The sequence below is a fragment of the Budorcas taxicolor genome, chromosome 18 (assembly GCF_023091745.1).
Source record: "Budorcas taxicolor isolate Tak-1 chromosome 18, Takin1.1, whole genome shotgun sequence".
Classification (NCBI taxonomy): domain Eukaryota; kingdom Metazoa; phylum Chordata; class Mammalia; order Artiodactyla; family Bovidae; genus Budorcas; species Budorcas taxicolor.
The window spans coordinates 67,547,748-67,619,247 of NC_068927.1; the positions used below are offsets into that span (position 1 = coordinate 67,547,748).

The following is a 71,500-nucleotide window of genomic DNA, read 5'->3' on the forward strand; positions in this document are numbered from 1 at the left end:
AGTTCCACTCTCCATTATCATCAGAGAGTTCACACTGGAGAAAGGCCTTACGTGTGCAGTGAATGCGGGAAATCTTTTATTACCACATCCAAACTGCGTTGTCATCAGAAAGGTCACATTGGAGAAAGGCCTTAAGAGTGCACTGAATGTGGAAAATCTTTTGTAGGAAAAATCTAACCCCTTTCACATCAGAGTTCACACAAAGGCATGGCACAGAGATGCAGCAAATGTGGTTTCAGCATTCAGTTTAAGGGCACTGGAGGAAACTTTCTGAGGAGCCATCTGTCTTAATTGACTTTCATCCATCTACGCATAAACAGTGGGAGAATCGCTGGTTATGTCTGAAGCATGTGTGATTATGTTGCACTCTCCAACCTATCCAGGGTTCATCCCACATTTGCATCACTGCCATCTTTGTTCAGTTCAGTCGCTCAGTCATGTCCGACTCTTTGCAGCCCCATGAATTGCAGCACGCCAGGCCTCCCTGTCCATCACGAACTCCCAGAGTTCACTCAAACTCATGTTTATCGAGTCGGTGATGCCATCCAGCCATCTCATCCTCTGTCGTCCCCTTCTCCTCCTGCCCCCAATCCCTCCCAGCATCAGAGTCTTTTCCAATGAGTCAACTCTTCACATAAGGTGGCCAAAGTACTGGAGTTCAGCTTTAGCATCATTCTTTCCAAAGAACACCCAGGACTGATCTCCTTTAGAATGGACTGTTGGATCTCCTTGCAGTCCAAGGGACTCCCAAGAGTCTTCTCCAACACCACAGTTCAAACGCATCAATTCTTCAGCGCTCAGCCTTCTTCACAGTCCAACTCTCACATCCATACATGACTACTGGAAAAACCATAGCCTTTACTAAACAGACCTTAGTTGGCAAAGTAATGTCTCTGCTTTTGAATATGCTCTCTAGGTTGGTCATAACTTTCCTTCCAAGGAGTAAAATTCTTTTAATTTCATGGCTGCAATCACTATGTGCAGTGATTTTGGAGCCCCCAAAAATAAAGTCTGACACTGTTTCCACTGTTTCCCCATCTATTTCCCATGAAGTGATGGGACCAGATGCCATGATCTTCGTTTTCTGAATGTTGAGCTTTAAGCCAACTTTTTCACTCTCCTCTTTCACTGTCATCAAGAGGCTTTTTAGTTCCTCTTCACTTTCTGCCATAAGGGTGGTGTCATCTGCATATCTGAAGTTATTGATATTTCTCCCGGCAATCTTGATTCCAGCTTGTGTTTCTTCCAGCCCAGCGTTTCTCATGATGTACCCTGCATATAAGTTAAATAAGCAGGGTGACAATATACAGCCTTGATGTACTCCTTTTCCTATTTGGAACCAGTCTGTTGTTCCATGCCCAGTTCTAACTGTTGCTTCCTGGCTTGCATACAGATTTCTTAAGAGGCAAGTTAGCTGGTCTGGTATTCCCATCTTTCTCAGAATTTTCCACAGTTTATTGTGATCCACACAGTCAAAGGCTTTGGCATAGTCAATAAAGCAGAAATAGATGTTTTTCTGGAATTCTCTTCCTTTTTTCATGATCTGGCAATGTTGGCAATTTGATCTCTGGTTGCTCTGCCTTTTCTAAAACCAGCTTGAACATCTGGAAGTTCACAGTTCATGTATTGCTGAAGCCTGGCTTGGAGAATTTTGAGCATTACTTTACTAGCATGTGAGATGAGTGCAATTGTGCGGTAGTTTGAGCATTCTTTGGCATTGCCTTTCTTTGGGATTAGAATGAAAACTGACCTTTTCCAGTCCTGTGGCTGCTGCTGAGTTTTCCAAATACGCTGGCATATTGAGTGCAGCACTTTCACAGCATCATCTTTCAGGATTTGAAATAGCTCAACTGGAATCCCATCACCTCCACTAGCTTTGTTCGTAGTGATGCTTTCTAAGGCCCACTTGACTTCACATTCCAGGATGTCTGGCTCTAGATGAGTGATCACACCATCGTGATTATCTGGGTCGTGAAGATCTTTTTCGTACAGTTCTTCCGTGTATTCTTGCACCTGTTCTTAATATCTTCTGCTTCTGTTAGGTCCAGACTATTTTTGTCCTTTTTCGAGCCCATCTTTGCATGAAATGTTCTCTTGGTATCTCTAATTTTCTTGAAGAGATGGCTAGTCTTTCCCATTCTGTTGTTTTCCTCTGTTGTTTTGCATTGATCACTGAGGAAGGCTTTCTTATCTCTCCTTGCTATTCTTTGGAACTCTGCATTCAGATGCTTATATCTTTCCTTTTCTCCTTTGCTTTTCGCTTCTCTTCTTTTCACAGCTATTTGTAATGCCTCACCAGACAGCCATTTTGCTTTTTTGCATTTCTTTTCCATGGGGATGGTCTTGATCCCTGTCTCCTGTACAATGTCATGAACCTCCATCCATAGTTGATCAGGCACTCTATCTATCAGATCTAGTCCCTTAAATCTATTTCTCACTTCCATTGTATAATCATAAGGGATTTGATTTAGGTCATACCTGAATGGTCATAGTGGTTTTCCCTATTTTCTTCAGTTTAAGCCATCTCTGTGGTCAAGGCCATTTCACACCTACCACCTAGCAGGTCCACATAGTGTGCTCAGGGAAATTTAACTCTGTCCCCCCATGTATTGGCCAAATCAGGAGTTACCTGAGCCCTAGGGGATTATTTCCTCCTCTTTGACGGTGTTGGGCATAGACCTAACCCAATGTTGATCCATAGAACATAATTTGTGCTGGTAGTGCTCCAACAAAGACGACAGTTTTAAGGGACATGTTGGTGTCATGTGATACTTGTGATGACTGTGTCCAGCTTGCACGTCATGAACTCCAGAGCTCAGCTACACATTGCTTTGAACAGTAACAAAGGCCTTACCCTTGAAGTCTTCATTAATCTTGACAGTTCTGTTCCTGTGTAGGGTAGTTTATAAACTAGTACAGATTTCTAATCTACAGGCAGGAAGGAGGGGAAATTTTTTTATAGATCTTAAACATGCTGTACCTGAGGAGGAGCAGCATCATGGCAGAAAATAACTTGGTGATTTTGACCAAATTGGCATTACTGCCCAGAGCCTCCTAGGAAAGACTGAAGGACTTTCTCTTCATTTGAGGCCTGTATGCTATATATTTTATGAGTCTCAGATGACTCTTAAGGAAGGGGAGTGGTTCTGAGAACCACATCATTTTTTTCTTTTGGAGTTAAGATCACAGAGATTTCCACCACTGTTGTCAGAATGTCTTCCCCAGGTCTACAAAGATCCGCATTCCTTGATGGCCACAATCCACTGGTTGTCATTGGTTGTAAGAGGACCCTGAGAGATACAGAACAGTTGTATGGGGAACCATAATAAGTATGGAAACTCTAGTATATAGTGTAGAAGACTGCAGCCAATTAGATGAAATGTACCTCTTCTAAAAATGTAGCTAGAGGGAATTCCCTGGTGGTCCAGTGGTTAGGACTTAGGATTTCACTGCCAAGGGGGCCCTGGTTCAATCCCTGGTTGGGGGACTAAAATCCCATAAATCTCAAAGTGTGACCAAAATAAAGTGTAGCCAGCAATGTTTCTGTGACTGCTGCAAATCTCAGGACGTGTGGGCATGCCCATCTTGTGTAGCTGAGGATGTTGTCAGGAAAATTAGGCTTTGAGGATCGCTGTAGCCTGTCAGTGATGTTCACCTCAAGGCCCTTACCATGCAGGGAGGAAAAAAAGGGAAGAAGTTTCATATTCCGAGGATGTGGTTCTCGGCCTGTGCGGCACTCCTCATGATGGATAGAAATGTTTGTTGCTTCCTGTATTTGCTGCTACTGAGACAAGACTGACCTTCCAGAGGGCATAAGGGGAGAGGTGCTGGAGTCAATACAGTGTTTCTTAGCCTATTTTCCATAAATAGTGGGACATGGGTTTTTTTTTTCCCCCCCTTGAGCCAGTTTGTAAAGCTTTATAAAGATAAAATTTACCTGTAATCAACAGCTTATAAGTAAAATATACAGTTTTACAAATTTTGACATGTACAGACCTCTGAAAACATCATCCTACTCTTGATAATGACCAAATATGTCATAGTGTGTTTACCTCATGTCTTTTTATCATGTCTTCTTGCTTTCCCACCTCTCCAGGTAACCATTTATATAATAGATAACCTTTGCATTTTCTTTTATGATGGGACTAAGCTGTTTTTTTTCCCCTGGTTTTCTTTGTTTTGTAATTACTTTGAGATATGGGTATCTCTCTCTTTTTTTTTTTTTTTCTGAGTGATAGTCTTATCTTTGGATATGCCACTGTTGATTTACTTATCCATCTCTTTATGGTTCTTTAGGTTATTTCTAGGTTGTGACTATTGGAAGTAAACCTGTTACAAACATTTGTGTTAGTTTACATGGATGTGTGTTTCTTTGGTCTTGTGTCAGTAACTTAAGCTGGGATGTCTGAGTTACAGGATAGATCTAAAATGATTGTACCCTTTTTTTTTTTTTTTTTTGCATATTAACTAGCAGTATGTTAGAGAGTTCCGCTTCTTCTACATCCCTGCTAATGCTTGATATGATTTATAGCAGCCCTCTTTAAAAACTGAATAGTGCTATCTCAAGGCTTCCCCAGTGGCCTAGTGGTAAAGAATCCACCTGCAATTCAGGAGACACGAGTTTGATCCCTGGGTTGGGAGGATCCCCTGGAGGAGGAAATGGCAACCCATGCCAGTATTCTTGCATAGAGAATCCCATGGACAATGAAGATTGGTGGGCTGCAGTCCAGTGGTCACAAAGAGTTGGACGTGACTGAGTAACTGAGCATGCACGCATACAGAGTGCTATCTTAGCGTGGTTTTCATTGCATTTTTTAATGATTTGTGGTTTTGAGCACTTGGCCACCTGTATATCTGTTTCTGTGCTGTTTCACTTCTTATTTGCTATTTTTTAATATGCATTAGGACAGTTTCCCAATTCATTGACAAAAAAGACACTGAAACAGCAAAGACGTGGAATTTTACTCTTTCTTAAATGAGTAATATTTGCCATATGGAATCATTGTTTTTAATACAGGTAGGATATTTCCTCATTTTTCTTCAAATTGTCTGAGTTACGCACAATGTCATGACCACATCCCACACATATTTAATATCAGTCTGCATTATAAACATGACCTCCATTACTTAAACCCAGGTATTCAATAATACAACAAATGTAGTCTTACTTTATAGTGTTTCCCAATCACCACTAATTTGGAATGTGGTCAGAGAAGGAGCTGAAAATTTCTTTGTGTGTATGTGTGTTTGTGTTTGGCTGTGCCGTGTGGCCTGTGGGATCTGTTTCCTGACCAGGGATGGAACCTGCACCCCCTGCATGGAAGCACAGAGTCTTTTATTTTTTTGAACTTTCTATTTTTAGTAGAGTATAGCTGATTAACCCTGTCGTGATAGTTTCATGTGAACAGTGAAGGGACTCAGCCATACAGTATGCATGTACCCACGCTCCCCCAAACTCGCCTCCCATCCAGCCTGCCACAGGACATTGAGCAGAGTTCCTTGTGCCATAGAGTAGGGCCTAACTGTCCTGGAAGTGTGAAGCCACTGGACTGCCAGGGAAGTCCTCGTGGAGCTGAAACATTCTATCCAAGTTCCCCCAGGCTTTTGGTGGAAAACAACACATGTGCAGGAGGGGACTGTACAAGCCCAGGCAGGCAACAGCTCGGGGCACCGTGACCTGACTGGAGGCTCGCAGGCCTCAAAGACATAACTTGTTGACCAGACGGGAGGCATGTCCCTGAACACACTGGGGCGTCCCTGGAAACCCTCACTGGCCTCACCTTTTTAGCGTCAGGGTATCTGAGTGGTCATGCTCTTCTGAGTTGCCCCGTCTGAATCACTGGTTACTTTGCAAGGGCTTCTTACGCCAAACTCTCCAAAACTCTTTCTCTCTCCCTTTCTGTAGCTGTTGACTATTTGCAACTGCTTTTACCCTCTGTGGCTCTCACCACGTTTGGCTGCTTTTCCAGATACTTGGACTTCAGGGCCACTACTCACTCCTAGTTGGGGCAGCGTCTCATAAGAACTGGGGTGGGAGTGTAGGCAGGGGCCTGGGGCATGCACTCTTCGCTCTTCACCTTAAGAGGGATATGTATCAAGTCTGCGGGGACACCTGTGATCTAAGGTTGTATCTCAGACAGGAGAAGCAGTACATCAGAGAGTGCCAGACCCCAAATGTCAGTTGGGGAGGCTGGGATGGTACAGGGGTCGCAGGAGACACCTAGCGTGTGTCTGCCCATTGTGGAGAGGCACAAAGGACCCTCTGCGCTGAACCCTTGTTTCTCCCTCTAAAATCACCAAAAGGTTAGGCCCTGCCCAGAGTTCCTGGCAGATCTGCCCCTGGAGGCTTCTGCGGGAGGCAGCGCAGTTCATGGGGATCCACAGGCTCTCCAACTTACCCAGTAGCACCCCACCATCCGCCACTCATGCATCCAGTGGTGGTTGGTTCAGTCGCTCAGTTGTGTCCAACTCTTTGCAACTCTATGGGCTGCGGCATGCCAGGCTTCCCTGTCCTTCTGTGTCAGAGAAACCCGTGTCCATAACTTTGGTGCACTCTGGTAACAGAATGCACAAGTTGGGATTCTGTCTCTGAAGTGAAAAAGCAGGACTCAGCCTCTGAGTCAAAAATCTCATATTTGGCCTCTGGAGCCAACTAGGGACTCACTAAGTGATTCGATTATCTAGGATAAATCATATTGTATATTGGTGCTTCCCAGGTGGTGGCGCTAGTGGTAAAGAATCCACCTGCCAATGCAGGTAGTTTGAACCCTGAGACAAGAGTTAAATCCCTGGATCAGGAAGATCCCCTGGAGAAGGGCATGGCTACCCAGTCCAGTATTCTTGCCTGGAGAATGCCATGGACAGAGGAGCCTGGCGGGTTACGGTCCGCGGGGTCGCAGAGTCGGACACGACTGAAGCAAATGAGCACACACACATGAGCTGGCTGTTTCATGGAGTCTGAAATAATATCTTTTCGCCAACAAGCAAAGCCTCTCCCTCCTTTGAGGTATAAGAACCACCGTCCAGCGTTCCTCCTTAGTCCTTTTAGCTTACGTGCGTGCTCAGTCGCGTCCGACTCTTCGCGACTCCTTGGACTGTAGTCCGCGCCAGGCCCCTCTGTACATGGGATTTCCCAGGCAAGAGTAACTCGAGTGGGTTGCCATTTCCGTCTCCAGGGGATCTTCCTGACCCAGGGATCGAAGCCTGCACTGGTTGGCCGATTGTTTACCACTGTGCCACCTGGGAGTGGATGCCACGGTCCCTCAGTTCAGTTCAGTTCAATTCAGTTCAGTCGCTCAGTGGTGTCCGACGCTGCGACCCCATGAATCGCAGCACGCCAGGCCTCCCTGTCCCTTAGGGGGTTGCAAAAACCAATGCTTCAGATGAACAATAACTCCGTTCCCTGCGCCGCTAGAGCGCAGACACCCAGAAGAGGGCAGGCCGAGAAGCTTCAATTAAGAGGCAACGACCAATCAGAGCGAGGGATTCCTGCGCCGGCGTATCGCTTTGGGGAGGGACTTCCGGCGTCCTCGTTGTGGCGGTGATTTTTTCGCGCCCGTTGGGTCCTTTCCGGCTGCAGACCGTTGTGTCGGGATCTAGGTGACCGCACCAGGAGGGTCCGAGAGGAGAGCCCGTACCCGCTGCACAGAGGCAGATCTGAGACTCTGCGACGCCGCCCGGGGTGACCCGCGCGAGGCCCAGGAGAGGCCCTGCTGGGCCCGAGTTCTCAAGCCGCTTCCGGAGCCGCTCCGGCCAGAGTCCGATGGCGGCGGCGGCGGCGCTGAGGGACCCGCCTCAGGTAAACGCTCGATCTCCGGGCCTGCACCGCCCTCACCCCACCAGACACTAAAGCTCCGAGCGCGAGGCTCCTGCTCAAGCGCCCGCAGCCGCGGGATCTAGGACGGTGGGGCGGTCGTGGGTGGGGCCCTGTGTCTGACAGTGACGGCTCGTGGGAGAGTGTGTCAGGCGGAGGGACCCCCCCGGCGCAGAGGCTTGGAGGTCGGACTGAGGCAGGAGGATGGGGAAACCTGGGTCCATCTTATATGTGCAGTAAACAAGAGTGTGCGGTGAAATCAGGCCTGGCCTGGCAGAGAGAGGTTGTTCCTTTATTCTGAGGGACTTGGGAACCATGGAGAGTTTTGGATGGACAAGGAACACTGTCAGGGCTTTAAAAGTTTTCCAAAACCCGCTCCGAGAAGGGACGTACTGGAATGGGGTGACAGAGAAAGGCACAGGAAGTTGAGTCTTCGTCTAAGGTCTCAGGATCTGATAAGAGGCAGCACTGAGGACTGAAGCGCAGAGGTTAGCGGGTTGACGTCACTAGGTTCCAGTGCCAGGTGGGGATACAGGCGACGTGATACACATTGAGCCCAGCCATGGTTGCCTTCCTTTCCTCCCAGGTCCTGAAGGTTGAAAAGGCTCATATGGAACCTACCTAAAGCAGGAGAGGATGTCTCAGCCCCTCTCTGGTTCTGGGTGGCTAATACTGAAACAAAGTTCAGAGGGAAGTAGGCAGTGCTTCAAAACAGCATTCAGTACTTCCCTGGGTATGGGATCCCTCAGAGATCTGGGGTACTACTAGATCATGTTTGATTTTGGTAAGCACTCTCTGGATGTCATGCTCCAGGTACATAGGTGAGTCCACAGAGATGCCTGTGATGTGGGGCAGGGTGGTGGGAGAGCTGCGGGAGTGCAACTGTGGGGTCTGAAGATGTGAAGGAGTTTTGGTCAGCTGATGTGCACATCAAGAGGAAGTATGAGTTGAGGGCCCACAGGCCCTGGTGCTGGGGACTTAAGGGTAACAACGAGACCATGTTTGGCTGTGTCTTAGATGCACAATGTGGAAGTCCTCAGGGGAATTACCTGGTGGGAGGGATGGGGCCCTGTAAGCCAGGCCCAGAGTTTAGGTGGAGTTTATCCCTCCTGGGCACCGCCTTTTGTGGCTGAGGGCTCAACAGTGATTAACGGAACAGTGAAGAGAGATCAGGCATCATTGGCACCAGACCCTGAGTTGACAAACTCTGGGGGAGGATGACTGGAATAGATGTGTGAGATGAATTGTGAGTTTTCAGAGAGAGAATGTTTATGGTTTCAGCTATCTCATTCATGACAGGGTGGTGTGACCTTTGAGGACGTTGCCCTGTCCTTTAGCTGGAAGGAATGGAAGCTCCTTGATGCAGCTCAGAGACGCCTGTACCATGATGTGATGCTGGAGAACTATGCACTTATATCCTCACTGGGTAAGACTGCCACCCTCCCCAGACTGACCTGGGCTAGGCTCTGTATCTCGCCTCACCCTCCTTTCCTCAAGGGCTGCTCTGTTCAAACACATGCACCTTGGGCACTGTTTGTTTCCTCAGCTTTCTGGTTAGTTGTTTTGATAGGTAGGGCTGGGTCGTTTGCACAGCCCTTGTCTCGCCTTGTAGCCCCAATTATTGTTATTATTTCCAAAAAGAGGGAAATAATAGTACTGTTTTCCTTTACAGGGTCATTGTAAGAATGAAATGAGATACTGATATAGTTTCAGTACTAATAATTGAATAAGCATAGGGATTTCTGTACTCACCCCTCATACGGATATATTTGAAGTCAGCAGCCTTGCAGTGAGGCTAGTGGATCGCATCTTCCTTCCCTGTTCCCTGACCAGGTGGTGTATCCAGGCCCATGGCACTCCTGTGTCCCTGGTTTTGTTCCCTTTCATTATCTCACATTTCCTCATGCCTCTGTCTCCGAGAGTTGAAGGCGCCGTCACGGTCATAACCGGGATCGTGGGCTGTTTTTCAAGGATATCCTTTATGGTTCTGTCTGTAGCGTTTAGAGCTCTTCTGTTCCTTTTCTCTTATTGAGTTATAATTAACAGTACTGTATACATTTAAAGGGTACAGGGATTTCCCTGATGGTCCTGTTATTAGGATTAGTTCTTTCATTGCTGTGGCCTGGGTTCAATTCCTGGTTGGGGAACTGAGATCCCACAAACCTTGAGGTGGTGAACTCTGGGGGAGGATGACTGGAATAGATGTGAAGATGTGAAATGAATTGTGGGTTCTCAGAGAATGCTTATGGTTTCATCTATCTCATTCATGACAGGTGGTGTGACCTTTGAGACAGCCAAAAAACAAAAAAAAGAATGTATACAATGTGATGATTTTATATATATACACACATATTATGAAATGAGGACGATAATAAAGTTAATTAACATATCCATGTCCTGATACATTTATCTTTTTCATATGTGTGAGAACACTCGGATCTACTCTCAGCACATTTGAAGTGTACAATACAGCATTATTAACTATAGTCTCCATGCTATATTAGATCCCCAGAGCTTATTCACCTTATAACCAACCACCATTTTCTGTAGACCTGAGCCCCCATTCTTTGTTTCTGTGGTTTGAACTCTCTTTTTCAAGATTCCATGTATAAGTGATACCGTACAGTATTTGGGCTTCCCTGGTGGCTCAGATGGTAAAGAATCTCTCTGCAATGCAGGAGCCCTGGGTTGGAAAGATCCCCTGGAGAAGGAAATGGCTACCCACTCCAATATTCTTGCCTGGAGAATTCCATGGACAGAAGAGTCTGGTGGGCTGTGGTCCACGGGCTCACAAAGAGTCAGACGTGACTGAGCGACTTTCATTCATTCAGTCATACAGTGTTTGTTTTTCTCTGGCTTATTTTACTTTGTGTTAAGCCCTCCAGGGTCATCAATGCATGCTTTCCTTTCTTATGGCTGAGTGATAACTCCATTGTGTATAAATACCAGACTATCCATTTATTGGTATACAGATGCAGGCAAGGCCTACCTCACAGATAGTGCAGGTTTGGTTCCAGACCACCACAATAAGAAGTGAGAATGACCCTAAAGCAAGTGACAAAGTTTTGTTTCCCAGTGAATGTGTTACGTTCACGTTGTGCAGTAGCTTGAGTGTGCAATAGCATTATATATAAAATGACAACAACTAGACTTTCGTTAAAAAGAAGTCCTCATTGCTAGAAAAATGTTAACGGGCATCTGAGCTGTATCTTTTTGCTCATGGAGGGTCTTCCCTTAATTGTGACTGATCAAGGTGCTGATTAATCAGGTTGCTGAAGGCTTGGGTGGCTATGGCAATTTTTTCAAATAAGACGATGAAATGTCTCGCATGGATGGACTCTTCATGAATGATTTCTCTGTAGTATGGAATGCTGTTTGATAGCATTTTACACACAGTAGAAATTGTTTCAAGGTTGGGATCAATCTTTTCAAACCCTATTGCTGCTTTATCAACTAAGTGTATGTAATATTCTAAATCCTTTATTATCATTCCAACATTCTTCACGGCATTTTCACCAGGGTACTTCATCTCAAGAAGCCATTTTCTTTTCTCTGTTAAAGCTTGTTCTGAGATTGCTGCAGTTCAGTTCTCTTCCAGCTCCGTTCTAATTCTAGTTCTCTTGCCTTTTCCACCACATCTACAGTTCCTTCCTTCACTGAAGTCTTGCACCCCTCAAAGTCACCCATGAGAGTGGTCTTCAAGCAGCTTTTCTCCAGATCCTGTTAGTGTTGATAGTTTGATTTTTCCCATGATTCATAAATATTCTTAATGGCATCTAGAGTGAGGAATCCTTTGCAGAAGGTTTTCAATTTACTTGACCTGGATATATTCGAGGAATCAGGCCTTCCCAAGTGCTCGTGGTAAAGAATCCAAGTGCCAACGTAGGAGACACGGGTTTGATCCCTGGATTGGGAAGATCCCCGGAAAGGGAAATGGCAACCCACTCTAGTATTCTTGCCTGGGAAATCCCATGGAAAGAGGAGCCTGGTAGGCTACCGTCCACGAGCGTCACGAAAGAGTCAGATGTGACTTCGCGACTAAACAACAACAATTAGAGGAGTTATTATCTATGGTGTCTATAGTCTTATGAAATGTATTTCTCAGGGTTGGCAGTCCAGTCTACTTGATCCATGGGCTACAGAACGGATGTTGTCGTACTAGGCATAAAAACAACATTACTGTACATCTCCATCAGAGCTCTTGGGCGACTGGGTCCATTTTCAGTCAACAGTAACATTTTGAAAACAATCTTTTGTTCAAAGCAGTAGGTCTCAACAGTAGTCTTAAATTATGCAGTAAACCATGTTATAAATATATGCGCTGTCATCAGGCTTTGTTGTCCCGTTTATAGAAAATATGAAGAGTAAATCCAGCATAATGCTTAAGGGCCCAAGATATTCAGCATGATAAAGGAGCATTGGCTTCAACATCTAGTCACCAGCTGCATTAGCCCCTAACGAGAGAGTTTAGCATGTCCTTTGAAGCCAGGCATTGACTTCTCTCTCGCTGTGAAAGTCCTACATGACATCTTCTTCCAGCATAAGACTATTTCATCTACTTTAAAAATCTGTTGTTTAGTGTAGCTATGTTCGTTAATTAGCTTAGCTAGATCTTTTGGATAACTTTGGTACAGCTTCTACATCAGCATTTGCTGCTTCACTTTGTGCTTCTGTTATGGAGACAGTTTCTTTCCTTGAAGCTCATGAACTAACCTGTGCTAGTCAGACTTTTCTTTTTTTTTTTTTGCAGCTTCTCACTTCTCTCAGTCATCACAGAATTGGAAAGGGTTAGGGCTTGACTCCCTTAGGCTTTGGCTTAGGGAACGTTATGCCTGGCTTCATCTTGTATTGTAGTTCAGTCACTAAGTTGTGTCTGACTCTTTGCGACCCAGTGGACTGTAGCACACCAGGCTCCTCTGTCCTCCACTGTCTCCGGGAGTTTGCTCAAACTCCTGTCCATTGAGATTGTGATACCACCCATCTGTCTCCTCCTCTGTTGCCTCCTCTTCCTCCTGCCTTCAGCCTTTCCGAACATCAGCATCTTTTCCAATGAGTCAGCTCTTTGAATCAGGTGACCAGAGTATTGGAGCTTCGACATTTGTCCCCCCAATGAATATTTAGGGTTGATTTCCTCTAGGATTGACCAGCTTCCTCTCCTTGCAGTCCATCTGACTCTCAAGAGTCTTCTGCAGCATCAATTCCAAAGCATGAATTCTTTGGCACGCAGCCTTTTGTGGTCCAACTCTCATATCCGTCCATGACTGCTGCAAAAAATGTAGCTTTGAAGATACAGGCCTTTGTTGGCAAAGTGATGTTTCTGCTTTTTAATTAATATGCTATCTAGGTTTGTTATAACTTTCCATTCAGGGAATAAGTTCACTCAAACTCACGTCCGTGGAGTCAGTGATGCCACCCAGTCATCTCATCTTCTGTCGTCCCCTTCTCTTCCTGCCCTCAATCCCTCCCAGCATCAGAGTCTTTTCCAATGAGTCAATCTTCACATCAGGTGGCCAGTGTACTGGAGTTCCAGCTTCAGCATCATTCCCTCCAAAGAAATCCCAGGGCTGATCTCCTTCAGAATGGACTGGTTGGATCTCCTTGCAGCCCAAGGGACTCTCAAGAGTCTTCTCCAACACCACAGTTCAAAAGCATCAATTCTTTGGCATTCAGCTCTCACATCCATACATGACCACTGGAAAAACCATAGCCTTGACTAGACAGACCTTAGTCGGCAAAGTAATGTCTCTGCTTTTGAATATACTATCTAGGTTGGTCATAACTTGTCTTCCAAGGAGTAAGCGTCTTTTAATTTCGTGGCTGCAGTCACAATCTGCAGTGATTTTGGAGCCCACAAAAATAAAATCTGTCACCACTTCCACTTTTTCCCCTTTGATTTGCCATGAAGTGATGGGAACAAATGCCATGATCTTAGTTTTTTGAATGTTGAGTTTTAAGCTAACTTTTCACTTTCCACCATTCGAGTTGGGGCTCCCTGTTCTGTTCCATTGATCTATGTGTCTTTTTTTTATGCCAGTACCATAATGTGTCAATTACTGTAGCCTTGTACTACTTTGAAATCAGGAAATATGATGCCTTTCTTTTTGTCCTTTGTCAAGATTGCTTTTGCTATTTGGAATTTTTTGTGGTTCCCTATGAATTTTAGGATTGTTTGTTTCTGCGGAAATGTCTTTGGAATTTTGATACGGCTTGTTTTCTATCTGTAAATTGCTCTTGGTAAAATTAACAATATTAATTCTTGGAATCCTAGAACACTGGATATCTTTTCATTTATTTATGTCTTCTCCACTTTCTTTCATCATCGTCATATAATTTTCAGAATATAAATTTCTCAACTCCTAGGTTAAATTTATTCCTAAGGTTGTTTTCTTAATTTTCTTTTCAGGCATTTTTTACGTTAGTGTATATAAATGCAACTGTAACCGATTTGTATATTGGGGTTTTTTTTGTCCTGCAACTTTACTGAATTCGTTTAGTAGGGTAGAATTTTGGGGTTTCTACATATAAGACTGTGCTACCTACAAACACTTTTGCTTCTTCTATTCATGTTGGTAAAGTGCTGGACTCAATATGCCAGCAAATTTGGAAAGCTCAGCAATGGCCCCAGGGCTGGCAAAAGTCACTTTTTATTCCTATCCTAAAGAAGGACAATGCCAGAGAATGTTCAGAGTACTGTACAACTGTGCTTATTTCACACGCTGGCAAGGTAATGGTCAAAATGCTTCAAGCTAGGCTTCAACAGTATGTGAACCGAGAACTTACAGATGTACAAGTTGGATTTAGAAAAGGCAGAGGAACCGGAGCTCAACTTGCCAACATTCATCGGATCATAGAGAAAGCAAGGGAATTCCAGAAAAACATCTACTTCTGATTCATTGACTATGCTCAAGCCTTTGACTATGTGAATCACAACAAAGCCTGGGAAATTCTTAAAGAGATGGGAGTACCAGACCACCTTACCTGTCTCCTGAGAAACCTGTATTCAAGTCAAAAAGCAACAATTAGAACCAGACATGCAACAATAGACTGGTTCAAAATTGGGAAAGGAGTATGATGAGGCTGTATACTGTCACTCTCTTTATTTAACATATGTGCAGAGCATCTAATGCAAGATTGCAGGCTGGATGAATCACTGGCTGGAATCAGGATTGCCAGCAGAAATACCAGCAACATCAGATATGCAGATAATATCACCCTAAGGGCAGAAAGTGAAGAGGAATGTCTTGATGAAGGTGAAAGAGGACAATGAAAAAGCTGGCTTAAAACTCAGCAATCAGAAAGCTAAGATCATGGCATCTGGTCCTATCTATCACTTCATGGCAAATAGACGGGAAAACAATGGAAACAGTGACAGACTTTGTTTTCTTGGGCTCCAAAATCACTGCAAATGGTGACTGCAGCCATGAAATGAAAAGACACTTGCTTCTTGGAAGAAGAGCTTTATGACAAACCTAGACAGCATATTAAAAAGTAGAGACCTCACTTTGCCGACAAAGGTCCGTACAGTCTAAGCTATGGTTTTTCCAGTAGTCATGTATAGATGTGAGAGTTGGACCATAGAAAAGGCTGAGCACCGAAGAACTGATGCTTTCAAATTGTGGTGCTGGAGAAGACTCTTGAGAGTCAGTTGGACTCCAGGGAAATCAAACTAGTTAGTCCTAAAGGAAATGAACCCTGATTGTTCATTGGAGGACTGATGCTGAAGCTGAAGCTCCAGTACTTAGGCTAGCTGGTGCAAAGAACCAACCCACTGGAAAAGACCCTGATGCTGGGGAAGAGTGAGGGCAAGAGGATAACGGGGCAACAGAAGATGAGCTGGGTGGATGTCATCACCAACTTTTTGGACATGAGTTTGGGCCAATTTGGGGAGATAGTGAAGGATGGGGAAGCCTGGTGTGTTGAAGTCCCAGGGGTGGCCCAGAGTCGGACGTGACTTAGCACCTGAACAATGACATCAATTCTGGTTTGAATGCCTTTTCTTTCTTTTTCTTCCCTACTTTGGCTGGGGCTTCCTGTACTGTGTTGAATAAAAACAGAAGTGATGGGCATCCTCGTCTTGTTCCTGATGTTAGAGGAAAACTTTTTAGCTTTTGAGTGTTGAATGTAATGTCGTTGTTGTTGTTGTTTAGTCATTGATTTGTGTCTGACTCTTTTGTGACCCCATGGACTGTAGCCCACCAGACTCCTCTGTCCATGAGATTTCCCAGGCAAGAATACTGGAGTAGGTTGCCATTTCCTTCTCCAGGGAATCTTCCTGACTCAGGGATCAAAACTGTATCCTGCTTGGCAGGCAGATTCTTTACCCCGGGGCCACCTGGGAAGCCCTGAGTGTGATGTTAGCTGTAGGCATATCAGACGTGTTGAGGTACATTCCTTCTATATCTAGCTTGTTGAGAGTTTTTATCTTGAAAAGATATTGAACTTTCTCAAATGCTTTTTCAGCATGTACTGATATGATTGTGGTTTTTATCTTCCATTCTGACAATGTGTTTGTCACATTTTTTGATGTTGCACATGATGTTTAACCATCTTAGCATTCCTGGGATAAATCCTCCTTGATTGTGATGTATGATCCTTTTAATGTTCTGTTGGATTTGATTTGCAAATATTTTGTTGAAGAGTTTTATATCTATGTTTATCAGGGCTATTGTCCTATAATTTTCTTCTCTTGTGTTATGCTTAAATAGCTTTGATAGCAGAGTAATGCTGTTCTCATAAAATGAACTTGTAAATGTTCCTGTTTCAAGTTTTTGGAAGACTTTGAGAAGGATTAATGTTAAGTCTTTAAATATTAAGTGGACTTCCCAGTGATTCTGTCTAGTCCTGAACTTTTCTTTGTTGGGAGATTTTTTTTATTAGTGATTACATCTCCTTACCAGTTACAGATCTGTTCAGATTTTCTATTTCTTCATGATTTAGTTTTGGTTGGTTTTATGTTTATAGGAATGTTATTCATTTCTTTAGGTTATCTAATTTGTTGGTGAAAAATTGTTCATTGTAATTTCTTCTGATTGATTGTGTTCCTGCAGTATGAGTTGTGATGTCTCCTCTTTTATTTTTGACTTTAAGTCTTCACTCTTCATAATCTAACTAAAGACCTTATGTCTTTTAAGAAACTGACTCTTGGGAATTCCCTAGTGGTCCAGTGGTTAGGACTCTGTACTTTCATTCCAGGAGGCCCCAGTATTTCATTTTTGACCCAACATGTGATGTCTCCTAGAGGATGATACATACACTCAAGAAGAATGTGTATTCTGGTATAATTGGATAGTGTCTTTTGTACATGTCTATTAGGTCTGTTTGGTCTTAGGTGCAGTCAAGTCCCAATGTTTTCTTATCCAGAGTGGGATCTTGAACCCTTAATATTATTGCAGCTATGTATTTCTACCTTCAGATTTGTTAATATTGGCTTTATATATTTAGGTGCTCCAATATTGGGTACATACGTATTTGTAATTTTTATCCTCTTGATGAATTGAGTGCTTTATCATTACGTAATGACCTCCTTTGTCTCTTGTGACAATTATTTACTTAAAGAGTATCTCCTCTGACACAGTAGGATTACCCTGCTTGTTTTTTTTTTTTAATCCCTGCTTTTGAAAAAGATTTTTCTATTTATTTTTGATGTGGTGGATCTTTCTTGCTGCGTGGTCTTTTTCTCTAGTTGTGGTGAGTGGGGGCTGTTCTCATTGCAGCGCAAAGGCTTCTCCTTGTAGAGTATGAGCTCTAGGTGCATGGGCTTCAGCGGTTGTGGCACACATGGGCTTAGTTCCTTTGCAGCATGTGGGGTCTTCCCAGACCAGGGATCAAACCTGTGTCTCCTGTATTGGCAGGTGTATTCTTTACTAGTGAGCCACCAGGGAAGCCCCATACTGGGTCTTAATTGTGGCGCATGGGGTCTTCATTGCTACATGCAAGATCTTTTTTTGTTTCATTTGCACGTTTGTGCAGAGAGTTGCCCCTTCCGATAACGTGAATGTGTACCTCATCAGCATTTCTTTCCATTCAGGCTTCTGGAGTGGAGAGGAGAAAGTTGAGTCTTCCTTTGCACAGAGTGTTTCTGTGGCAGTGTCACAGGCCAGGACTTCCAAGGAACCTTCATCTTCTCAGAAGACTCACCCCTGTGAAGTGTGTGGTCCAGTCTTGAGAGGCATTTTCCATTTGGCTGAGCAGCAGGGAACACAACACAGCAAGAAATTACTGAAGTGCAAGGCATGTGCAAAAGGATTTTCTTTCAGTACAGACCTTCAGCAGCACCAGGAGCAGCACAAGCAAGAAAAAACACCCATAATCAGCGTCGACAGGCCTTCATTTGTGGAGAGCTCCAATTTCCATGTGTCAAGAGAACCTTTAACCAGCAAGGAGGTTGGGGATGACTTCCGAAGCACCTCAGAACATCTGAAGCAACAGGCCAGTCACACTGGGGAGAAGCCAAATACAGTCACCCACTGCATGGAAACTTTACAAAGCAAGAAAAGTCATTGTACCAGGGGAGAATGCAAGAAAGCCTTCGGCCCCAAACACACACTTGTTCAGGACCACAATGCCTGCCCTGAAAGACAATGTTTTGTGTGCAGTAAATGTGGGAAAAAGTTCAAGTATAAATCCTCATTTATTGTGCACCAGAAAGCCCACACTGGTGACAGGCTTTATGAGTGTGGTGACTGTGGAAAATCTTTCAGAGGAAGCTCAGCCCTCATTCAACATCGAAGAATTCATACTGGGGCAAGGCAGTACAAGTGCAGCAAATGTGGGAAATCCTTTAGCCAAGAATTTGTCCTCATTTATCCTCAGAGGAGCAACACTGGAGAAAATTGCCATGTATGCTATCATTGTGCACAGTCTTCTGGTCATAGCTCCATCTTTATTCAACAACGGACAGTTCACACTGGAGAAATCAGTTATAAATGCACTGAGTGCAGGAAGTCCTTTAAACGGAAATCTGATGTAATTGAACACTGGAGGGTTCATACAGGAGAAAGGCCTTACGAGTGCAATGAATGTGGGAAATCTTTTACTTCTAGCTCTGCCCTCCATTATCATCAGAGAGTTCACACTGGAGAGAAGACTCATAAATGTGGGGAATGTGGGAAGTCTTTTACCTCTAGCTCTGGCCTGCGTTATCATCAGAGAATTCACACAGGAGAAAGGCCATATGAGTGTATTGATTGTGGGAAGTCTTTTACCCAAATAAATCACCTGATTATACATCGAAGAATTCACACAGGTGAAAGGCCTTATGAGTGCAGTGAATGTGGGAAATCCTTTAGCCATAAATCTTATCTATCTCAGCACCAGAGAGTTCACACTGGAGAAAGGCCTTTTGAATGTAATGAATGTGGGAAATCTTTTACATCTGGTTCTGCCCTCTGTTATCATCAGAGAGTTCACACAGGAGAAAAACCTTATGAGTGCAGTGACTGTGGGAAATCCTTTACCAATGGACCAATACTCATTCGACACCGTAGAGTTCACACAGGAGAAAGGCCTTATGAGTGCAGTGAGTGTGGAAAATCCTTTACCCAAAGAAATCATCTCAACATACACCAGAGAGTTCACACAGGAGAGAGGCCTTATGAGTGCAGTGAATGTGGAAAATCTTTTACCTCTGGCTCTGCCCTTCGTTATCATCAGAAAATTCACATTGGAGATAGGCCTTATGAGTGCAGTGAATGTGAGAAGTCTTTCACCTCTAACTCTGCCCTCCGTTGTCATCAGAGAGTTCACACGGGAGAAAGGCCTTTTGACTGCCGTGAATGTGGGAAATCTTTTAGGGATAGTTCCCAGTTAAATCAACACCAGAGGGTTCACACTGGAGAAAAGCCTTATGAATGTACGGATTGTGGGAGATCCTTTAGCCAGAATTCGTACCTCTCTAAACACCGAAGAGTTCACACTGGAGAAAGGCCTTATGAGTGCAGTGAATGTGAGAAGTCTTTTACTTCTGTCTCTGCCCTTGGCTATCATCAGAGAGTTCACACTGGAGAGCGGCCTTATAAGTGCAGTGACTGTGGGAAATCTTTTACCAATAGCTCGATACTCGTTCGACATCGGAGAGTTCACACAGGAGAAAGGCCTCATGAATGTAGTGACTGTGGGAAGTCCTTTACCCAAAGAATTCACCTCATCATTCACCGGAGAGTTCACACAGGAGAAAGGCCTTATGAATGCAGTGAATGTGGGAAGTCTTTCACCTCTCGTTCCACCCTTCATTATCATCAGAGAGTTCACACAGGAGAAAAGCCGTATGACTGCCTCAAATGTGGGAAGTCTTTTAGCCGGAAATCTAACCTCTCTCAGCATCAGAGAATTCACAGTGGAAAAAGGCCTTAGATGTATAAGAAATATATAGTTTCATTGTTCAGTGCAATGACACTGGACCAAACTGTGAGACACTAATTGCCTCATAGATCCAAACAGCAAGAGTAAAGAGATTCTTCATCATAATTTCAGTTATGTGGGAAGCACATGTAACTGTGTTGCACACTAATCTGCTCTTGATAGATTTACATCACTTCCAGTGTCTGTCACCATATCCATTTCACCTCTAACCTGGCAGGTCTCCACAGTATGCATCAGTCACTACCCCAGCATGCTCAGGGAAGCATACTCTGTTCTCTCATTTGTTGGAGGAAATCAAGATTAGCCTAAACCCTTGGGATGTCTTCATTCCCTTTCTGAGCAGCTTGTGCATGGACCTGATGCAGTATCGGCCCAGAGAACATCAAGAGTTCATCTGGCACCTTGCAGAGAAGGATCACTATTTTCAAGGACATACTGGTCTGAAGATACTAGTGGTGAGTTTTTCTAGCTTCCGAGTCACCAATTAAAAATTGGCAGCCACTGCTGGCAGATCTGCCTTACCATGGCTTTGGTTTGTATAATAACAAAGACTTGACTGTTTAAGTCCTCCTTAATCCTGGACGTTCCATTTACCATGATATCTGTTTTATAAACAGAATTGGGCTGTTAGAAGCATGAAGAGGTGTGCAACTTTCATGCGGGTATCAAACTTTCTGTGCTTCAGAGGAGACAATACAGAGGCAGAAATTAGCTTACTAGTTTTTGCCAAATTTGCATTTGTGCCCATGGCCTCCTGTGAAAGGCTGCGGGGTTTCTTGTCCTCATTTCAGGCCTGGATGCTATGATGAGTTTCAGGAGACTTAGCTCACCCTGAGGAGGAGTCAGCTGTGACAACATAACTGCTTCTGGGAGCAGCATAAATATTTTCCCTTGTTCACAGGGGATGTCAGCAGTGCTGAGGGAATTTCTTCCCCAGGTCCTACCAAGAGCGAGGCAGGTAAAAAAGAATAAAGATAAAAAAAAGGAGAATCTCACCCACAAATGTATTTGTGACCCAGGCCACATTCTTGTTGACTCAGGTGGAAGGTCATTCATTGCTCATTCTATTTGCTGTCTTTGAGGTAAAACTGATCCACAAAGGGCCTGAGAAAGTGGAATGAGTATAGGATTGCCAAACCTACTTTCCAGAAAGTTGGACATAGAGGTTTGTTTTCTGTTGTTGTTGTTTTTTAATCGTGAACCATTTCAAAAGCTATTCGTTGAGTTCTGACATATGTATGGAAGTAAAAGCATCATCATAGTCATGGTAATGACTGTATGTTACTATATATTTATCTTATGACCTTTTATACTCTCTTTCCTTGCCCTTCACAGCCCTCCATGTAACCATTGATTTATTTTCCATGATAATAGATCACTTTTGGATTTTCTAGAATTCATATAATGGGAATTTACTCTTTCTCCTGCTTTTATTTAAGTTGCCTAAATACTTGAAGGATCATCAATAATGTATGAGCAGCTCATACCTTTTTTTTTCTAAGAAATATTCTTGTTTTTGATTATACCACTATTATCTATTCATTTGTTTATGAACATTTGGAGTTTTTCTAATTTTTGACTACTGAAAAAGAAAGCTGGTAAAACATTTGTGTATAATTCTTTATGTGGATATATGTTTCATTTATCTTTACTTCAGTAACTCAGAGTGCAAAGTGTGAATCATAAGATAGTTGGGTGTTAATGTAAACAAATTATCAAATTTTGATCTGAACTAATTATACCTTTTCTTCTTTTTTTGGTCACACTGTATGGCTTGTGGATCTTAATTTCCCAATCAGGGATTGAACCTGGTCCCTAAGCAGTGAACACCTGGAGTCCTTACCACTGGACTGCCTGGGAATTTTTGTTTTTTTCATTCTTATTAGCAGTATTTCAGAGGTCCATTTCCTCTTGTATCCTAGTGAATACTTCGTTTGGTCTTTTTTTTTTTTTTTTAAGGAAGTTGTCACTTTAATATATTGTACATATATATATCTTTCTTCATAAATGGGGTAGAGGATAACCTTCCAGGATATTAGTGTTTTTATTAGGAATATGTTTATCTGTATTTTTAAAATTTTTATTTTTCTTCTCATCAGTTATTCTTAATTTTTTAACCCTTTTGATAAGTTTGTCATACTATCTCACTGTTGTTTTGTTTGCATTTCCCTAAGGATTCATGATCATTTTTCAGATATGTATTTGCTGTCTCTATATCTTTAGTGAAATGTTTATATTTGTCGCCTTGTCTATGAGTTTTGGCTATTTTCTTCCTTTCACAAAAGAACAATGAAACAGCCAAGTCATACTGGAATTTCACTCCTTTTGTGACTTTTTAATTTATGGAGTATTTTAATAATGGAACAATGTGTTCTATTTTTTTCAGTTTTTTTTATGCTATGTGCACTGTAATGGACATGTATATCATTCACTTTTAATCTGTGTTACTAATGTACTCTCCATCACTTTCTAAAGTCCAAGCATTTAATAAAACCACAAACCCTTGCTTAATAGTGTTTGCCCAGTTTCCTGATCTATCATCATGGGGTTTGGGTTGGAGCAGAACTCTAAAAGAAGGGGAACAAGATGGCATCAGAATGAAGAATCTCAGAGCCCAGCTGGGCTGGAAATAGGGCAGTAATCAAACTCCCCAAGCCCTGGCTCAGGCAGCCTGGGTTTGAATCCTGATCACAAAACATCATTATGACTCACAGGCAAATGATTCCCCACCTCTGGGCCTCAGTTTCCCCTTGTAAAACAGGTATAAGATGTGGCTCTACCCATGAACTGTGGGAGATTGAGCTGGAGCATCCATCTGCTGCCCCGTGACTGTACCCACTACCTCCCTGGACCTCCCCACTAGCCTGGCCAGGTACCCCTCATTTCCCCTAAAGTCCCTGTGCCCCACTGGCACCTAGTGCATTTGAGAAAGAAATGGGGCTTTGGATAAGCCACTGACACACTCACCTGAAGGAGGCAGAGGCTGCAGAGGGCTGGCAGCTCAGAATGGGTTCCCCTCCTGGGAACCTCTAGGCAACCCACTGGAGCTTCCTGAGCCTGTTTGCTGACTGACCTGGAGGTGATGAAGGTGCTTGCCTTGGTCTCTGTGAGAATCAATAGAAGTAACAAAACACTGAGTACTTAAGTGAGTGTCACACTGAGTGCCAAGATTCCAGGGTTTGCTTTATAAACATATTCTCTTGAATCCTCACAACTGAGAAAGTAGGAACTGTTGCTTTCCTACTGGCAAAATCCAGGGTCCAAGCGATGAAGTGGGTCCCCAAAGTCACACAGTGAAGCGCCTGAGTCAAGATGGATTCATACCCCGCAGTCTAGCTCCAAGACTTGAGATGTTTAATCTGTTTACCTCGGTACGTGAAGCCCGCAGCCTGAGGCAGACACACAAAGATTTCCAAGGAGTCCCAGCTGCCTTTAGCTTTGTTGGAATCATCAACACAGCAATGTACCCATGTACCACCTGCCCTTGTAGTTCTCACTGTAACACCCTTGTCTGTCACCGCCAGTAGCTTCCCCCACCGGAGGCTTTTCTCTCAGCTGCAACTGATTATATCCCAAGGCCACATCTTCCGTTTGAGCACAGCAGAGAGCTCAGCCTTCGAGAATCAGTGATTCTGAGCTGGGTCTCCACCCTCAGCAGCTGAGTGACAGCTTCTGACATCATCTAACAACCAGGTAGGAGGTTTAACTTTCTCAGGTGTTTGTAACCTTCAGCTTGGAAGAGCAGACAGTCCAGAGGACCTGGTACCAGAAAATAATAATGGAGATCTTTGTGCTCCTGGTCTCACTGGGTAGCAGCTTGCCTCTTCTCCATTCATGGACCCACTGCCTGTTGGGGCAGGTTGAGAAGACTGACTGGTTGAGAAGAACATTGGCACACACCAGCCTTCTTCCCTGCACTCTGCACATGTTCTGAACCGTCGTCCTCTCCTTCAACCTCTCTGTGTCCACACCAAGGATCTTTTGGTAAAAAAACACACTCCTTAACACGAATCCTCGCTGGAGTGCCCAGCAAGCTCTGGCCACGTCTGAGGTCCTTGTTCCAGATTCCACAGAAGAGGAGCTGACTGGCCCAGCCTGCTCGTGTTCCAGGTTTGCAGGGCTGTGGATGATAGGTGTGTCAGAGAATAGGGTGATTCAGACAGTACTTCTTGGAAGCCATTTGCTATCAGTTCACCAAGGGCATCTTCCCAAAGCATACAATCCCAGTTAAAATGGGCTCTGGAATGCTACACCATTGTTGCTTATTTCTTAGGGCCTGGAGACCACAGTCTTGTGCTGCCTGAGGAGATAATTTTTTACAGTGTCCACAGATACGACATCAAGTGGCACGGCTAGATGCTGAGAAAGCTGCTGATCTTTTTTCCCTGCTCTTTCCCTTGCTGCCGTCTGAAGAAAGTTTTGATACAATGTAGTACTAGATCTCCATTTCCCCACTGTTCCTAATATCCCCCACTTCGGTGGGGGGCGGGGGGCGGGCATCCAAACACGGACTTGAAACGAATGTTCCTTTTTAACAGAGGGAGCAGCCTTGAGCATAGCCCATGAGGTCCCTGGGACTTCATTGATTCGATTTCATTTTTCATGTTAAACTTCCACTTGTTGCAAGTCAAACTGGTTTTCCCAAATAGCAAACAGATACAAATATTCTTTTTAAGATACAGCCTACATGAGAAAAATAAGAGGTAGGTCATTTAAAAAAGAATTACGACAGTGGTCACAGCCAAGTTTCCCTAAGCACAGATAAGGTGTTGGGTTTGTTGCAGGCACTGTTAAAACTGTGTTCCTTGAATTCAAACATCCTGTCCTTAGCAAGTAAGGCTGCATGAAAACACATTTCTTTGGTTGCTGATGTATATAACTCATCTAGATGAGCCTCTGAGGCAGATGAGATATTTAATAAGTAATTACCGATGGAATAAAACATGATGTGGCTTTCCTTCTACTCTTCTACCCCTTTCTGGTCTATTTTTCTTCAAGTTAGTTTTCCTCAGAGATGTCATAAATGGAAAGGATTCACACTTTGTGGAAATAAGAACTTCCTGGTAGCCATGTTTCCAACATAATCATGGACTCAATTCTCTCAAATTTAGGACTTAGTGTCCTTCATTTACCACGCATTGAAACTTAACCTTTTCTCAGGATTCACAAATCCTTTTTCTCTTCTAGTGATTTCAACAGTGCCCAATGGATGACCCAATTAATCAACATTAATAACTGTAATTTGTTCACTCTACAGCTATTTTCCTGAGATACTCTCATGTACCCTTGCAGTCACAACGACTCCTTTTATAGGTAAAATGATAATCACTTCCAAGCAAGTAGATGAGGTTGTGGAATTAACAGCTTTTATCTCTTGTTGGGTGCCCACTTTTTACCGCTACACGGATGCTGACATTTCAGCTATGCTGACAAGTATAACTTTGGTAAGTAGCCAGTATCCACAGGTTGATGTCATATTCTTAAAAGAAATAGAGCATGTCTCAGAAAATTCAAAGTGACAGAGAAGGGATGCATTCTGAGGAACCAAGATGGCGCCACCTGCTCTATTACACCTGCCTTAGGGCTGCCTAGTAGTTTCCTCAACAGACTGTCTGGAGTATATTCGCTCTTATTGCTGACCGAACACATCGAACCTCACAATGTCCGTTCTAAAAGCTTTGTTCCCCACAAAGAGTAAGAAGGCTGTTTCATTCTGTTTTTGAGTGGATATTTATGTCAATTGTTGGATATGCATTGTTTATCTTTTGGGAGCATGATTTGAAAACGGCATCTGTAGGAGTGTTTTACTAAGATGTCTCTGATGAGTGCCAGTGTTAAAATTACTTCTCAGATTTTTTTTTAGTGAAAGCAAGTCATGCAACGTGAATAAGATTGTAAGATACAGATAACAAGATAATCGGATATAAAGAATCTCAAAGCTAAAGGTTATCTAAGTATGATGTCATGTTTTATATGTATATATATATATAATATCTTCATTATTGTTAATATTTTGCTCTCTGCTCTGGAAAGATCTCTGATGATTCAATGGTGAATCAGTAGGTCTCTAGTAGTCATGCGATGGCTTACTCTAACAAATCATACCCTGATCACACACTGATAGGTATCTTTCAGTCCATTTGTGGAGAGTGAGATATTTTTCCTTTTTAGACTTCTCTTACTCTAATTTCTTGGCATATTTATTATACTGCCAATTTCCTAATTTTGTTCAATTTTATAAAATGCTATATAAATCAAAATAATCACTGAGAAAATTGTTAATCATACAGGTATGATTTTTCATATATAGAGTTGATTAAATTATTTTCTGATTCAAGAAAAATTTTTCCACCTCAGTTTTCGATCCACTTTAATATTTTATTGCATTATATATTTTATCTCTAAATTGATAAGTTTAATATATGTATGCATCAATAAATTATTCAGTATGTACATGTCAGTAAAGTGTATTCCCAGGCACTCTGCTGCTGCTGCTGCTGCTAAGTCACTTCAGTCGTGTCCGACTCTGTGTGACCCCAGAGACGGCACCCCACCAGGCTCCCCCGTCCCTGGGATTCTCCGGGCAAGAACACTGGAGTGGGTTGCCATTTCCTTCTCCAATGCACTCTGCTATGTACTGTTAACTCACTAGGCTTTTCTCTTCCAGAATAAGTTATTGGATATATTTATTCTAATAAACATTTCTTTAAGTAAACTTTAACTGATAAGATCTGCAACAATAGTATTTTGTTTGCAATACATAAAGTAAGTGACCTCTCCGTATTTTTATTCATAATAGCCTTCTTATATAGAAACTTGGTTTATATCTATTATCATTTAGAAGTGGTTTTCATAATTTCTGTTTAATTTCAAAGGTTTTGGCTTTTTTTCAGTTTTTCCATTACATTTCTTAGTGTCATGTTTTTCAAATTTTTTGTTTGTATTTCAGTAACACTGCATTTAAAATTTAAAATAGAATAAAGCTTCTTAAAAGTTAATATTGATTTTTAATTTTATTGCATATATGCATGCCCATAATTTCTTGTTAATTATAATATTTTAAATGATTTGAAAAGGATTCTTAGTTACATATGTGTCAACTTTGAGTATGAAGATGTACTTCTTCATTTTCTCAAAATATATATATTCTTAATATTATAGCATTGAAAATGCCAGACGCATCACCACTCCTATAAATCTTTTGAATATGTCTATAAATTCTCTCTTATTGTGACAGTTGCATTAACATTTCATGCTAACAAATACCAATAACTTAAAATTCAATGTTTCTACTTTTTATAAAATTTACTTTTCATAATCATTATCTTTAAATCATAAGCAACATACTGCAATTTTATATTTACATTATGCATCTTAGTTCTCTTTTATTTCAAAGATTTGTCTTACATTCTTGTGTTGTATTTGTCGTATATGTGTGTGTGCAAAGTCACTTCAGTCATGTCCGACTCTGTGACCCTATGGACAATAGCTCACCAGGCTCTTCTGTCCATGGGATTTCCCAGGAAAGAATACTGGAGTGGCTTCCCATTTCCTTTTCCAGGGGATCTTCCTCGCTCAGGGATCAAACCCGCGTCTCTTAACATCTCCTGCACTGACAGGCAGATTCCTTACCACTGGTGCCACCTGGGAAGCCCCATTTGTCATATATATATGATGGTGTAACTGGGTCCTTTGGGATAATTTTCTATGTTTTCTAATGTAATTGCATTTCTTCTATAGCTTTAACATGTTCTCCATTGCTTCCAATAAATGTATAATTACAGCCCGGGCCATTGATCTCTGGTCACAGTGCTCCAAAGGCAAGGCTGTCTTTTTCTTTTGGTTTCACCAGGCAGCATGTGGAATCTGTTTCCTGACTGGGGATTGACTCTGCACCCCCTGAATTGGAAGTGTGGAGTCTCAACCACTGGACTGCCAGGGAAATCCCATGGGCTGAAACTTTTGACTGCAACATCAACAGATGCCCTGAAGTCTGAGTGTCTGAGTGTTTTTCTAAGTTAATGACTGATGCAGTAAAAATTTGTGTTCTAAGGCAAGTCAAGGATAATTTAAATGTGAAATTTTTTCTCTGTCCTTTGGCCTCCCCTTCCCCTCTACAGCATATCATATATCTGCATTATGCACCCCCCAAAACTCCCCATTGGCAGAAATACCTGCTTAACCCATGAAAAGCAACATTTTCCTAGCACCAACAAGACAACGCCTTAAAAGATAATGTGTCTGGGCTTCCCTGGTGGCTCACTGGTAAGGAATCCTCCTGCTCATGCAGGAGACAAGGGTTCCATCTGTGATCCAGGAAGATCCCACATGCCTCAGAGCAACTAAGCCCATAAGCACAGCTGTTGAGCCTGTGCTTTAGGACCCAGGAGCCACACTACTGAATAAACGTGCCACATAACTACTGAAGTCCCTGTGCCCTAGAGCCCATGCTCCGCATCAGGAGAGGCTACCGCAATGAGAAGCCTGCACACCACAACTAGAGAGTAGCCCCTGATGGCCACGACTAGAGAAAAGCCCAAGCAGCAAGGAAGATCCAGCATTGGCAAAAATTTAAATAAATTATTGTTTTAACAAAGATAACATGCCTATGCCTCCTTGATGGTGTAAGCGATCATGATAACATACCACTTGGTACTTACAGATCTGGATTTTGCCAATTATCTATGGCATTTAAAGTAGACTTGTCGCAAAAACCTACATAATCGTGCTTTGATCTTTTAACAAGCGTAACAGTTCTTAGAGTTTTCTGAGAGCATGTTCCTGGGTTATAATCCTATTTGGCCTGAGTAAAATGTTCCATTTCTTTCTTAGATTGATTGTTTCATTTTGTGATACCTTAGTTCCCCCACCATGGGTCGAACCTGCAGTCTCTGCGTTGCAAGCGCAGACTCTTATCCCCTGGACTGCCAGGGAAGTGCAGACCCATTAATTTTACTAGGATACAGTGGGTTCAATTGTTATTAGGATTTCTTCCATCCAATATCTTTTTCCCCCCACTGAACTTTTCTCTTTTGTGCCACTGTCCGCTGCAGTTAATTGGGTTGAAGTAATTGATTGGTAGGGCTTCCCTGGTAAGTCAGTGGTAAAGAATCTGCCTGCCAATGGGAGAGACACAGGTTTGATCTCTGGGTCAGGAAGATTCCCTGAAGTAGGAAATGGCTACCCATTCCAGTATTCTCACCTAGAAAAATCCCATGGACAGAGCAGCCTGGCGGGCTACAGTCCATGGGGCAGCAAAGAGTCAAGTACGACTGGGTACGCTTTCTGCATGAAAGTCAAAGAGTTAGTCGCTCAGCCGTGCCCATCTCTGCAACCCCATGGACTGGGGGTTGCCTGCCAGGTTCCTCTGTCCAGGAGATTTCCCAGGCAAGAGTGCTAGACTCCGTCGAAGGAACTCTCCAGGCAAGAATACTGGAGTGGGTAGCCATTCCTTTCTCCAGGGGATCTTTCCGATCCAGGGATCGAACCCAGGTCTCCTGCATTGCAGGCGGAGTCTTTACCATCTTAGCCACCAGGGAAGCCCTTCTGCATATTCGTCAGAGGGAAATGCTTGAGGCCTTCTCTTTCTTTAGCCTTAGGTAGTTGGCGCACAATTTCCCCAGCCTCCTCGCGGAGGAGCTCATCATTTTCGCCTGGAAAAGGGAACTACATGACTCAGAATTCCTTGCGTCAAAGGCAGTGTCCCTGAGCCTTGACTGGCTCAGGGAAATGGAGTTTCCGTCTGGGCACAAAGGGCCGGGCCGGGCCCTCGGACTCCGCCTCCGGGCGGCCATTTGAACTGCCCCAAGCTTGTGCCAGGGCCAGAACGCCAGGGCGGGACGGAGATGGCGCGGTTGAGGAGGTCCGAGAGGAGGAGCTGTCTCCGCTGCACCGAGGCGGCCGAGGTTCGGCGCCGCCCGGGGCGCCCCGCGCCAGGCCTGGGGGCAGACCGCGGCTCGGGCACCCCCGCCTCCCCCGCTCCCCGGCCCCCCTGCGCCTGGAAGTCCCGTGGCGGTGGCAGCGCTGAGGGACCTGCCTCAAGGGCGCGCTCGTCCTGCTGCTGCAGGAAGGCGGACCCCCTCCAGGGCCCGAAACTGGGCTCTTGTCCAACACTCGGAAGTGAATTGTCCGAGGAGACACATGTGCCGACAAAGCAAGAGATTTTGCCGGGAAAGGGCACCCGGGTGGAGAGCAGCAGGGTAAGGGAACGCAGGAGAACTGCTCTGCCGCGTGGCTCGCAGTCCCGGGTTCTGTGGTGATGGGATTCGTTCCCGGGTGGTCTTTGACCGATCATTCTAGTTCAGAGTCTGTCCTGGTGGCGCACGCATGGCTCAGCCAAGATGGACGCTAGCGAGAGGGGTTCTGGGAAGTGGACGGACACGCGGTGTCTCCTTTAGCCCTTTCCCGAACTCTTCCGGTTGGTGGCGGCTAATTAGTTCCGTATTCCTGATCAGGATCTCCTGTCATAAAACAGCTCATGCACATGGTTACTATGGTGCCTGGCCAGGGTGGGCGGCTTCGATCAGTGTGCTTCCCCTGACATATGTATGGCTGAGTCCCTTCCCTGTTCACCTGAAACAGGCTGAGCCCCCACCACCCTCAGCCCACCAGACACTAAAGCCCTGAGCGCCAGACGCCTGTTTCCGCTCCCACAGTCCAGGTCCCTGGGTCCCGGACAGTGAGGCAGTCGTGAGTGGGGCCTTGCGTGTCACTTGGGAGAGGGTGACAGGCAGAGGGACCCGCAAGGGCAGAGGCTTGGACGTGGAACTTAGCTGGATGGATTCGGGCATCCTGGGGCCCATCTGATGTCTGCAGGGAATAAACAACACGAGGCAGCTGTTAAGCCTGGACTAGCAGAGTGCAAGGTGTTCATTACGGTGAACTCTAGAAGCCACGTGGAGTTTTAAGAAAGAAAGTGCAGAACCCACGTCGGAAGTTAAAATGTTTTCAAAAGCTAATCAAAGGAAAGAGACGCAGAGACATCATATTGATGACTCCGGGGTGCTCTGGCCTGTTTCATTCAGCCCGGAGAGTAAGATCAGGGGGAACTCTGGTCATTTGTGAGCATCACTAGGCCTGAGGTACACCACCAATGGGCTAGGCTTTGAATGAAGGTTAGGTGGAGAGAAGACGGTTGCAACAGGTAAGGGGACAGCAGGTCAGCCTCAAAATAGCGTAGGGCCATGGATGTTGGAAATGAACAGGAGATTGTGTGTGGTTGAGTCTCAGGTAAGAAATGGAGCCTGTCAGGGAGGCCTTTAATAGAAGATTTTGGTGCTGCCACCACTACTAGGAGCTATGGGCAGTCTAGGGAATTACTGGATTCTGTATGCATTTGCCAAACATAACTGAATGTTGTCTGCTAAATTGTGGTATGAGTCCTAAAATTAAGTCCCAGTATTATATGCTGCTTGGACATGTGTTAAAACTGGCAGGACCTCAAATGAGCTGAGCACCAGTTCTTCACCTTGCTCTGCTCCAGTGGATAGGGTCTCCTTAACTAAACGACCCTTTTCATAAAGGGGATGAGGCATAGCTCCTGCTTATCCCTCCGTAGTGGGTTTCAGTGCCCTGTCAGCCAGCCCTTTGGGGTTATTTAGAAAAGAAAATTACATCCTCCTTTGGAGAGCAGGGGCACCTTACCTTCTTGGTACTATAAAGCTTACATCCCACAGCTCTTGGTTGTCCACTGTTTCCCAGAGTGTGACACCATGTAGCCCTGTGTGGAGTGTGGTGTCCTCCTATTCTAGCTGTGAATATATAGGATTAATAAGATGCTACTGATAACATCTGCCCAGTGTTAGTTGTCCTATGTTTGGTCATCACTATAATTCTAGGCAGGAAACCCATCCTCACCAGTGGAGGGAAAAGGATGTGATCAACATAGTTCAACATAAGGGGAGGCCAAGGAGAGGCTTATAGAGCGGGATGGTGAGGTGGTGCTGGCGAGGACACGTGACTGCGGTGTCTAGAGAGTGATGTGTGCATGGAGAGGGTGTGTGTCTGGTGGGCCCAGGTCCCTGGTATTGTGACTTACATGACCTTGACCATATCAGGGTTGTTGCCTGGCAGGAGTGTTGGATTCCTCTATGTCAGGCCCACAGTTTAAGTGTCTGTTTATGCACCTGTCTCTTGTCGCTGATGGCTGGACCCCATAATCAGTGGGCCCGTAGGGAAACAATGGCACCAGGGCCTAGTTTCTCCTCTGACTGGTGAGGTTGGGAGGAGGATGGTCATAGAATAGATGTATGGGGGAATGGATTGTAGGTCCTCTTGAGAGGGGCTAGTTTGTGATTTCATCTGTCCCAATTATGACAGGGTGGTGTGACTTTTGAAGATGTGGCCATGAACTTTTCCGGGGAGGAATGGGGTCTCCTTGACGAGTCTCACAAACGCCTGTACCATGATGTGATGCTGGAGAACTATGCGCTTATATCCTCACTGGGTAAGACTGCCACCCTCCCCAGACTGACCTGGGCTAGGCTCTGTATCTCGCCTCACCCTCCTTTCCTCAAGGGCTGCTCTGTTCAAACACATGCACCTTGGGCACTGTTTGTTTCCTCAGCTTTCTGGTTAGTTGTTTTGATAGGTAGGGCTGGGTCGTTTGCACAGCCCTTGTCTCGCCTTGTAGCCCCAATTATTGTTATTATTTCCAAAAAGAGGGAAATAATAGTACTGTTTTCCTTTACAGGGTCATTGTAAGAATGAAATGAGATACTGATATAGTTTCAGTACTAATAATTGAATAAGCATAGGGATTTCTGTACTCACCCCTCATACGGATATATTTGAAGTCAGCAGCCTTGCAGTGAGGCTAGTGGATCGCATCTTCCTTCCCTGTTCCCTGACCAGGTGGTGTATCCAGGCCCATGGCACTCCTGTGTCCCTGGTTTTGTTCCCTTTCATTATCTCACATTTCCTCATGCCTCTGTCTCCGAGAGTTGAAGGCGCCGTCACGGTCATAACCGGGATCGTGGGCTGTTTTTCAAGGATATCCTTTATGGTTCTGTCTGTAGCGTTTAGAGCTCTTCTGTTCCTTTTCTCTTATTGAGTTATAATTAACAGTACTGTATACATTTAAAGGGTACAGGGATTTCCCTGATGGTCCTGTTATTAGGATTAGTTCTTTCATTGCTGTGGCCTGGGTTCAATTCCTGGTTGGGGAACTGAGATCCCACAAACCTTGAGGTGGTGAACTCTGGGGGAGGATGACTGGAATAGATGTGAAGATGTGAAATGAATTGTGGGTTCTCAGAGAATGCTTATGGTTTCATCTATCTCATTCATGACAGGTGGTGTGACCTTTGAGACAGCCAAAAAACAAAAAAAAGAATGTATACAATGTGATGATTTTATATATATACACACATATTATGAAATGAGGACGATAATAAAGTTAATTAACATATCCATGTCCTGATACATTTATCTTTTTCATATGTGTGAGAACACTCGGATCTACTCTCAGCACATTTGAAGTGTACAATACAGCATTATTAACTATAGTCTCCATGCTATATTAGATCCCCAGAGCTTATTCACCTTATAACCAACCACCGTTTTCTGTAGACCTGAGCCCCCATTCTTTGTTTCTGTGGTTTGAACTCTCTTTTTCAAGATTCCATGTATAAGTGATACCGTACGGTATTTGGGCTTCCCTGGTGGCTCAGATGGTAAAGAATCTCTCTGCAATGCAGGAGCCCTGGGTTGGAAAGATCCCCTGGAGAAGGAAATGGCTACCCACTCCAATATTCTTGCCTGGAGAATTCCATGGACAGAAGAGTCTGGTGGGCTGTGGTCCACGGGCTCACAAAGAGTCAGACGTGACTGAGCGACTTTCATTCATTCAGTCATACAGTGTTTGTTTTTCTCTGGCTTATTTTACTTTGTGTTAAGCCCTCCAGGGTCATCAATGCATGCTTTCCTTTCTTATGGCTGAGTGATAACTCCATTGTGTATAAATACCAGACTATCCATTTATTGGTATACAGATGCAGGCAAGGCCTACCTCACAGATAGTGCAGGTTTGGTTCCAGACCACCACAATAAGAAGTGAGAATGACCCTAAAGCAAGTGACAAAGTTTTGTTTCCCAGTGAATGTGTTACGTTCACGTTGTGCAGTAGCCTGAGTGTGCAATAGCATTATATATAAAATGACAACAACTAGACTTTCGTTAAAAAGAAGTCCTCATTGCTAGAAAAATGTTAACGGGCATCCGAGCTGTATCTTTTTGCTCATGGAGGGTCTTCCCTTAATTTTGACTGATCAAGGTGCTGATTAATCAGGTTGCTGAAGGCTTGGGTGGTTATGGCAATTTTTTCAAATAAGACAATGGAATGTCTCACACGGATGGACTCTTCCTTTCATGAATGATTTCTCTGTAGTATGGAATGCTGTTTGATAGCATTTTACACACAGTAGAAATTGTTTCAAGGTTGGGATCAATCTTTTCAAACCCTATTGCTGCTTTATCAACTAAGTGTATGTAATATTCTAAATCCTTTATTATCATTCCAACATTCTTCACGGCATTTTCACCAGGGTACTTCATCTCAAGAAGCCATTTTCTTTTCTCTGTTAAAGCTTGTTCTGAGATTGCTGCAGTTCAGTTCTCTTCCAGCTCCATTCTAATTCTAGTTCTCTTGCCTTTTCCACCACATCTACAGTTCCTTCCTTCACTGAAGTCTTGCACCCCTCAAAGTCACCCATGAGAGTGGTCTTCAAGCAGCTTTTCTCCAGATCCTGTTAGTGTTGATAGTTTGATTTTTCCCATGATTCATAAATATTCTTAATGGCATCTAGAGTGAGGAATCCTTTGCAGAAGGTTTTCAATTTACTTGACCTGGATATATTCGAGGAATCAGGCCTTCCCAAGTGCTCGTGGTAAAGAATCCAAGTGCCAACGTAGGAGACACGGGTTTGATCCCTGGATTGGGAAGATCCCCGGAAAGGGAAATGGCAACCCACTCTAGTATTCTTGCCTGGGAAATCCCATGGAAAGAGGAGCCTGGTAGGCTACCGTCCACGAGCGTCACGAAAGAGTCAGATGTGACTTCGCGACTAAACAACAACAATTAGAGGAGTTATTATCTATGGTGTCTATAGTCTTATGAAATGTATTTCTCAGGGTTGGCAGTCTAGTCTACTTGATCCATGGGCTACAGAACGGATGTTGTCGTACTAGGCATGAAAACAACATTACTGTACATCTCCATCAGAGCTCTTGGGCGACTGGGTCCATTTTCAGTCAACAGTAACATTTTGAAAACAATCTTTTGTTCAGAGTAGTAGGTCTCAACAGTAGTCTTAAATTATGCAGTAAACCATGTTACAAATATATGCGCTGTCATCAGGCTTTGTGGTCCCATTTATAGAAAATATGAAGAGTAAATCCAGCATAATGCTTAAGGGCCCAAGATATTCAGCATGATAAAGGAGCATTGGCTTCAACATCTAGTCGCCAGCTGCATTAGCCCCTAACGAGAGAGTTTAGCGTGTCCTTTGAAGCCAGGCATAGACTTCTCTCTCACTGTGAAAGTCCTACATGACATCTTCTTCCAGCATAAGACTATTTCATCTACTTTAAAAATCTGTTGTTTAGTGTAGCTATGTTCATTAATTAACTTAGCTAGATCTTTGGATAACTTTGGTACAGCTTCTACATCAGCATTTGCTGCTTCACCTTGTGCGTCTGTGTTATGGAGACAGTTTCTTTCCTTGAAGCTCATGAACTAACCTGCGTGAGCATCAAACTTTTTTTTTTATTTTTGCAGCTTCTCACTTCTCTGGAGAGGGTTATGGCATCTGGTCCCATCACTTCCTGGGAAATAGATGGGGAAACAGTGGAAACAGTGTCAGACTTTATTCTGGGGGGCTCCAAAATCACTGCAGATGGTGACTGCAGCCATGAAATTAAAAGATGCTTACTCCTTGGAAGAAAAGTTATGACCAACCTAGACAGCATATTCAAAAGCAGAGACATTACTTTGCCGACTAAGGTCCGTCTAGTCAAGGCTATGGTTTTTCCAGTAGTCATGTATGGATGTGAGAGTTGGACAGTGAAGAAGGCTGAGAGCCAAAGAATTGATGTGTTTGAACTGTGGTGTTGGAGAAGACTCTTGAGAGTCCCTTGGACTGCAAGGAGATCCAACCAGTCCATTCTGAAGGAGATCAGCCCTGGCATTTTTTTGGAAGGAATGATGCTAAGCTGAAACTCCAGTACTTTGGCCACCTGATGTGAAGAGTTGACTCATTGGAAAAGACTTTGATGCTGGGAGGGATTGGAGGCAGGAGGAGAAGGGGATGACAGAGGATGAGATGGCTGGATGGCATCACTGACCCTATGGACGTGAGTCTGAGTGAACTCCAGGAGTTGGTGATGGACAGGGAGGCCTGGCGTGCTGCAATTCATGGGGTTGCAAAGAGTCGAACACGACTGAGCGACTGAACTGAACTGAACTGAACGGAGGTCTTGACTCCCTTAGGCTTTGGCTTAGGGAACGTTATGCCTGGTTTCATCTTGTATTGTAGTTCAGTTACTAAGTTGTGTCTGACTCTGCCACCCAGTGGACTGTAGCACACCAGGCTCCTCTGTCCTCCACTGTCTCCGGGAGTTTGCTCAAACTCCTGTCCATTGAGTTTGTGATACCACCCATCTGTCTCCTCCTCTATTGCCTCCTCCTCCTCTTGCCTTCAGCCTTTCCGAACATTAGCATCTTTTCCAATGAGTCAGCTCTTTGAATCAGGTGACCAGAGTATTGGAGCTTCGACATTTGTCCCCCCAGTGAATATTCAGGGTTGATTTCCTCTAGAATTGACCAGCTTCCTCTCCTTGCAGTCCATCTGACTCTCAAGAGTCTTCTGCAGCATCACAGTTCCAAAGCATGAATTCTTTGGCACGCAGCCTTTTGTGGTCCAACTCTCATATCCGTCCATGACTGCTGCAAAAAATGTAGCTTTGAAGATACAGGCCTTTGTTGGCAAAGTGATGTTTCTGCTTTTTAATTAATATGCTATCTAGGTTTGTTATAACTTTCCATTCAGGGAATAAGTTCACTCAGATTCACGTCCATCGAGTCAGTGATGCCATCCAGCCATCTCATCCTCTGTCGTCCCCTTCTCTTCCTGCCCTCAATCCCTCCCAGCATCAGAGTCTTTTCCAATGAGTCAACTCTTCGCATGAGGTGGCCAATGTACTGGAGTTCCAGCTTTAGCATCATTCCCTCCAAAGTAATCCCAGGGCTGATCTCCTTCAGAATGGACTGGTTGGATCTCCTTGCAGCCCAAGGGACTCTCAAGAGTCTTCTCCAACACCACAGTTCAAAAGCTACAGTTCTTTGGTGCTCAGCCTTCTTCACTGTTCAACTCTCACATCCATACATGACCACTGGAAAAACCATAGCCTAGACGGACCTCTGTTGGCAAAGTAATGTCTCTGCTTTTCAACATGCTGTCCAGGTTGGTTATAACTTTTCTTCCAAGGAGTAAGCGTCTTTTAATTTCGTGGCTGCAGTCACAATCTGCAGTGATTTTGGAGCCCACAAAAATAAAATCTGTCACCACTTCCACTTTTTCCCCTTTGATTTGCCATGAAGTGATGGGAACAAATGCCATGATCTTAGTTTTTTGAATGTTGAGTTTTAAGCTAACTTTTCACTTTCCACCATTCGAGTTGGGGCTCCCTGTTCTGTTCCATTGATCTATGTGTCTTTTTTTTATGCCAGTACCATAATGTGTCAATTACTGTAGCTTTGTACTACTTTGAAATCAGGAAATATGATGCCTTTCTTTTTGTCCTTTGTCAAGATTGCTTTTGCTATTTGGAATTTTTTGTGGTTCCCTATGAATTTTAGGATTGTTTGTTTCTGCGGAAATGTCTTTGGAATTTTGATACGGCTTGTTTTCTATCTGTAAATTGCTCTTGGTAAAATTAACAATATTAATTCTTGGAATCCTAGAACACTGGATATCTTTTCATTTATTTATGTCTTCTCCACTTTCTTTCATCATCGTCATATAATTTTCAGAATATAAATTTCTCAACTCCTAGGTTAAATTTATTCCTAAGGTTGTTTTCTTAATTTTCTTTTCAGGCAGTTTTTACATTAGTGTATATAAATGCAACTGTAACCGATTTGTATATTGGGGTTTTTTTTGTCCTGCAACTTTACTGAATTCGTTTAGTAGGGTAGAATTTTGGGGTTTCTACATATAAGACTGTGCTACCTACAAACACTTTTGCTTCTTCTATTCATGTTGGTAAAGTGCTGGACTCAATATGCCAGCAAATTTGGAAAGCTCAGCAATGGCCCCAGGGCTGGCAAAAGTCACTTTTTATTCCTATCCTAAAGAAGGACAATGCCAGAGAATGTTCAGGGTACTGTACAACTGTGCTTATTTCACACGCTGGCAAGGTAATGGTCAAAATGCTTCAAGCTAGGCTTCAACAGTATGTGAACCGAGAACTTACAGATGTACAAGTTGGATTTAGAAAAGGCAGAGGAACCGGAGCTCAACTTGCCAACATTCATCGGATCATAGAGAAAGCAAGGGAATTCCAGAAAAACATCTACTTCTGATTCATTGACTATGCTCAAGCCTTTGACTATGTGAATCACAACAAAGCCTGGGAAATTCTTAAAGAGATGGGAGTACCAGACCACCTTACCTGTCTCCTGAGAAACCTGTATTCAAGTCAAAAAGCAACAATTAGAACCAGACATGCAACAATAGACTGGTTCAAAATTGGGAAAGGAGTATGATGAGGCTGTATACTGTCACTCTCTTTATTTAACATATGTGCAGAGCATCTAATGCAAGATTGCAGGCTGGATGAATCACTGGCTGGAATCAGGATTGCCAGCAGAAATACCAGCAACATCAGATATGCAGATAATATCACCCTAAGGGCAGAAAGTGAAGAGGAATGTCTTGATGAAGGTGAAAGAGGACAATGAAAAAGCTGGCTTAAAACTCAGCAATCAGAAAGCTAAGATCATGGCATCTGGTCCTATCTATCACTTCATGGCAAATAGACGGGAAAACAATGGAAACAGTGACAGACTTTGTTTTCTTGGGCTCCAAAATCACTGCAAATGGTGACTGCAGCCATGAAATGAAAAGACACTTGCTTCTTGGAAGAAGAGCTTTATGACAAACCTAGACAGCATATTAAAAAGTAGAGACCTCACTTTGCCGACAAAGGTCCGTACAGTCTAAGCTATGGTTTTTCCAGTAGTCATGTATAGATGTGAGAGTTGGACCATAGAGAAGGCTGAGCACCGAAGAATTGATGCTTTCAAATTGTGGTGCTGGAGAAGACTCTTGAGAGTCAGTTGGACTCCAGGGAAATCAAACTAGTTAGTCCTAAAGGAAATGAACCCTGATTGTTCATTGGAGGACTGATGCTGAAGCTGAAGCTCCAGTACTTAGGCTAGCTGGTGCAAAGAACCAACCCACTGGAAAAGACCCTGATGCTGGGGAAGAGTGAGGGCAAGAGGATAACGGGGCAACAGAAGATGAGCTGGGTGGATGTCATCACCAACTTTTTGGACATGAGTTTGGGCCAATTTGGGGAGATAGTGAAGGATGGGGAAGCCTGGTGTGTTGAAGTCCCAGGGGTGGCCCAGAGTCGGACGTGACTTAGCACCTGAACAATGACATCAATTCTGGTTTGAATGCCTTTTCTTTCTTTTTCTTTCCTACTTACTCTGGCTGGGGCTTCCTGTACTGTGTTGAATAAAAACAGAAGTGATGGGCATCCTCGTCTTGTTCCTGATGTTAGAGGAAAACTTTTTAGCTTTTGAGTGTTGAATGTAATGTCGTTGTTGTTGTTGTTTAGTCATTGATTTGTGTCTGACTCTTTTGTGACCCCATGGACTGTAGCCCGCCAGACTCCTCTGTCCATGAGATTTCCCAGGCAAGAATACTGGAGTAGGTTGCCATTTCCTTCTCCAGGGAATCTTCCTGACTCAGGGATCAAAACTGTATCCTGCTTGGCAGGCAGATTCTTTACCCCGGGGCCACCTGGGAAGCCCTGAGTGTGATGTTAGCTGTAGGCGCATCAGACGTGTTGAGGTACATTCCTTCTATATCTAGCTTGTTGAGAGATTTTATCTTGAAAAGATATTGAGCTTTATCAAATGCTTTTTCATCGTGTACTGATATGATTGTGGTTTTTATCTTCAATTCTGACAATGTGTTTGTCACATTTTTTGATGTTGCACATGATGTTTAACCATCTTAGCATCCCCGGGATAAATCCTTGATTGTGATGTATGATCCTTTTAATGTGCTGTTGGATTTGATTTGCAAGTATTTTGTTGAAGAGTTTTGTATCTATGTTTATCAGGGGTCAGTCAGTTCAGTTCAGTCGCTCAGTCGTGTCCGACTCTTTGCGACCCCCTGAATCGCAGCACGCCAGGCCTCCCTGTCCATCACCAACTCCCGGAGTTCACTCAGACTCGCGTCCATCGAGTCCGTGATGCCATCCGGCCGTCTCATCCTCGGTCATCCCCTTCTCCTCCTGCCCCAATCCCTCCCAGCATCAAAGTCTTTTCCAATGTGTCAACTCTTCGCATGAGGTGGCCAAAGTACTGGAGCTTCAGCTTTAGCATCATTCCTTCCAAAGAAATGCCAGGGCTGATCTCCTTCAGAATGGACTGGTTGGATCTCCTTGCAGTCCAAGGGACTCCCAAGAGTCTTCTCCAACACCACAGTTCAAAAGCATCAATTCTTCGGCTCTCAGCCTTCTTCACAGTCCAACTCTCACATCCACACATGACCACTGGAAAAACCATAGCCTTGACTAGACGGACCTTAGTCGGCAAAGTAATGTCTCTGCTTTTGAATATGCTATCTACATTGGTCATAACTTTTCTTCCAAGGAGTAAGTGTCTTTTAATTTCATGGCTGCAGTCACCATCTGCAGTGATTTTGGAGCCCAAAAAAATAAAGTCTGACACTGTTTCCCCACCTATTTCCCATGAAGTGATGGGACCGTATGCCATGATCTTCGTTTTCTGAATTGTCCTATAATTTTCTTCTCTTGTGTTATGCTTAAATAGCTTTGATAGCAGAGTAATGCTGTTCTCATAAAATGAACTTGGAAGTGTTCCTGCTTCAAGTTTTTGGAAGACTTTGAGAAGGATTAATGTTAATCCTTTAAATATTAAGTGGATTTCCCAGTGATTCTGTCTAGTCCTGAACTTTTCTTTGTTGGGAGATTTTTTTATTAGTGATTACGTCTCCTTGCCAGTTACAGATCTGTTCAGATTTTCTATTTCTTCATGATTTAGTTTTGGTTGGTTTTATGTTTATAGGAATGTTATTCATTTCTTTAGGTTATCTAATTTGTTGGTGAAAAATTGTTCATTGTAATTTCTTCTGATTGATTGTGTCCCTGCAGTATGAGTTGTGATGTCTCCTCTTTTATTTCTGACTTTGAGTCTTCACTCTTCATAATCTAACTAAAGGCCTGTCGATCTAACTAAACACCTTATGTCTTCTAAGAAACTGACTCTTGCGAATTCCCTGGTGGTCCAGTGGTTAGGACTCTGTACTTTCATTCCAAGAGGCCCAGGTTTGATCCTTGGTCAGGGAACTAAGATTCTTCAAGCCGCATGGTGTGGCAAAAAAAAAAAAAAACACCCTCTTAGTTTCATTGATGTTTTCTATCATTTTCCTAGTCTCTATTTCATTTTTTTGCTCTGATGTTTGTTATTTGCTTATTTCTGATAATTTTAATCTTCGCTCTTTTTCTCATATCTTGAGGCATAAGCATGCGTTGTTTATTTGAGATCATTCTTTTATTCTTAACATAGGCATGTATTGCTCCAAACTATCCTCTTACAATTGCTTTTGCTGCATCTCACAAATTTTGGTGTGTTATGTTTTCATTTTCATTTCCCTAAAATTTTTTTATTTAATTTCTTATTTAACCCGTAGGTCATTCAGGAGCGTGTCATTTAAATCCCAATATTTGTGAATTTTCCAGGTTTCTTCCTGTTAATGATTTCTAGTTTCATACTATTGTAGTTTGAAAAGATACTTGATATGATTTTCATCTTTGTGAATTTTTTGGTATTTGATTTTTGACTCAAGATGTGATGTCTCCTAGAGAATGATACATGCACTCGAGAAGAATGTGTATTCTGCTATAATTGGATAGCATCTTTTGTACATGTCTATTAGGTCTGTTTGGTCTTAGGTGCAGTTCAAGTCCAATGTTTTCTTATCCAGAGTGGGATCTTGAACCCTTAATATTATTGCAGCTATCTATTTCTACCTTCAGATTTGTTAATATTGGCTTTATATGTTTAGGTGCTCCAATATTGGGTACATATGTATTCGTAATTTTTATCCTCTTGAATTGATTGCTTTATCATTACGTAATGACCTCCTTTGTCTCTTGTGACAATTATTTACTTAAAGAGTATCTCATCTGACATTGTATGATTACCCTGCCTGTTTTTTTTTTTAATCCCTGCTTTTGAAAAAGATTTTTCTATTTATTTTTGATGTGGTGGATCTTTCTTGCTGCGTGGTCTTTTTCTCTAGTTGTGGTGAGTGGGGGCTGTTCTCATTGCAGCGCAAAGGCTTCTCATTGTAGAGTATGAGTTCTAGGTGCATGGGCTTCAGCGGTTGTGGCACATGGGTTCACCAGTTGCAGCTCCTGGACTCTAGAGCACAGCTGTGGCACACATGGGCTTAGTTCCTCTGCAGCATGTGGGGTCTTCCTAGACCAGGAATCAAACCTGTGTCTCCTGTATTGGCAGGTGGATTCTTTACTAGTGAGCCACCAGGGAAGCCCCATACTGGGTCTTAATTGTGGCGCATGGGGTCTTCATTGCTACGTGCAAGATCTTTTTTTGTTTCATTTGCACGTTTGTGCAGAGAGTTGCCCTTTCCGATAACGTGAATGTGTACCTCATCAGCATTTCTTTCCATTCAGGCTTCTGGAGTGGAGAGGAGAAAGTTGAGTCTTCCTTTGCACAGAGTGTTTCTGTGGCAGTGTCACAGGCCAGGACTTCCAAGGAACCTTCATCTTCTCAGAAGACTCACCCCTGTGAAGTGTGTGGTCCAGTCTTGAGAGGCATTTTCCATTTGGCTGAGCAGCAGGGAACACAACACAGCAAGAAATTACTGAAGTGCAAGGCATGTGCAAAAGGATTTTCTTTCAGTACAGACCTTCAGCAGCACCAGGAGCAGCACAAGCAAGAAAAAACACCCATAATCAGCGTCGACAGGCCTTCATTTGTGGAGAGCTCCAATTTCCATGTGTCAAGAGAACCTTTAACCAGCAAGGAGGTTGGGGATGACTTCCGAAGCACCTCAGAACATCTGAAGCAACAGGCCAGTCACACTGGGGAGAAGCCAAATACAGTCACCCACTGCACGGAAACTTTCAAAGCAAGAAAAGTCATTGTACCAGGGGAGAATGCAAGAAGGCATTCAGCCCCAAACACACACTTGTTCAGGACCACAATGCCTGCCCTGAAAGACAGCGTTTTGTGTGCAGTAAATGTGGGAAAAAGTTCAAGTATAAATCCTCATTTATTGTGCACCAGAAAGCCCACACTGGTGACAGGCTTTATGAGTGTGGTGACTGTGGAAAATCTTTCAGAGGAAGCTCAGCCCTCATTCAACATCGAAGAATTCATACTGGGGCAAGGCAGTACAAGTGCAGCAAATGTGGGAAATCCTTTAGCCAAGAATTTGTCCTCATTTATCCTCAGAGGAGTAGCAATGGAGAAAACTGCCATTTGTGCTATCATTGTGCACAGTCTTCTGGCCATAGCTCCATCTTTATTCAACAACGGACAGTTCACACTGGAGAAATCAGTTATAAATGCACTGAGTGCAGGAAGTCCTTTAAACGGAAATCTGATGTAATTGAACACTGGAGGGTTCATACAGGAGAAAGGCCTTACGAGTGCAATGAATGTGGGAAATCTTTTACTTCTAGCTCTGCCCTCCATTATCATCAGAGAGTTCACACTGGAGAGAAGACTCATAAATGTGGGGAATGTGGGAAGTCTTTTACCTCTAGCTCTGGCCTGCGTTATCATCAGAGAATTCACACAGGAGAAAGGCCATATGAGTGTATTGATTGTGGGAAGTCTTTTACCCAAATAAATCACCTGATTATGCATCGAAGAATTCACACAGGTGAAAGGCCTTATGAGTGCAGTGAGTGTGGGAAATCCTTTACCCAAAGAATTCATCTCAACGTACACCAGAGAGTTCACACAGGAGAGAAGCCTTATGAGTGCAGTGAATGTAGGAAATCATTTTGCCAAAATGTTTTCCTCCTTCAACATCAGAGAGTTCACACTGGAGAAAGGCCTTACACGTGCAATCAGTGTGAGAAGTCCTTTAGATACATATCCAACCTCACTACTCATCAGAGAGTGCATACTGGAGAAAAGCCTTATAAATGCAGTGAATGTGGGAAATTGTTTAACCAAAGCTCTAACCTCATCACACATCGGAGAATTCACACTAGGAGAAGGCCTTACAATTTGGGCAATCTGCTGAGTTCTTTACCTACAACTCCAGTTTCTTAAAACACTGGATCAAGGCCTTATGAATGCAATGAAAGTGATAAGGCCGTTAACCCAAAGTCTTCACTCTTTGGAACCACAGATTTCAGAAGGAAAAAACACGTTACATGTGTAGGATTGTAGAGTTTCCTTTTTCAGTGGATCTACACTTGACATCCCTTCTGGTGGTACCATCTGAATTGAGCATCATACATCCAAACATCTGCAAACATCCCAGGTATGTGGGAGCTATATTGTACTTTTTGACCTGGCCTCTTGCCAGACTTCTGTTGCTGACAGTTTCTGTGGCCAAAGCCATTTCACTTCTCCCACCTGGCAGGTATTCACAGTGTGCAGCATTCAGCCACTCCAGGGTGTTCAGGGAAGGAACCTTGATTTTTCCCATTCATGGGAGGGATTGTGAGAAGCCTGAGAAGCACTCATTTCCTTCTTGTTGCTTTGATGAGTTAAGTCACTGACATGACCCATTTTGGGCCCAGAGGACTCTGCTTGTTGCCCAAGGCTTCCAAGGAAAGACTGCAGAGCTTTCTGGTTCTAATCTGTGGCCTGAATGTGTATTTTCTGGGTTCAGAGGTCAATCTAAGGAAGGAATAGTCATTGTGACAACCTTCATTGCTTCTGAAAATAGCATCAAGTTGTCTTGTTCACAGGGTATATTGCCTTGTGTGTGCGCACTGGCGGGGAACATACTCTCAGGCCCTGCAGTGGAGCCATGTGCTCTCACACGCAGAATTCTGTAGGTAGTATCACTGGTTGTAAGATTATAGTGGGAATGGTAATTGTTACAGAAAGCACTAAATTAATAGTGGGAGCAGGACACTATTACAGACTGGTTGGAAGTGCCCATTTAAAAGAGCGTCCACATTATTCCAGTCACTGTGGCTGTGAAGGAAGAATATGTACAGAAATTCTCAGGCCTCCTAAATTGTGCATCTTGTATTAGCAGAGAGCATACAGGAGAAAATAATCTGAAAGTTTTGTGGTTTCTGTAATCTCTCTGAGCTATCCTCCTCAAGGCCATTTCTGTGCAGATAGAAAAATGAGGATAGAGAGAAAGGATATCCTTCAGTGAATAACAGACATTGTGACAATATTCCTGTTGAGTCACTTTGGGAACAGTCTTTGTTGCTTATATTTTTGACCACTGAGGCCAACTGCCCCTCCCAAAGCATGAGGCAGAAAGTGGTGTAGTCAATATCGGGGATTTTATTTAAACAGTAAGAAATCCAGATTTGTATTTTGAATATATTTTTAAGTTTTAATAACCTAAAAATACTTGCAGTAAAATGCACGTAGTTAAAGTATACACTTTGATAAGTTTTAACATTTATATAAATCCATGAAACCATCATCACATCCATTAAAAAACCAATCTACTTTCGTTTTTAACTTGTTTCCTTTTTTGATGTCGCTCTGACCTCTAGTCAACCATTGATTTGTTTTTCTTTAGATACGTTTTAATTGTCTAAAATTGTATATGGTTAAAATCATGAAATGTTTATGCTTTTCCTCTCAGGTACCCTTATGTGAAATATTTATCAGTGAGTAGTTTGTTTTTTTATATTGATGAGAAATATATTCTGCGGATATACTACTATTTGTCCATTCATCTGTTTATCCTTATTTGAGTTCCCAGTTTTTGACTGTTGCAAGTAAAACTGCTGCAGATATTTGAATACAGTAAAAGTTCTTCCCATAGTTATGTTTCACTTTTCCTGTATTGTCCTGTACTTTGGGCCGCAATGCCTGAGTTAGAGGCTTAGTGAATGTATGACTTTTTAAAGAACATTATACTATGTTGAGATAGGAGAGGTTACACAAGAAAATGATGAAAGCCCAGCAGTCTTCCTGAGCTCGGTGATGAGAGGCGTTAAGGAACTATATCTGTGCAGACCCCGAGTCCACAAAGGGGAGAACACGATTTGCCATGCATTTTATCATGCAGGCTACTCCTGATATCTGTAGAAAATGACAAAAGCTTGAGGTGGGCCCCGAACCCTATCATCAGCCTTGGTAGCGAAGGCCCTCAAGGTCTGTAACTACCAAGACTTGATGGAGGAGGCCAATAAGGATAAGAGACTAATAAAGAAAATGCAGCTCTTGGTTAGTTTGATTCAGCCGCCACCTCGAGGGGGCCTTGAAGGACTGAGAAAGCTGGGCAGACCCCCAAGATGCTGCTTGGGCCTTAACCAATGTGCTTTTCTCCGAAAGGGGGACACCGGAAGGGGGGATGTCTTGAGCGCCCTCCTGGGGGACACCCAAGGGGCGACCCCGACCAACCCCAGTTCTTTGTGAATAAGTTGGATGAGAGAGCCCACGCACTGACCGATGGGTCCTGAGTGCCTGCCTGGATATAGATCCCGCTTGATGCATTTCCATGACCCCAGCAGAGCCTTGGGTCGCCCCTGATGTAGCAGGTGAAACTGAATTCCTGGTAGACACTGGAGCTCCCTGCTCTGCTCTGACTTGGCCAGCCGGCCCTCTCTCCGTGTGTGGGCTGTACTGTGACCGGAGTTGGTGGACGGCCAAATAGAGGGCGATTTAATCTCTCCGTGGCTTCCCAGGTGGCACAGTGGTAAAGGATCTGCCTTCAATGCAGGAGCCTTGGGTTCAATTCCTGGGTCAGGAAGATCCCCCGGAGAAGGCAAAGGCAGCCCATTCCAATATTCTTGCCTGGAGAATTCCACAGTCAGAGGAACCTGGTGGGCTTCAGTCCATGGGGTCTCAAAGAGTCGGCAACGACTGAGCGCATCAGCACACGCTGTAATCTAAAATGATTGTTTCCTTTCGTAGTCTTACAGAAGAGTTTGGAACTTCCAGTTCTTCCATGTCCTTGCCAATATGTTTAGTCTTTTTAAACTTCTGACTTTTAAAATAAATGTGTAGCGTTATCTCACTGTTGTTTTAATTGCATTCCTCAGATGTCTTATGATGTGGAGCATTTTTTCATTTTTTAAATTTCCCACTAGTGTATGTCCTCTTGGTAACTTTCATCCATTTTTATAGAAATAATTTTGACTGTTTCTCTTTTTATTAAAAAGATAGTGAGACAACAAAGACTTAATTTAAAACTTAATTCTTTAGGGATATAATTCCTAGCCATAAGAAAGAATTATTTTTGAATTCTGAAATACTATTTTCTAATTTTTTTTCTGCTGTATATAGTGCAGTGGCCCCATACAGCATATTTTAAGTTTAATCTGCATTACTAACATATTCCCCATAATCAAGCCAAGAATGACATTGTTTGCAGTTTCCCCAATGTAAATATTCCCACTGCTGTCAATTTAAAGCTTCGCCGAAGAATTGATGCTTTTGAACTGTGGTGTTGGAGAAGACTCTTGAGAGTCCCTTGGACTGCAAGGAGATCCAACCAGTCCATTCTGAAGGAGATCAGCCCTGGGATTTCTGTGGAAGGACTGATGCTAAAGCTGAAACTCCAGTACTTTGGCCACCTCGTGTGAAGAGTAGACTCATTGGAAAAGACTCTGATGCTGGGAGGGATTGGGGGCAGGAGGAGAAGGGGACGACAGAGGATGAGATGGCTGGATGGCAGAACGGACTCGATGGACATGAATCTGAGTGAACTTGGGGAGTTGGTGATGGACAGGGAGGCCTGGCGTGCTGCGATTCATGGGGTCGCAGAGAGTCGGACGCGACTGAGTGACTGAACTGAACTGAACTGAATGACATGGAGTTTGAGAGTTGACAGCATGCCAGCATATTGTGTTTCCTCTGTAGTGATATTTTCTGGGCTTCCTAGATGTCACAGTGGTAAAGAATCCCCCTGCCAGCTCAGGAGACACAAGAGACATGGGTTTGATCCCTGGGTTGGGAAGATCCCCTGGAGGAGGAAATGGCAACCTACTCCAGTATTCTTGCCTGCAAAATTCCATGGACAGAGGAGCTCTGATTCCTTATCCTAAAACCACTGAAGTAGGTCTACTCAAAAGGTAAGAAATAGGCCCAGAAAACAAACCAAAAAAAAAAAAAAAAGTTGAGAATTTGACAGCACCACTTGTCACACGTGGTTCTTCCTAAATTTATTCAGCCATTGGGGTTACTATTGTGAAAGGAAAATCAAAGTGGAGTCTATATTGAGCAGAGCTTTCTAAAATGGAGTGCAGAGGCTATTAAAGAAGTGTGATTTATGCATCTCTCAGCATGGATGGAATCTGATCTTTTGACTACTTATTGTCCTAATGAAGCCACCTAGAACATCTGCCAGGAACTCAGGATGCTTATCAAACCCTTACCCTAAAGTAACTCATGACCGCCTTTTGGATCCCAACTCTAAAAAACTCCTGATTGCTTACGGACAAATATTTCCTAAGTTGCATCAGACTCAGTCACAGTTCATCACAAGGCAACTTGAAGGAACTCATGGCCTTCTGTCTTTGTAAGGCCCTGAGCCTCTTCTCCCGAAACACTCTTTTGGAATTACCTGATTCTGTGTCTCCTGAATTGCAGTTCTTAAAACTCCAAATAAGCTCTTTTCTTACTTGCAGCCTCCTGTGTTGTTTTGTGGTTGGCATTATGTGGTGTCAGAAGCAGGATACCGGATGCAGACCTGCACAGGCCCTCACTGACTCTGACACTGCCTTGGATTCAAGTCAGGTGCCTAGAAGAGCCCGTTGAGCTTTTCATCTCCTTGGAGATCCCAGATCTTGGTGGTGAGTCTTCCTGTACTTAAGCCACCCACCTTGGGAGAAGTTCTAGTTTCAACAAAGGGTGTCCTTTGTTTCTGACTTCTGTCCTCTAGGATTTTGTTTCTGGTTTTGTTTGAGTGGCCTCCACTATTTTTTAAAATATTTTATTGAAGTATAGTTGATTACAATGTCATGTTAATTTCTTTTGTACAGCAAAGTGACTCAGTAATGCATACATTCTTTTTCACTTTCCTTTCCGTTACGGTTTGTCTGAGGATATGGAGTATAGTTCCCGGTGCTATACAGTAGCACCTTGTCTATGTATCCTATACATAATAGACGGCCTCTGCGGATCCCACATTCCCAGTGCTTCCCTCTCCTACCCCTCCTCCGCCCTGGCAATCTCAGTCTATTCTATATAACTGTGAGTCTGTTGTTCTTTTACAGTGGCCTCAGTCCACCGACAGGGAAAGTGAGGCTCCAGAGCTAGCAGGCAGCCCTGCTGCTGAGGCGAGGCAGAGCAGAGACCTGAACCCCTAGGCAGAAGAGTCTCAGCTGGGCAGCTATCTGTCTGCTGAAGACGCAGGTGCAGCCTCCAAGTGGGACCCACAGCAGGGAGCCCAGCTACTTTGGGAAGAGCTCCGTGACTGGCCGGAGTCCCTCGGCTCTTGGAACTGTCTGCTGTCCCTGCAGCCTCTTTGTGGGCCCCGCCACCTCTCTGCAGGCTCTCGACTCGCAGCTGCCCCCTTGGGGGCCTCCTTCTAGGCCCAGCCCTATCTGTCCTCTAAAAGCCCCCAGGGCAGCCCCGTCATTAGCCCCCTTTGGCACTGGGAAAAAGTCATGAGTGAGACTAGAGGGGCATCTCTTGCTGTGAGCCCGGCGGAGGTGGGGGTGCAGACGTCAATCCCAGGCTCACCCACCGTGTCCCCCCTCCCCTCTGACCTGGTTCCATCCCAAGAAACCTCTCCTTCTTCCCTCAGGCTCCTCTCGGGGTCCCTCTCGGCCTCCCCGGGGGCCCTGTAGACTCTCTCCAGACGCCGCTGGTCCCTGGGGCGGTGTGCTCAGGTCGCCTAAACAAGGCCCCACGGACTGGGAGTTTTAAGCACCAGATTACTTCCTCACATTTCTGGAGGGTCAAAGTGTGAGATCAAGGGTTTGGCAGTGGTTTCTTTGGGGGCTTGCAAATGGCTGTCCTCCTGCTCTGTGTTTACGTGGTCTTCCCTCCCACAGGGTCCGCACCCCGCAGGCCCAGAGCCTCTTCCCCAGGTGTCACCCCAAGCACGTGACTGGCCCTTGCTGCCGCATGTGAGTCACCCCAAGGTTGCCGGTCTTCCTCCTCACGTCGCCTCAGGGTGTCTCCTCCAATCAGTGCCCTGCGACTCAGCTGTCACCCAGCGGTCACTGTCGCTGTTGTGGACCCTGGAAGAGAGGCTCAGGACCAAGAACGTGCACTGTGACCTTCACCAGTCCCTGTCCCCATGGCGTTCCTCTCGCCCCCTCCAGCTGGTGAATTTAGCTCTCACCAGCCTCTAGGTAAAAGCAAACCAGTGACTGCCAATGAGCATTCCTTCAGAACATTCCTAGTCCCTCCTAGGGAGCTAAACGTGACCACCGTCCCGGAATGGATTAGGTGAGGTCTGGCCCATCGTGTACATCTTGCGCCTTTCACATGCAATAGGGTGGCAGTGCCCCACACTCTCACACTGTGCCTAGATACGTGGAGGCAGGTCATATCTAGTACGTGAAATGTTCTATCCAAGCTGTGTCATAGGTGTGGTGCCAAAACACAATCACACTGTTCATGTTTCCAGATGGTCACACACAAATTATTTTATTCCACAGATACATACTTAAAAAGACAAGAGATTGAACTTCCCTGGTGGCTCAGTGGTAAAGAATCTACCTGCCAATGCAGGAGACCCTGGTTTTACCCTACTCCAAGAAATCTCACACGCTGAGGAGCAGCGGAACCCATGTGCCGCAACTGCTGAGCCCACACGCCCTAGAGCCCGGGCTTCACAATAACAGCAGTACACTGCGGTGAAGAATAGCCCCGGTTTGGTGCAACTTGAGAGAAGTCCTCGCAGCAACGAAGACCCAGCCCAGCCAAAAATAAATCAATTAAAAACAAGAGATTTACTTCTTGTTGAAAATGGGGAATGAGATTTCCTTCCTCTCAGAGCATTTATCTTAGAAAACGTGTAGGAACTGTCTCATCTTTTTAAAATGCATGTCTTTGAAGACTTCTAAGAAGGCCTTTCTTCAGCTGGTCTCCTCCCCCGCCCCCGCCCCCAGAGCTTTAGGACTCAGATGTCTTTCTCAAGAACCTGGGACCCGTCTCCTCACACTGCAGGCAGGGAGATAGCTCACCAGGCAGTTCTGGTGGGAGGATAGGAGTCTCATCTTAGTGGGTGCTTGCTCCAGCTTTAAAAACCACCTTCAGTTACAGAGATGAGAAGTCTGTGTCTCCTCTAGATGAAACCAATGAACTACACAGTCACCCCATTACCAGGTAAAATTAGGGCTCTGTGTGACAAACGGTACTGTCAGCTCCTCTTTCTTGAGGACTAGGGGAGTTAGATTTTTTTTCCTGTCTTTACAATTTCCTAGTGGACTGCCTGTGATGCACGGTAATCCTTTAATACTTATTTTAACAATAAACTTGATTTTGTCTCTTTATTACCTCGTGGAAAAGATTTCTCGATAGGGAGAAATTTTTGTTTTCATTTCCCTAACAGTCATCATCACGCACCTCTCCACAGGGATCAAACCTCATCACCCATCTCATCAGCAACTAGTGTACAGGATATACGGGGGAAGGGTGGTCAGTTCAACAGTATCAGAGACACATCAGAATATGCCGAATTCAGATGAACTAATGGCAACAAACTGTAAGAAACGAGAATTTTACAAGGTAAGTGCACCCCATGTGTTAAGAGATCTGTGAGAGACAGCTAATGAATGCTTTTGGAATATATTTTGGATTCTGATTGCAACTAATCTGAGTTAAGAAACATTTTTGAAACAGTTCAGCATTGATAAAATATTTTTTGATCAATATTTTTATGATTATTGAGTTATGAAAATACCTTTTAAAAAACTCAGTTCTGTAGAGACGATGCATTAAATAATGCTGTATGTGGAGTTAATACTTGGCCCCCCTTAGCTGCAGCAGATAACATCCCAAGACCTCCAAGTGGATGCCTGAAACCAAGCTCTACATGTACTATGTTTTCCCTTATACCTATGTACCTGTGATAAAGATTAATTGTAACAATAGCTGTAATAAAAGTTAGTGAGGGGCTTTCCTGGTGGTCCAGCGGCTGGAACCCCTAGATCCCAATGCAGGGGCCCTGGGTTTGATCTCTGGTCAGGAAACTAGATCCAACGTGCCGCAACTAAGACCCAGCACAGCCAAATAAATATGTATTTGTTACGTGAATGTGGTCTCTCAAAATCTATACTACTGTAGTCACCTCTTTTGTGATGCTGTGAGATGATAGAATGCCTGTGTGGATTACTAGACAAATGTATATTCATGTGGGAGACATGAAGAGGGTGGTGAAAGATGGCTTATGCAGAAAGGCTTGCAATTAAAAACTCGTGAATTGTTTCATTTCTGGAATTTTCCATTTAATATTTTCAGACCTCTATTGACCTTGGGTCTCTGAGACCCCTAAAAAGCAAGTTTGTGAATAGGTAAGAAACTGGTAAGCTAGACCGCTGGTGCAGATGGGATAGATGAAATAAGAATGGCCATGAAGGCCTCCCTGGAGGCTCAGCAGTGAAGAATCCTGCTGTCAATGCAGGAGACACAGGTTCGAGTCCTGATCCAGAAGGATCCCACATGCCACAGAGTGAATAAGCCCATTAAAACAAGCAAAGAATGGCCACAAAGTGATGGGTGATTGGTTCATCTGGCTGCATAATAGTCTCTCTTTTTGTATGTATTTGAAAATAGCCATAACAAAATATACAATATGTCATTGTATCATTAATTTTCAAAACCCCCAAACCAATTTTCCTCCTTTTTTAAAAAACATTTATCCTATCCATATGCTGGGTAGGATAAATTTTAAAAAGCAGGAGGACAATTGGTTTGGGGTCTTTGAACATGCATCAGTGCATCAAAAATTACTGATTAATAAGTGTGTGTAACTTAAGTCAATTATACCTATACATTCAACTTTTAAAATCACATTAAGACTTCCAACGCCTTAATCATATTAAATTCTGTTACTGTGCTCTTGAGGTTAATTGCAGCTACACTGTCTCTGAGGTGGAAATAGACTATATTGTACGGGCTTATTTTATGGACTTTGCAGGCGGCGCAGTGGTAAAGAATCCATCTGCCAGTGCCGGGTTTGATCCCTGGGTCGAGAAGTTCCCCTGGAGTAGGAAACGGCAACCTGCCCCAGTATTCTTGCCTGGAAAATCCAACGGACCGAGGAACCACAGAGTCGGACACAACGGAGTGACTAAGCACACAGCTTCAGTTTATATTTAATAGTCGGCTGCTGTATCTGCTACCGCCGCAGGCTCTCCCCCACGTTTCTCACCCCTCCTCCCTCTCCCCACTGGTGACCACTAGTTTGTTCTCTATATCTATGAATCTGCTTCTTCTTAAAAATTCATTCACTAGCATTTGTTGTATTTTTTAGATTCCACATATAAGTGATATCATACAGTATTTGTATTTCTCTAGTTGCCTTGTTTCACTTGGCGTAAATCCTCTGAGTTCATCTGTGTTGCTCTAAACGGCAAAATTTCATCGATTTTCTTTTTATGACTGAGTAGAACTCCGTTTTCCTTGTGTGTGTGTGAATATATATCACTTCTTCTGTTGATGGACTCCTTATCTTAGTAACTATAAATAAATGTTGCTATGAACATTGCGGTGCATGTGTTTTTTCAATGTATACATGTGTTTTTCAAAGTGTTTTTCGGTTTTTTTTGCACATATACCCAGGAGTGGAATGCTGGGTCATATGGTAGTTCTAGTGTTAGCTTTTTGAGGAAGCTGCATGCTTTTTCCCACAGGGTATGCAGCAATTGACATTCCCAACAACAGTGCACAAAAGTTCCCTCTGCATCCTCTCCAGTGTTCGTTATTTGTGTTCTTTTGGATGATAACCCTTCTGACAGGCATGCATTTCCCTGATGATTAGTGATGTTAAGCATCTTTTCTTGTGCCTGTTAACCATCTGCATTTCCTTTGGGGAAAAAATGTGTATTCAATTCTCTGCCCATTTTTTATTTGGACTATTCCATTGACATTGAGTTATATGAGCTGTTTATGTTGGCTATTAACCCCTTATTTTGGTGGTTCAGATGGTGAAGCATCTGCCTGCAATGTGGGATACTTGGTTTCGGTCCCTGGTTTGGGAAGATCCCCTGGAGAGGGAAATGGCAACCCACTCCACGACTCTTGCCTGGAAAATTCCATGGATGGAGGAGCCTGGTAGGCTACAGTCCAGGGGATCACAAAGAGCCGGACACGACTGAGCGGCCGCCATGTATATAACCCCTTATCAGTCCCATCATTTGCGTACAATTTTTCCATTCAGCAGTTTTTTTTTCCCTACGGCTTTCTTTGCTGTGCAGAAGTTTTTAAATTAAGTCCGTTTGTTTGTTTTTACTTTTATTTCATTTGTTTTAGGGACAGATCCAAAAAAGTATCACAGGGATTTATGTCAAAGAATGTTCTGCCTATGTGTTCCTCTGGGAGTTTTTATGGTTTCTGGTCTTACACTTAGGTCTTTAATCCATTTTGAGTTTATTTTTGTATATGGTCATAGAGAATGTCCTAATTTCATTCTTTTACATGTAGCTGTCCAGTTTTTGCTGCACCATTTATTGAAGAATTTCTCCATTGTATATTCTTGTTTCTTTCATTGTAGATTAACTAATCATAAGTACATGGATTTATTTCTGGATTCTCTATTCTGTGTCAAAATCAGGGAGTGTGTAACTTCAGATCTTTTTAGAATAAGGTAAAATTTAAGTCATAAGGAGGCACGCTCATGTATTGTTTCCTCTTAAGGTTGATAGACATCATTGTATTTCATCAAATCCAAGATTTCATCCCATTTTCAGAAGAATCATGATTATATGTACCACTGGAAAAAATACACAGCCAACTAAATCATGTTACACATTCAATTAAAAACACCCTGATTTCAGAGATGTGAAAACAAACGTGTCTTAAAATTGACGAGATGTGATGTATAAAACTGGGTTGGCTGGAATGGTCAGGAGTCAGCATTCAGGCGAACAAAAGTGTGTTCCCACAGGGCTTCCACACCACGTCTGACACTCGTCATTAAACTGTTTGCTGTCTCTGTGCACCTGTTTTGTAGGCAGACCCCCCCCAAGGTGCTAGCTGGTGCAGTGTTAAGTCCATTTGTCTCAGCCAGAAATCTGAATGTCATACGGGTCGCCTTCCCTCCTATAGCTGACCCCAGTTCCTTGATTCTGCCTCTTCAGTTCCAGCAACTGCCTCTTCCAAATGGCTGAGAGTAACAACAATCGCACCGGAGCAGGCCTCCGCCATCTGTCACAGGCGTGTCCCAGGAGCCTCCGGACGGGGCCCTGTGTCCAGACTTCATCCTTCCACTTGATTCTCTCCACGACAGCCAGCGGAAACATGTTACCGCCTGGTGGGTGCCCGATTGTGCTCTTCACTGTCTGAGAATGATGGCCAGGCACTGGAGCCAGTTCCCTGAACTTATTTCAATCCAAGGCATGAACGCCACAGGCTCTTTCACACCTGCCAAACAGTCTTCTTCCCAGGTGGCGCTAGTGGTAAAGAACCCACCTGCCAATGCAGGAGACTTAAGAGACGCGGGTTTGATCCCTGGGTCGGGAAGATCCCCTGGAGAAAGAAATGGTAACCGACTCTACTATTCTTGCCTGAAGAATCCCATGGACAGAGGAGCCTGGCAGGCTAGTCTGTGGGTTCACAACGAATCAATACAACTGAAGCAACTTGGCAAACAGGCTGAAGGCTTCATCACTACCAACTGCACAGAACACAAAACCCACAGACAGACGACACCAGGCCCACTCACCTGGCCAGAATCCTGGCCGTAGACCGTTGATCATTTGAATGTAGCTGTTTGTTTTTTTACCTCTTATCTAATGTGAGTAAAAATTTCTTATCTGGTGTGTGTTTGGCCAATATTTTTTCTTCCCACTTTGTGGCTTAACTTTTGGCCTTCAGAAGGAGGTTTTTCACCCAAGAGGATTTTGATTTTATTTTTTGAAGTAAAGTGTATTTAACTGATTTTTCTTCTCACGTGTGAGGCCTTCTTATAACATGTGTTGCAAATCAGAGCTCGTGCTCTATCTGAAAAGACCCATGGCCATGTCACTGTTTCTCTGTGGGGTCCTCTCTAATTTTTTATATAGTTGTGCACATTTTAAAGTTGGCTGAGGCCAAAATGGAGTGCCTTTTGGTGTGAGTCCTGAACTGTGTTTCGATTGGTTTCCGGACACATGCTTGCTCATTGCCCTCTATTTATGGTGCCGGTGGTTGTTGTTTAGTCACTAAGCCGTGTCCTACTCACTGCGACCCCATGGACTGTCGCCCACCAGGTTCCCTAAGTCCACGGGATTTCCCAGGCAAGAATACTGAAGTGGGTTGCCATTTCCTTCTCGAGGGGATCTTGCTGACTCAGGGATCGAACCTATGTCAGCTGCGTTGGCAGGTGAATTCTCTACCACTGACCACCAGGGAAGTCCTGGGAAATTGGCCTCGACCTGCTTGAATTTCCGGAGGCAGGTGTGTTAAGCAGGACTGGCTGGAGAACCCTCAGCCCGCATTGCCGTGGGAGCGGGCGCGGCCTGCATTCTCCCAGGTGGCCCGCAGAGGGCGACAACCCGCCGCTTCCCCAGGCGGGACCCGCGTCTCAAGCCCGCGGGCTTGGTCCAGGGCACAGCCGGCCGGCGTTCGGTTTCCTGACGACCCGGCAGGGCTTTGGTTTGGGAAGAATGCAGGCCTCTGTCCACTCCGAAGGTAGCTAGGTTTCCTCAGGACCTGCTGGGAGGGGACCCTGTGGGAGAAAAACTGAGGAACAAGTTGGGGGGTGCTGCCTGCCGGGGGCTGTCTGCAGGAGAAAGGGAGGAGAAGCCGAGCGAGGAAGAGTCTGACCGAGTTCGTCTTGTGCGTGGTGTGGAAGGAGCTCCAAGGACTTGAATTGGTGGGTGGATTTTTTTTACCACTGAGCCACAAAGCCTGGCATTCATTTTGGATGTAGGTGTTTGGTTTATGGTTCTTAGTACAATTTTAGTAAAACTTTCTCATCACGTGTGTGGTGGGTAACTTTTTTGCTTTTGTCCTCCCACTCTGCGGCTTAGCTCTTGGGCTTCAGAAGGTTTCTTACCCTGCAGGATTTGTGTGTGTGTGTTTAATACCTTGTGTTATTTTGTTTCCCATGTAGGAGGGCTTTTGGTGATGTGTGGTGCCAATCAGAGCTCCTGATCGCCATTACGAGACACCTGGCTGTGTCCGTCAGTGCTCCTCCGCGGGGTCCTGGCTAACGTTTTCTGTCGTGGTGTAGGTTTCACAGTTGCCTGGGGACAGTCTGGATGCCTTTGGTGTGACGCCTGAAGTGCGCGCCCAGGTTGGTTTTGGGGCATGACTTGCACATTTTCGGCCACGGCCCTGTAGTTAGGGTTGCAGAAGCCCCGGGAGAGTGGCCTCGGCTCGTGTGTTTCCGGAGTGGTGTGCCCTGAGCAGGGCGGGCAGGAGACGACCCGGCCCGCTCGGCAGCGGGAGCGGGCGCGGCCTGCATTCTCCCCGGTGGCCCGCAGAGGGCGACAACCCTGCTCTCTTCCCAGCGCGGGAGCGCGTGTTCAGGCCTTAGGTCTCCTCGGCACCGGCCAGTGCTTTGGCGCAGGGGCCACTCCGGGAGGAAAACTTGAGGAAACTGGGGGGCGGGGGGATGCTGCCTGTTGCGGGCTGCCAGCAGGAGAAAGGGAGCAGGTTTGAACACGCATCCCCAGCACAGGAAGGCTGAGGGAGAAAATTCTGACTTGGAGTTAGTCTTGTACGTGGTGTGGAAGGAGCCTGTTTTTTTTGGGGGGGGGGGGGGGTGAGGGGGTTGCGATGTTCAGCCTTTGGGGTTTCATCTCAGGGTGATGGTGTTTTATCTAAGCCGGTCCCTGGCAGCTTGGTATGAAAGGAATAGACCACATGTGTGTCTGATGCTTCCTGGGCTGTCTCTACACCTGTTTTTTTAACCCATGGGCATAATTCTGGGATGCCCTTTATATTCCAGTTATCTCCAGAAAGGTACATCCTCATGCCAGTATCGCAGTGTTTCCTTTACTGTGAGTGTGGGATGCGCATTTGAAATTGCAAGAGCCTTCAAATGTGGCTTTTTTACAATTGCTTTAGGGAGGTGGGTGTGTCAGAGTCACATATTGTGGGGCGTCACCATCTGACCCGTATTCATCGGGATATGCCATTCACCGCTCCCCTTGTCTGACACACCCAAGCACTGAAGACCTCCTGAACTTTTTAAGGTTTAGAAAATATGGGTAGAGCCTTCGTGCAAAAGAGCACTCTTGTTTTCCTTAGGATACAGATTGGGAAAGCAGCAGGTGTGAATGCCTGGTGGCCTGATGGCTGGTCTGCAGGTTCGGTTTGTTTGGTTTTGGAAAATGCTGCCAAAAGGTATCTCGAGGGGGCTGTTAGGGGTGTCCCAGCAGCAAGAAAGGAGAGGTGCTTGCTGTTGCCCCGTAATCGGAACCACGCTTTCTGGAGGAGGGCGGCAGTTGCAAGAGGTGTGTGATGCTGATCATTCCCTTTTCCCTCGGGTGATACCATGGGGATCATCTTCCTGTCCACTTTCTAGTTACCTGTTTATCTTTGGAGGCCAGGGGCCTCTTCAGATTGGCACTCATTTTGAATGTAACTGTTTCCTTCGTGCTTCTTAGTCTAATGTGAATAAAAATTCCTCATTTTTTAAGTAAAAAAGGAGCTTTCTTTTTATGACCAGTTTTTTTTATTTTTGGCTGTGCTGGGTCTTCACTGCCAGGTGGCTTCTGATCGTTGCAGCAAGCGGGGGCCACACTCTAGCTGCCCTGCCCAGCTTTCAACACAGTGACTTCTGCTGTCACGGAACTGGGCTCTAGGGCAAGTGGCCTAAGTCGTTTCAGCACATGGGGTCAGTGTTTGTGGCTCCTAAGCTCTAGAGCACACGTTCAATAGTGTGGTGCTCGGGCTTAGTTGTCCCTTGGCACGTGGGATCTCCCTGGACCGAGGATCAAACCCCTTTCTCCTGCGTTGGCAGGTCACTTCTTTACAACTGAACCACAGTGGAAGCCCTGCGCTCCTTTCAAATGTGGATTTGCTCTGTGGTTCTTAGTATAATGTCAGTAAAAATCCCTCATGTAGTGCGGTGGGGAGTACTTTTTCCTCCCACTTCGTGGCTTTTGTGCTCAGTTGCTCCGTCGTGTCAGACTCGGCAGCCCCATGAACTGTAGCCCCCTAGGCCCCACTGTCCAGCTTAGCTCCTAGGACTGGAAAATAGGTATTTTTGCCCTGCAGGATTTGTGTGTGTGTGTTTAATGAAGTGTGTGCTATTAAGTTTTGTTTCCCACGTGTGAAAGCAGTTGGTGATGTGTGTTGCCAACCGGAGCTCATGATCTGCCTGACCAGGCCCACGGCTGTGTGGGTGTTCCTCTAGGTGATCGTGCCTGATTTTTTTCCACCCTGCTGTAGATTTCGAAGTTGCCTTGAAATCTGGAGTGCCTTTTGGTGCGGGCCTTGGAGTGTGTGCCTAGGGTGGTCTGGGGGGATATGTTTGCTCATTGCCCTGTAGTTAGGTTGCAGAGGTCCTGGGATAGTGGCCTGACCCGCTTGAATGTCCAGAATGCAGCGGCCAGCAGGCGGGAGGCAGCGGCCGGCGGGCGGGAGGCAGCGCCCAGCAAGCGGGAGGCAGCGGCCGGCGGGCGGGAGGCAGCGTCCAGCGGGCGGGAGGCAGCGGCCGGCGGGCGGGAGGCAGCGCCCGGCGGGCGGGAGGCAGCGGCCGGCAGGCGGGAGGCAGCGCCCGGCAAGCGGGAGGCAGCGGCCGGCGGGCGGGAGGCAGCGCCCGGCAAGCGGGAGGCAGCGGCCGGCGGGCGGGAGGCAGCGGCCGGCAAGCGGGAGGCAGCGGCCGGCGGGCGGGAGGCAGCGCCCAGCAAGCGGGAGGCAGCGGCCGGCGGGCGGGAGGCAGCGGCCGGCGGGCGGGAGGCAGCGGCCGGCGGGCGGGAGGCAGCGGCCGGCGGGAGCGAGGTCCGCCGGCGCGGCGGACGTGCGGCCGCAGCCTGCGTTCTGCCCGTTGGCCCGCAGAGGGCGACAGGCCCGCCGCCCCGACGCCACCCACCCGCGGGCGCCGGACCCGGGAGCTCGGCCTCCGCCCTTGCCCGGCGCCCGGCTGTCAGACGTCGGCTCTCCGCAGGACCGGCGCGTGCTTCGGCCCCGGGAAAGCGCAGGGCCCTGTCCACCCGGAGCGGGGCTGGGCTTCCTCGGGCCGCGCGGGGAGGGGCCCCCGGGAGAAAAGAGGCGAGGAGCCGGTGCTGCCCGCGGGGCCGCCTGCAGGGCCGGCAGGGGCGCCCGGGGCCCGCGGGGGAGGGGCCGGGCGGGAGGCTCCCGCCGCGGGGCGAGGCCTGTGCGTGGCGCGCGAGGCGCCCTGTTTCGGTTCTGGTTTTCAGTTGTGATCGTCCGTCTTCCAGGTTTTTTCTTAGGCTGACCGTCCTTTCAAGGCCGAAGGTCCATGGAGCTTGGTCAGGAGTAAAGGAACCACAGATGTCCGTGTCTGTGTTGCTTTCTGGGCACTCTAAATGCCTTTTTTTTGTTTCTCCTTCTCATTTTGGCACACGAGTTTAGTTCCTCAAAGGCACGTGGGATCTCCCCGGACCAGAAATTGAACACGTGTCTCCCGCCTTGGCGGGTGCATTCACCGAGCCACCAGGGGAGCCCGGTACCCATTTTGAATGTAGGTGTTTGCTTTCTGGTTCTCAGTCTCATGTGAGTCAAAATTCCTCGTCAGGTGTGTGGTGGGAATACTTTTTCCTTCCACCTCTGGACCCTGCAGGGTTTTTATTGCTATTGTTTTTTTCTGTTCACTAAATTGCCTGTTTTTTGTCTCCCCTGTGGGAGGGCTTTTGGTGATGCATGTTTCTAATCAGACCTCGGTGATGGAGCCGGCTGAGCGCGGGCCGCATGGATGTTCCTCTGAGTGATTGCGGAGGTTTCGCACTGAACAATTCTCGCAGACACAAAGGGCTGTGACAGTGCAGGGGGAGCTCGCCGAGAAGCTCCTCGAGAAAACGTGAGCGCAGATTCATTTGGTAACCTGTCCTGTCGTCTCTAACGAAGAGCCGCAAGACAGAGACCAGAACTCTGGGATTAAGAAGGAGGTCTGGAGGTAATCACAGGAGAGTCATAAAGAAAGGTCTTTGAAGATAAGGGGGTTTGTTCTGCGTGCAGAACAGCGTCTAACTAATGCTGACGTGTCAGCCAAAACGTCTAACTTCAGGGTAGTGGGGAGCAAGCAAGGAAGAGGGAATGAGTAAGATTAAATTCCAGGAGATATTTCTGAGAAAGCAATAAAACATGGTTCCCACAATGATCTAACTTTTTATATATTAAGGCAATGGCACCCCACTCCAGTACTCTTGCCTAGAAAATCCCATGGACGGAGGAGCCTGGTGGGCTGCAGTCCATGGGGTCGCCAAGAGTGGGACACGACTGAGCGACTTCACTTTCACTTTCCACTTTCATGCACTGGAGAACGAAACGGCAACCCACTCCAGCGTTCTTGCCTGGAGAGTCCCAGGGACGGGGGAGCCTGGTGGGCTGCCGTCGATGGGATCACACAGAGTCGGACACGACTGAAGCGACTTAACAGTAACAGTGGTTTGGAAAACTGCCTGGAGCCTATCGGGAGTGCCTTTGGATATGAGATCCTGAAGTGAATGCCTGCATTGGCTTGGGGGCACGTTTTCAATCATTTCCCTGTGGTTAGGGTTACAGAAGCCCTGGGATAGTGGCCTCGACTCTTGAATTTTCAGAGTGGTGTGCCCTGAGCAGGGCGGGCAGGAGACGACCCGGCCCGCTCCGCAGCGGGAGCGGGCGCGGCCTGCATTCTCCCCGGTGGCCCGCAGAGGGCGACCAGCCGCCTCTTCCCTGCGCGGGCGCCGCGTGTTCAGGCCACAGGCCTGGTCCAGGGCGCAGCTGGCAGGCGTTAGGTCTCCTCAGGGCAGGCCAGCGCTTTGGCTTCGGGAAAATGCAGGGTTCTGTCCTCTGGGGAGGCCGCTAAGTTTCCTCAGGACCTGCTGGGAAGTTGAGGAAACTGTGGGGAGATGCCGCTGGCTGGGGAGTTACCGGCAGGAGAAGAGAGGAGGTCCAAACGCCCACAACCAGCACAAGAACGCTAGGGGAGAAAATTCTGACTTTGAGTTAGCTTTGTGTGCGGTGCGGAAGGAGGTGTGTTTGGGGTTTGTTTTTGGGGGGGCGGGGGGTTGTGATGTCTCGCTTCCTGGGTTTCACCTTAGAGTGATGGTGCTTTAACGGAGCGGGCCTTTCCAGTTTGCTGTTAAAGGAATGGGCCGCATGTCGGTTGCTTCCTCGAATGTCTTGATGCCTCTTTTTCGACCCATGAGTATACTCCTGGAATATCCTTTCAATTCCAGTCGTCTTCAAAAGGTACATCGTCATGCCAGTTTCATGGTGTTTTATTCTTGTGGGTGTGGGATGCACATTTGAAATTTCAAGGTGTCAGCCTTCAAATGTGACTTTTTTTTCCAGTTGCTTTAGAGCGTGGACTGTGTTGTGGTTTCATATTGTGGGTGTCATTTTCTGCTTTCGTTCAGTGCACGTACTCGCATCCCGTTCCCCTGACTGACGCACAAGCGCTGAGGACCTCCTCAACTTTTTTAAGGTTTAGAGTAGGAATAGAGCCTCCATGCAAAACGGCCCTCTTGTATTTTTTTGGACACCGATTGGGAATACAATTGTGTGAATGCTTGTTGGCCTGATGGCTGGGTCTGCAGGGGTGAGACTTGTTTGGCTTTGAAAAGGCTGCCTGTGTTTGACTTGAGGACCCTTTACAGGTGTCCCAGCCTGGAGAAAGTAGAGTTCCTGCTACCTCTCATGCTCCAGTAATCCGAATTGACCTTTCCCGAGGAGGTAGGCACTTGTAAGTGGTGTGTAACGCTGTCTTCTTTATGTAATTTGCCATTCCCTTGGCTAATACCATGTGGATCATATTCCTGTCCACTTTCTTGCTACCTTTTTATCTTTTGAGGAGAGGGCTCTCTTCAGATCAGTACTCATTTTGAATGTAGATGTTTGTTTACTGGTCCTTAGCCTAATGTGAGTAAAAATCCATCTGGCGTGATGGGGAATACATTTTTCCCCCACTTGTGGCTTAGCTCTTGGTCTTTGGAAGGAGGTTTGTCGCCACGCAGGACTTTTTGTGTGTTTAATAAACTGCATGTGTGTTCCCAGCCAGAACTCATGACCTGCCTGACCCGTGGCTCCGTCCATCTTCCTCTGGGGCATCCTGTCCAAATTTTTCTTTAGTGATTGATGTAGATTTTAGAATCGCCTGGGGACAACCTGGATGCCTTTTGGTGTGAGCCCTGAAGGCTGTTCCTACATAGGTCTGGGGCCGCATGTTTGCTCATTGTCCTGAAGTTAGGGTTGTAGAAGTGCCGGGATCCTGGCGTCGACCCATGTGAATGTCCGTAGTGCAGTGCTTTGAGCGGGACTGGCAGGAGAGACCTGGGCCTGCTCCGCAGCGGGAGCGGGCGCGGCCTGCATTCTCCCCGGTGGCCCGCAGAGGGCGACAAGGCCCTGCTCTTCCCAGGGCGGGACCTGCGTGTTCAGGCCACAGGCTTGGCCCTGGGCGCAGCTGACAGGCAGTAGGTCTCCGCAGGGCAGGCCAGTCTTTAGCTTCGGGAAAATGCGGGGCTGCATACATGTGGAGGGTAACTAGATTTCCTCAGGACCTGCTGGGAGGGGCCCTTGGGAGAAAAGCTTGAGGCTCCGTCCTCAGTGAGACTCGGCTCTGTTCCTCACAGAGCCCCGCTCGCTTCTCACTGAAGTTCCCCTCTCCTTCTCCCTGAGGCTTGACTTTACTATTCTGAGTCCCGGCTCCGGTCTGCACAGAGGCCCAGCTCCAGAGCTCACTGAGGCCTGGGTCTGCTTCACACTGAGACATGGCTCTGCTCCCCACGAGGGCCTAACTCCAGTCTTCAGCGGGGCCCCGCACTGAGGCCTGGTTCCTTGCCCTACTGAGGTCCAGATCTGGTAATCAGTGAGGTCCGGCTCACTTCTCACTGATGTTCCATTCTCCATCTCTCTGAGGCCTGACTTTGCTACTCTGAGTCCTGGTTCCGGTACTCATAAGTCCCGGCTCTGGTCCACACAGAGGCCTGGCTCCAGACCTCAACACTGAGAGCTGGCTCTGCTCCTCACCGAAGTCCAGCTGCCCTCCTGCCTGAGTCTCGGCTCAGCTCAGCACTCCAGGTCCTCTCCTCACTGAGACCTGGCAAGGCTCTGCCCGTCACCGGGCCTGGCTGTGGTCCTCAGTGAGGCCTGGCTCTGCTACGCAATCAGGTGTGCCTCCCTTTCTCCCTGAGGTCCGGCTCCCTCCTCAGGGAGTGAGGACAAGCTCTGCTCCACACTGAGGCCTGGGTGAGGCCCTCACAGAGGCCAGGCTCTCTTCTCACTGCAGTTCCTCTCACCCTGTTCCTCCTTGAGGCCTGACTTTGCTTCTCTGAGGCCTGGCTCTGCTCTCCACTGAGAACCAGCTCTGGTCCCCACTGAGGCCTGTCTCCCGTCCTCACTGGGTCTCGGGCCCTCTCATCACTGAGGTTCCGCTCCAGTTCTCTGCTGTGCTCTGGGGCCCGGTAGGGTCCGCACTGAGGCCAGGCTCCGCTCCTCCATGAGGTTCGGCTCCAGTCCTCAGTGAGACCCAGCTCCTCCTGCACCGAGGCCTGGCTCTGCTCAGCACTGCCGCACAGCTCCGCCCTGCAATGGGGCCTGGCTATGGTTCTCGGTGAGGCCACAGTATCGTCCTCAGTGAAGCACGGCTCCAGTCCACGCTCAGGTGTGCCTCCAGTCCTTAGTGAGTCCCGGCCCTGTCCTCACAGAGGTTCGGCTTGCTTCTAACTGAGGTTTGGTTCACCTCCGTGAGGCCTGACTTTGCTACTCTGAGGCCAGGCTCCCCTCCTCACTTGGGGCCAGCTCCACTCCTCAGGAAGGCCTGGCTCTGCTCTGCACAGGGGCCTGGCTCCAGTCCTGAGTCCCTGCCCCGCACCTCACTGAGATTCAGCTCCAGCACTGAGTCCTGCTCTGGGCCTCACTGTGGTTCAGCTCCAGCACTGAGTCCTGCTCTGGGCCTCACTGTGGTTCAGCTACCCTTCTCACTGAAGCCCAACTTTCCTTCACTGAGAGTGAAGGTTCACCTCCACTCTTCACTGAGGCCCGGCTCTGGTCCTCCTTGAGGACGGAATTTGCTTCTCTGAGGCAAGACTCCATCCTGCACTGAGGCCCGGCTACACTCCACACAGAGACTGGGCGCCGGTCCTCTCTGAGGTCTGGCTCTGTTCCTCAGTGAGACCCAGCTTCTCTCTGACTGAGGACTGGCTCCACCCACCCTGGGGCCTGGCTGGGGTTCTCACTGAGCCCAGGTTGCTTCTCACTGGGGTCCTGTTCTCCCTCTCCCTGAGGCCTGACTTGGCTACTCTGAGTCCCGGCTCTGCACCTCACTGAGGCCAGGCTCCCGCCACACTGCTGCATGGCTACAACCTCGGTGAGTTCCGGCTCGCGTCTCACTGAGCTTCCATTCTCTCCCTGAGGCCTGACTTGGCTACTCTGAGTCCTGGCTGTAAGGCGAGCACGGAGAAAAAGAGAGTGAGCCGGACAGTCAGGCAGAGAAATATTTATTATAGGAAGAAAGAAAGTGGTTTTAGAGAGAAGCCAGTGCTCTCTTTTTACAGCCAACCCTTCTTATACCGTATTGATGGGAAATTGTGCCCCAGAGGGAGGGGGCCTCAGGTTATCCTGAGCCCCCAGCTGGGGTCTTATGGTCACGTAGTCGAAGGGGTCTCATGGTTGGGTGGTCATGTAGTCTTGAGAAACTGGCACCGGCAGGGAAAAGCAGGGTATCACCTTAAGGAAAAAACAGGATGCCCTCAGGACAATGTGGCCACCGTGACTTCATCCCTTGTTTGTCAGGGATGAAGGGATGTCACAATGGGCCATATTTTAACTATAGCCATGAGCCCCTTGAGAGCCCTAACACCGGCTCCCGTCCTCAACAAGGCCCAGCTCCGCTCCTCACTGAGGCCTGGCGCCAGTCTTCACTGAGGCCTGGCTCGCTTCTCACTGCGGTTCAGCTCTGTCCCTCCCTGAGACCTGATTTTGCTTCTCTGAGGCCCAGCTCTGGTCCTCCTTGATGCCAGACTTTGCTTCTCTGAGGCAAGTCTCCATTCTGCACCAAGGCCTGGCTCCTCTCCACACAGAGGATGGGCACCGGTCCTCAGTGAGACCCAGCTCCACTCTTCACTGAGGGGCAGCTCCGGTCCCCAGAGAGGCCAGGCTTCGGTCCACACAGAGCCTGGCTCACTTCTCACTGAGGTTCTGTTCTCCTCCTCCCTGAGGCCTGAATTTACTTCCCTGAGGCCTGGCTCCTCTAGGGACCAAGAACCGGCTCCGCTCTCCACTGAGGCTCCTATCTGCTCCTCACTGGGACCCACCTCCCTCAGCACTGAGGCCCGGGCCTCACAGAGGCCAGGCTCGCTTCTCCCCACCTTTCAACTCTGCTTCTCCCCGAGGCCTGACTGCTTCACCGAGTCCTGGCCCCGCTACTTAGGGAGGTTTGGCTCTTGGGCCTGAGGCCCAAGTCACACGTTATGGAGGCTCAGCTCTGCTTCTCCCTGAGGCCTGACTTTGCCTCTCTTCAGCTTGGCTCTGCTCCACGATGAGGCCCGGCTCTGCTCCTCACCGAGGCCCAGTCTGGTCCTGAAGGAGGCTGACTCTGGTCCTAAGGCTCGGCTCCGGCCTTCACTGAGTCCTCACTCTGCTCCTCGCTTAGGCCGAACTTTGCTTCTCTGAGGCCTGGCTTGCTTCTCACTGAGGTTCAGCTCTGTTCCTCCTGGAGGCCTGACTTTGCTTCTCTGAGGCCTGGCTTGCTTCTCACTGAGGTTCAGCTCTGTCCCTCCTGGAGGCCTGACTTTGCTTCTCTGAGGCCTGGCTTGCTTCTCACTGAGGTTCAGCTCTGTCCCTCCTGGAGGCCTGACTTTGCTTCTCTGAGGCCTGGCTTGCTTCTCACTGAGGTTCAGCTCTGTCCCTCCTGGAGGCCTGACTTTGCTTCTCTGAGGCCTGGCTTGCTTCTCACTGAGGTTCAGCTCTGTCCCTCCTGGAGGCCTGACTTTGCTTCTCTGAGGCCTGGCTTGCTTCTCACTGAGGTTCAGCTCTGTCCCTCCTGGAGGCCTGACTTTGCTTCTCTGAGGCCTGGCTTGCTTCTCACTGAGGTTCAGCTCTGTTCCTCCTGGAGGCCTGACTTTGCTTCTCTGAGGCCTGGCTTGCTTCTCACTGAGGTTTAGCTCTGTTCCTCCTGGAGGCCTGACTTTGCTTCTCTGAGGCCTGGCTCACTTCTCACTGCGGTTCTGCTCTCCTCCTTGAGGCCTGACTCTGCTTCTCTGAGGCAAGTCTCCGCTCCTCACAGAGGCTTGGCTGTTCCTCTCTGAGGCCCTGCTCCACTCTTCGGTATGGCCGGGCTCTGCTCCTCACTGAGGTTTGGCTCTGTTCCCCACTGATTCCCAGCTCTGGTCCTCATCCTGACCTGATTATGCTCGTCTCTCAGACCTGACTATAACAGGAGTCTCCATCAATATGGAACTTAAAACCACAACCTTCACATACTTTAAAATTGTTATATTAAAAATAAAGACAATTTTTGGCAACAATGTATAGAAATTGGAAGTTTTAAATGTTAATTGTCAAAATGTGATATGGCTCAATCTACTTACACAAAACTTTGGCATCTTATCAAAAATATAAAAATTCAGTTATTATCAGTTTCAAAAAGTCTGCTCTTACATACATACCCAAAGAATTTTAAATAAATGTTGACATAAAAGTTGTATACCAATATTCACAGCAGCACTGTTCTCAATGCCCCTCTGAAAAAAGAATTAAAATGTCCATCATTGGATTATTGGATAAGGAAAATAGGGTAGACCCATTAGATGTAGGTAGGGACTGGGGTCCAGCCCTGGCAGGATCCAGAGATATCTGAAGCGTGAATGGCGTCAGCGACTGAGAGAGATATAGAGATATGTAGAGAGATACAGAAAGAATGTTACAGCTAAGAAAATAGAGGAGAGAAAGAGGTTGATAGTCCTTGGTTTACACAGAAAGCCAATAAAGCCCCTGCACGGGACTTGCTCTGGTCACGAAGGCCTCAGGCGCCCTCTGGATGGGGTGAAGGTGCAGAGCATCTTCTCGAGAGGGTCTTAGAAGCCTGGGCAGGAAAGTGAACTCAGAGGGCCTCTGTGCTCCAGGGGATCAACCTGAAAAGGAAGGAGAAAGAAAGAACGACATGGGGAGACCAAGCTTCATTGAGCAAGGCCCATCACTTTATTTTCAGAGGGAGCTTTTACACCCTGAGTTGTACATTGAACAAAGTGAAAAATGCAGAGTCAGCTCAACATCCCATCAGTATCAACTTTTATCGACACCAGGTTTCTTCCTGCAACCGTTTCATAAACAAGGGTCTTATTTATCGTACATTATCTTCTGGCCCAGAGGCCTGTTGACATTTTATGACCCCTTTTTGATAAAGCTTGGTCAGCTAAAACACTTACTTTTCCTTGAAATGTTTTTTCTTAAATTCCTTAGCCTGCATCACCCTTAAAGTACAAGGTTACATTTTTATGGAGCAAAGATTCAGTGGGTGATAGCAAAGAAAGAATTTATTAACTCAAAGTCTAATGTTGCTAATGCTAAGGCTACTACTTGTTTTTTCTACATCTTAACTATATGCACTCCCAGGAACACAATGGATAAGGGACGTGGGAACTTGGCAGCAAGCATTGGCTCAACAATGTTGCAAGAGTCTGGATAAACCTGTCAAGTAAGCTAGAATGCTAACAGGGAGTTTGAATTGAAATACTCCTTTCATGCCCAGGAGATTTATCAACTAGAGCCCTAAGTTGATTTTTTCCAGAGAAAGGTGGTCGGGGATAGCCCCCTGTTAATGTCAGAAGAGTTGGTGAAAGGCATAAAATAGTAAGACAGGCAGATTCTGGTTTGGGGGTAGATGCTTGAGCAGGTCTGGTGGTCCCTCGAGTCCTGATCTGCCTTTGCCCGTCAGGTCTCTTCCTCATGACCTTTGTCTTGGGTGGGATCTGCCCAGGGAGTCCCTTGAGTCCTGAAGCCTTGCTTGTCGGGTCTCCTTTGCATGACCTTGTCATGGTGGGATCTCCCATGCTGGCTCCCAGCAGGTGGAGTCCTCAGACACTGAAACATAAAATTAACATATAACTCCTAGATTTGCCTACAGCCATGCCACCCTGATCACACCTGATCTCGACTGACCTCTTAAGCTAAGCAGGGTCTGACCTGGTTAGTATTTGGATGGAAGAATCCCTCAATTCCACTCCAGGCTGTACCCGCAAATATTTAAAAGCAAGGACTGGAACAGGTATTTGTACCCCATATTCACAGTAGCCAAAATGTGGAATCAAAACAAGTGTCCTTCAGCAGATGAATGGATAAACATAATGTAGTAATATACAAAATAGAATACAATTCAAACTTTAAAGTAATTCTCACACAGGCTTCAATGTGGTTAAACCTGGAAGTCAATATCCTCATTGAAACAAACCAGACACAAAAGGACAAAGGTTATCATTCCACTAGTATGAGACATCCAGATAAGCCAAATTCAGACACAAAGTAGAATAAGGTTGCCAGGGATTGAGGGTGGTGAGTGTTTGTTTAATGGTTACAATTTCACTTCAGGAAAATGAATAGATTCTAGAGATGAATGGCAATAATAGTTTTACAACAATGTGAATGTAATTAATGGTATAGAAGTGTATCCTTAATATGATTCAAATGATAAATGTTATATGTCTTAATCACAATGAAAAGCTACTGATACCTGGTACAAGGGAAAACACTGAAATTATCCTCAGTGAAAAAAGCCATACAGAAAAAGCCACCCAGATCGCATTCATCTTGTCTACTTTAAATCCATGAAGACTTTTAACATGAAGGAAAACCCCAGGGATGGTTCCAGAGAAAGAAAATCGCATTAGAATGGAGAAGGGACTTTGCACAAAGATGAGGGTACCTGGCGAAAGTTGCAGTGGTCTTATGGATGGGACTGCAATGTGGAAAGCATAATTATCCCTCATTTTGGAGTTGTGTGCAGAAAGAGAAGCCCTGTTTTGGGTAAAACGCACTGTAGTACCTGGGTATGAGTGTAGCAAACTTTGTACTGCTATTTAAAGTTTAAATATTTGAAATTGACTAGAAAGTAAATTACTTTTCAATACATGTCAGTAACATGCCAGAAAATCAGAGATGAGATCAAACAAACACTGCTAATGGAGGCCGAGACTGACTCACCCAGTTCAAATCCACCCGAAGTGGCGATGCTAGTTGCCCTGCAGAAGTCCACATAGTGTAAAAAGGCACGGTGGGAAGCGTACATCAGCAGCCATGCCTTAGGTGCTGTGGATGACCCTGATGTAGCTCAAACTATGGGATTTCTGAAATCTAGTTTTCCACATAATACCACCAAAAAATGCCAGAACTAAAAAATGAGTTCAGTAAAACTGCAGGATCATTTGTGATTCTCTACACTAATAATGTGGAGAAGGCAATGGCACCCCACTCCAGTACTCTTGCCTGGAAAATCCCATGGAAGGAGCAGCCTGGTGGGCTATAGTCCATGGGGTCGCTAAGAGTCGGACACGACTAAGCGACTTCACTTTCACTTTTCACTTTCATGCACTGGAGAAGGAAATGGCAACCCACTCCAGTGTTCTTGCCTGGAGAATCTCAGGGACGGGGGAGCCTGGGGGGCTGCCGTCTATGGG

General features: G+C 45.8%; 2 protein-coding genes across 2 annotated transcripts in view; both read left to right on the plus strand.

Moving 5' to 3' along the window:
- The window catches only part of LOC128064117 (zinc finger protein 239-like), a 1,551-nt gene extending 1,416 nt beyond the window's left edge, over window positions 1–135 (plus strand). Inside the window, exon 3 of the mRNA XM_052656913.1 lies at window positions 1–135. This exon is cut by the window's left edge and continues 376 nt beyond it. Within this exon, the coding sequence (XP_052512873.1) occupies window positions 1–135 (135 nt within the window).
- Window positions 136–7,751: 7,616 nt separating this feature from the next.
- LOC128063074 (zinc finger protein 816-like) lies at window positions 7,752–51,988 on the plus strand. Its single transcript, XM_052655640.1, has 4 exons — window positions 7,752–7,798; window positions 9,113–9,239; window positions 49,247–49,411; window positions 51,685–51,988. Exons 1-4 carry the CDS (start codon window positions 7,763–7,765, stop codon window positions 51,750–51,752), a joined length of 396 nt encoding a protein of 131 aa, XP_052511600.1. The 5' UTR covers window positions 7,752–7,762; the 3' UTR covers window positions 51,753–51,988.
- The last annotated feature ends 19,512 nt before the right edge of the window (window positions 51,989–71,500 follow it).

What these genes read in the sequence shown, in the direction of transcription:
- LOC128063074 (XM_052655640.1), top strand. Translation starts at nt 7,763, where the DNA reads ATGGCGGCGGCGGCGGCGCTGAGGGACCCGCCTCAG. An exon ending in CGCTGAGGGACCCGCCTCAG is followed by an intron (nt 7,799 to 9,112) that starts GTAAACGCTCGA and finishes CATTCATGACAG; the next exon opens with GGTGGTGTGACCTTTGAGGA. An exon ending in TGCACTTATATCCTCACTGG is followed by an intron (nt 9,240 to 49,246) that starts GTAAGACTGCCA and finishes TCTTACTTGCAG; the next exon opens with CCTCCTGTGTTGTTTTGTGG.